This window comes from Halyomorpha halys, unplaced genomic scaffold (genome assembly GCF_000696795.3).
Source record: "Halyomorpha halys isolate HHAL.00 unplaced genomic scaffold, Hhal_1.1 Scaffold100.1, whole genome shotgun sequence".
NCBI classification, from domain to species: Eukaryota; Metazoa; Arthropoda; class Insecta; order Hemiptera; family Pentatomidae; genus Halyomorpha; species Halyomorpha halys.
The window spans coordinates 486,367-558,455 of NW_027112088.1; the positions used below are offsets into that span (position 1 = coordinate 486,367).

At 30.0% G+C, this 72,089-nt stretch overlaps 5 protein-coding genes across 6 annotated transcripts in view; 4 read left to right on the plus strand and 1 right to left on the minus strand.

Moving 5' to 3' along the window:
* The first annotated feature begins 4,536 nt into the window (after positions 1-4,536).
* On the plus strand, positions 4,537-32,752 carry Cals (calsyntenin-1). The gene is made up of 17 exons (XM_014415451.3): positions 4,537-4,787; positions 5,207-5,364; positions 5,442-5,563; positions 12,169-12,377; positions 19,606-19,752; positions 21,202-21,393; positions 22,741-22,986; positions 23,073-23,200; positions 24,688-24,865; positions 25,567-25,740; positions 26,696-26,828; positions 26,924-27,117; positions 27,413-27,597; positions 28,944-29,060; positions 29,137-29,326; positions 31,175-31,350; positions 32,412-32,752. The coding sequence occupies exons 1-17, from the start codon at positions 4,691-4,693 to the stop codon at positions 32,583-32,585; spliced, it is 2,820 nt and encodes a 939-aa protein (XP_014270937.1). The 5' UTR covers positions 4,537-4,690; the 3' UTR covers positions 32,586-32,752.
* A 5,652-nt stretch (positions 32,753-38,404) lies between these two features.
* On the minus strand, positions 38,405-40,234 carry ND-SGDH (NADH dehydrogenase (ubiquinone) SGDH subunit). The gene is made up of 4 exons (XM_014415490.2): positions 40,074-40,234; positions 39,750-39,973; positions 39,539-39,645; positions 38,405-38,666 (listed from the first exon to the last, which is right to left on the minus strand). The coding sequence occupies exons 1-4, from the start codon at positions 40,135-40,137 to the stop codon at positions 38,501-38,503; spliced, it is 561 nt and encodes a 186-aa protein (XP_014270976.1). The 5' UTR covers positions 40,138-40,234; the 3' UTR covers positions 38,405-38,500.
* Positions 40,235-40,320: 86 nt separating this feature from the next.
* On the plus strand, positions 40,321-52,192 carry MAGE. Of its 2 annotated transcripts, none has more exons than XM_067050060.1 (6): positions 40,321-40,441; positions 44,892-45,226; positions 45,306-45,471; positions 49,138-49,223; positions 49,422-49,562; positions 51,956-52,192. In XM_067050060.1, the coding sequence occupies exons 2-6, from the start codon at positions 44,894-44,896 to the stop codon at positions 52,046-52,048; spliced, it is 819 nt and encodes a 272-aa protein (XP_066906161.1). In that variant the 5' UTR covers positions 40,321-40,441; positions 44,892-44,893; the 3' UTR covers positions 52,049-52,192. The 2 variants fall into 2 exon arrangements, with proteins under 2 accessions (XP_066906161.1, XP_014270963.1); XM_014415477.3 differs by lacking the exon at positions 40,321-40,441 and adding an exon at positions 44,617-44,802.
* A 2,691-nt stretch (positions 52,193-54,883) lies between these two features.
* Positions 54,884-58,370, plus strand: Kdm2 (Lysine demethylase 2). The gene has a single exon (XM_014415471.3). It carries the CDS (start codon positions 55,189-55,191, stop codon positions 57,286-57,288), a length of 2,100 nt encoding a protein of 699 aa, XP_014270957.1. The 5' UTR covers positions 54,884-55,188; the 3' UTR covers positions 57,289-58,370.
* Positions 58,371-64,363: 5,993 nt separating this feature from the next.
* LOC106677489 (nucleolar pre-ribosomal-associated protein 1) overlaps positions 64,364-72,089 on the plus strand; it is a 19,486-nt gene continuing 11,760 nt past the window's right edge. The window contains exons 1-13 of the mRNA XM_014415464.3: positions 64,364-64,652; positions 66,066-66,231; positions 66,335-66,477; positions 66,553-66,750; positions 66,827-67,050; positions 67,146-67,304; positions 67,595-67,753; positions 68,699-68,965; positions 69,520-69,656; positions 69,731-69,863; positions 70,211-70,517; positions 70,614-70,774; positions 71,270-71,455. Coding sequence (XP_014270950.1) covers positions 64,520-64,652; positions 66,066-66,231; positions 66,335-66,477; positions 66,553-66,750; positions 66,827-67,050; positions 67,146-67,304; positions 67,595-67,753; positions 68,699-68,965; positions 69,520-69,656; positions 69,731-69,863; positions 70,211-70,517; positions 70,614-70,774; positions 71,270-71,455 — 2,373 coding nt within the window. The 5' untranslated portion in view covers positions 64,364-64,519. The remainder of the gene's footprint in view (positions 64,653-66,065; positions 66,232-66,334; positions 66,478-66,552; positions 66,751-66,826; positions 67,051-67,145; positions 67,305-67,594; positions 67,754-68,698; positions 68,966-69,519; positions 69,657-69,730; positions 69,864-70,210; positions 70,518-70,613; positions 70,775-71,269; positions 71,456-72,089) is intronic.

The following is a 72,089-nucleotide window of genomic DNA, read 5'->3' on the forward strand; positions in this document are numbered from 1 at the left end:
AGAATAATACAATTATTCCTTGATGATTTATAATCACTAATATTGGTGTAATAGATATTATATTTACCGATTTGTACTTAAACAATATGCCTAAAACGACTAGTAATGTGGGCAGGAAATAACTGCAAGTTATAGAACGAGAAAATTTCTTTGGCCATGAGATATTCCCAAGAAGTGTGAACTTATAAGAACCTTTATTTTGAATATTGTAACAATTGTAAATAGTCCTTAATCGTTTTTCAGCATAATTCCCCAAGAATGTACTTGAAAAAAAAACAATAAAAATTACACAAAATTGTGTGTGTTAATAATAAAATAAACCACTCTCAAAAAATCATTATAATAAATTATTAATCTAATAAAAAACTATATAGGAGGAATAGAGGTTGCCAAGGAAACGACTGCTGGTGTTTACTAGCTGAGCTGGATCGAGGTCGCAGAAGAAGACCTCAGCCGTATGGGTTAAGAAGATGGAGAAGAATGCCTGGCGATTAGGTTGGCTGAAGAAAGCTTGTTTTGGGGCTTAGCTCCTTTGAAGGACTGTTGAGAAAATTCATAGTAATAACATGAGAACAAATGTAAAATATTTCTAAATCTTTATTAAAACTACTTCTTATAGGTGCCAGGGAGGCGCGTGGCCCATAGGAAGTTGGCTCACAGGTTAATCCGGGACTGGCCCAGATACTTCAACTCTATAGATACTTCAGCCTACAGATACTTAAACCTCTCTTCGTTCTCTCATTAATACTTATATCCTTAAAATGATCACTCTTTTGGCTACGGACCGTTTATGAAATTTGGTTCAGCTAAAGAGTCACTAGTCACATAGTTTCAAAATTTAGCTCACACTGCTAGTTAAAAAAATTATATTTACTCAGGTTTATTAAAGCAACCAAATTTTATTCCACATTGAACCCAATTAGGAAGGAACAGAGCAATGGAATTTATAATTCATTTTTACTGTACCCATTTGAAAACTGAAAAGAAAGGATAGAACTCTGATGTACATATCGAACTTAGGGGACCTCTGCAAGGTCAGTCGAAATGACAGTAAAACCAAACATGGACGTTCAGATTTATCGTGTAAGGATGATATTTATGGATTACCAAGAAAATTCTGAAATCCTATCACTCAAAATTTGAAATCTTATCACTCAAGGGTACTGAGAAAGTGGAGGGGAGACTACAAGTGCTGCGATCATACCGCGTGGTTCACTTTGCTCATGCAGGCAAGGCCAAGATAATGGCTACAAAAGCTTTTGGTTTATTATCATTCGAAAGAGACATTACACTAGACTTACTGTACGGTATCTTGGATACAACCTATAGCCCAAGTGAAGAAAAAGTTAGTTACCCTACCCCAATTTTTGATTACTTTAAAGAAAACTATGTATTGTTACTAATCAAAATTGATAAGACTGTTAATCATAGTCAAACATTAGGGAGAATCAAAATTGAAAAAAAAATTTTTCATTCGGAGCTTCAAATCTTTAAAACTACCAACTAAGAAACCAAATAGACCTTCATCTAAAAAAAGAGTAAATTGGTAAAATATGAGCCCTAAAAGAACTGTTTAAGCTCAATAGTTTCCGAGATATACTTTTTTGGACATTGGAAAATCTGTAACTCAAGAACCATTAGATGTAAAGATGTCAATTAGCAATCTTTAATGACCTATAAAGTATTTTAAGACATTTATCTTGGTAGGAGTATTAATTTCCATGATATTAGTAAAAAAAAATTCACAAAATATTGATTTCTAGTGGTTCAGAAAACATTTTTGTTTTATAAAAACCTATATCTGTGGAACCATCAGAGGTATAGATATCTGCCTGCACTTAAATTAAAGCTACTTTAATGTAATATAAATTAGTGTGTAACGTTTTTCATATTTGTACATGAATATTAGTTTTGTACATGAACTTTGGTCCGAACAACTAGAAATCATTTTATTTTAGCAATATCACAAAAACTATTACATTAACTTCTTAGCTTAACATTTCATTGAGTACCAGCAGACATCTGTAGGTCTAAGGATTCCTGAGATATTGGTTTTCATAAATCAAAAAAATTATCGGAACTAGTAACTTTATAAATTACTCAATACTACATTAAACTAGCTTTGATTTGAGTGTTAATAAACATCTGTACTTCTAATGACTCCTGAAATACAGTTTTCCTAAAATACATTCACCAACTACTGATTTTTCGTTATGAAATGTTGCTTTTTAAAAAGCTGTATCTCGGGAACTCTTGAAGGTAAACAACTGTATCAGGGCTCGTATTTTAGCAAATTTACTCTACTATAATTGATTTTTTATTAGGTTTTCTAGTGTTGCGGGTAGTTTTAAATATTTGGAGTTTCGAATGAAATATTAAATTTTTTTTTTATGATTTGTAACAGTCACCATTTTTTATTCCTTCTAACTATAGTTGGTAGACTTATCAATTTTGACTACCTAGTTTTCATCAAAGCAATACAAATTCTGGTTGAAATAGCATACTTTTCACCAAGGTCTAGTACTATAAACGCAAGTCGGATTGATAGTGTAATAATAACTAGTCATATAATATAGCTTCTCTTTCGAGCATATAGAATATATATTTGTACAGAGCGACGCAATATGTCATAGTTATGAGGTTGGAAAACAGAAATCAAAACCTAATTCTAACTCTTTATATTAGCGAGGAATTAAATCAAGGAAAGATCAACAACTCAACATCTATTTCAGAAGAGGTACTGGAACCACAAGCCAGATAAATATTATTCAATTGAAACAATATATTAAAGCCTTTTATAACTTACGTAAAGCATATTTGATAATGTTTGAACAACGTAATTGTATTCTTATGAATTTCCCTGTAAAATTACAATTGGAATTAAATTTTGCCTTTTATCGATAATAGTTAAACATAGAGCTAATAAAGGATGAACTCTTGTCGAAGTTTCAGAGCAAGTAGTCTGTAAAGAATACATTGAACGCGTTCAGGTAACATCAGGTCCAGTGCGAACCATTCACATTTCATATTGGTTATTCACCAAATGGTAATATAACGTGGAAATAAATAAATTCAAAAATTTATTAATTAAAACTTTCTTATTCTGAAAAGTATTCATAAATATCAGTATCTTTTTAAAAATCTTAATCCTTTTTTATAATTCAATACTTTGGGAAAGTAATCCAAAAAATACTTCAAATTCTTCTTAAATGGACAAGATATCGGGTAATGAAACAACTAATTACCGCCATTTTAAAATAAAAACGTACAATTAAAAAATTTATTTTTCGCTGCAAGCGAGAATGTAATCTTCAAAATGAGTACTTAATCATTGGTATTGATGAAGTATTAAGGAAGATATGGTGTACCGAAAACCTTTACTTCAGTGGTAGTGTTCAGGTTTCAGGTCAGGTCCAACAATGACTCTTCAGGTACCTTCCTTCACTATTGTGAAGAAACATTCCTACATCTTCTGTTTCTTTTTTGTTCGTTTTTTCTTTGGCAATGCAGGTATTTTCAACTTCTTTCTTAATAAACACGACAATGTATGCAACGAATATTTATTAATACCAATGAAATATCTGTTCGAAGCACTTTATTTATAATTACATAAATATTTTCATTCTATGTAAATGCTGATGTAAAGTTATTACCATTAACTGAACAAAAACGTTTATCAACGATCAAATATAGCTAAATGAACTTTTAATTTTATTAGAATAAAATGAATTATGACTGTTCATTTAAAATATTTAGGATTACAATTTTCAATTGTGTTACTCAGAGATCATTGCCATACTTAAGTATCTGGAGATATTATAATTTACTGAAGAATGTATAACTCGCAATTTTCATCTGAATAAGTTGAAAAACAAAATACTACAGTGAGATAAAGCCTTGTAAATATACATTTATAAAGTTATTTTAACTCTACTTCCTGTAAGCAAACAAAACCACCTGAAGATCAGTTTTTGCACCTGCCATGGCAGGTGTACGAAGGGAGGGGTCAGAGCAACACTGCTCAATTTTTTTCCCTTTTTCAAATTAAACTTTTAAATTTTAGTTGAGATAAACTTACCAATAAAATAAAGTTATCAAGTTACATGAAGGGAAATTACATACCTATAAAACACCGAGCTTCTTCAAAGAGAAAGTTTTGAATCCGTAGGTTACTGAAAAGCCACCAGATAGCATTATTTTTATCATTTTTGTTTCTGTTTTTGTAAAAATTAATATAGTTTCGTGAATAAATATTGAATAATTATTAATATAACTAATATTTTTGTTCTGCAATTTTGTAAGATAGTTAAACTTCCCTGGCTAAGTGTGAAATAATAAGTTATATATCACTTAATGTAAATCTTACTTATTTTAAATTAAGAAAGTTGAATGCGATTCAAGTGCGTTTTTGATATAAGACTATTTAAATAGTAAAACCAATAATTTTCACATTATCATTTCTTGTTTTTTACCTGGCAGGAATAATTCATGCAGCGCACTCTACAGTACAAGTTAGCTAATCGATAGACGCAGTGCTGGTGGCTAGTGACTCACGGAATCTATACATTTTGTTACTTATACGTGACATTTTCATTGGTTCTATAACGAAATTTAAATTATGTTTTAGTGTAGTTTTGTTTGTGCCAAGTGTGCATCGTTCTGTTTTAACTAGTTTATGGATTAAGACGCAATGATTTATCAAGGGCTATACTTATTTGCCGCTTATCTGATTATTTTTGGAGAAGCCTTTACATTTAGTTCTAGCCCCGAACCTTTCTTAGATGGAGGTAAAATAGTTTTTTTATTCCCAGTTTTATTTGTGTTCATTTTTATATTCTTCTGTTGTAATGTCTGTCCCGGTGAAAAGTTGAAGGGAGAGCACAAAGGCTCTGTGACACAGTTTCCATTTTGGTATACCAACTACCTGGTCTCTTATTACCTTGCCTTGTATAATTTTTATGCGATTATTATAACAATAATTAAATGAATTTAGTGATAACTAGTATCATTAATTTACATAATCAACAGTTGTTCAATTATAGTTATGTCACTCACTTTTTTTATACCTATATGTTAATAAAATATCCATTGAAGTATTTTGTATAGTAATATTGAATCTACCTAATTTTAAATGCCTTATGTTTATAATTTTCACACTTATAAGTAATCACCTGTCAGTTTCTAATGAACCCATAATCATTTTTAGTTCCCAGACTTTCATTGCAAAATCTTGAGGCTGGATATCATGGACTCGTAAAAGAAAATGAAACTGTTGTCGAAGTTACCCCTACAATTAGGGGTGTTGGTGCAAAAATTTGCGGTTTCCACATAGTAAACAAACATCATGGCGAAGCACCTTTTCAGGTAGTGTTATATGCTAATGTTAATATTTTTGAATATTTGATCTAAATATTTTATTATTTATGTTATATAATTTATAGATAATTTTGAAAGATAATGGTGAAGCTGAATTGAAAGCTCGGAGAGTTTTAAACTGTGAAAAGAGGAAAAATTATAAATTTGATATTGCTGCAGTTTCTTGTTCTGGTCTTCAATCTGAAAAGTAAGTTATTGTATTAAAGTATTGCTTCCAATTAATAATTATTTTTACCTTCTAATGTTTACTATTCATGGATTTTGAAAATTGGCTTATTAATTTCGTTCATGTATTAAATCTTTAGTGATATTTTATTAAATCCCTGAATAATAATTATTTCTGTAAATATTTCCTATTTATTGCTCTAAGCCATCTCCTAGTGTTAATTAAACCACAGTATTTATTTATGCATTATTTTTTTCGTAATAGACCGCAATTCTCCTTATGTATTGGGGAAAATAGAGTAAGAAGCTCCTGTGTTGATTTGTAATGTTATCATTCTGAAACTTCCAATTATATTATGTCCATGACACACCCTCTTTGAAAATTCTTGGGATTATTAATTGTAATACAATAATGCAAGAGTTATATTCATTTGATTAACTGTTTACCAATTTATTTCATTATTTAAAAAACCTTGTGAGAGCTATTCCCTGTTAATCAAGAAACTACTAATTGAACTTATATTGTTGTTTTTATTAATACATTTTGAATCATTGTAATCAACTGACTTGAAGTTTTATTTGAATATAGCGCTTTCAGTTGTTAACAGTAGTAATACATATTTGAGAAGTTTTCTGTCAAAAGTTAATTTATCAACTTCTGAAAAGTAAAGGTTTTTGACAAAAAAAAAATTAAAAGTTCTACAGTAAAAACTTGCTCAGTTGATTTTAATCAAATTTTCCCATGTCAAGTAGTTGTTATCAATTAACATTTTCAATAATAATTTAACTCTTCTGCTCAAGAAACTCCCATTATAATTTTTAATTTATACTTCCCAAAAGTGGATATATTGATTCTTGACAGGAAACTCCTATTTTTTTAAATATATATATTATCCATAAATCATTGATATGATAGTTTTAAATTGTAATAATACTTGATTTTTTCATGATGTCCTATATATTGAATGAGTATCAATATTTACTACTTTTCCCTCAAATGAAATTAAGTATGCTTTTCATTGAATGGCTATACTTCAGTTTGGTTCTAAATGTTTTAATCTTTTTAGATTTTATCTATTTTTTAGTTGTTTTTTTTTTTAATTCAATTTACTGATTCAGTTTTTTTTATTGTTTAAATGTTTATTTATCTTCACTTGCCGTCTTGATACTACCAATGACTTAAAAGTACAGTTTCTCTATTAGCAGTGTTTTTGACACGTAGGTTCTTGTTTCACCTTATGGACCATCCTGGTCAAACCACTACAATATGGAAAGTAGGACATAATTCCTCAACTGAAGTAGTAGGGGTGTTAGGACAGGTTCTTTGTCATTTTGAAAACCCGTCCTACAAAAGATGTGTATTTCAGAATGTCAAATTTTGCATTTTGGTATGCTAATTTTGAAACAGGTATTATTGATTGTAATTGATATATTTTATCCATGATAATAATCATTAGAAAAATTTCTAGATTTCTGATTCACTTAAAAGCTACCAAGCAATAATGTAATAACACTACTATTAACATTTAGTATGATAAATGTAAACATATTACTAGGATTCTTTCACTTTTAAAAAACATATGTTTCCTGTAGTTAAGCTTAATAGGCTGGAAATTGGGGGGAAAAAACTTTAGATTTGACTTTTGAATGGTTAAGTTAACCAATTTCTTCTGGCTTTCAAATTATTAGGATAATTTTTACAAATTATGTTCCATCTTATTCTTTTAAATATGAAGTTTCTTTACAGTTCTTAATCAGTCAATGTATGTACAATAAAAGAATCATTATTTATTGAAATCTTTTTTTGTTGAATGGTTATATTTCAGTTTGATTAGAAATGTTGTTTTAGTCTTTTTAGATTTTATCAGTGATTTTTTTTCATTCAATTTGCTGATTTAGTGGGGTTTTTTTTATATTGTTTAAATGTTTATTTATCTTCATTTATATAGTCTTGCTAATTACCAATGACTTAAAAGTACAGTTTCTTTATTAGCAGTGCTTTTAACACTGCATGAAATTTCTTTATAATTCTTATGTTTTCTTTATCGGTTGACAATAAAAGAACCATTGTTTATTTAATTGTTTTTCTAATATGACTAGGAAGTTAAGATACCCAAATAATAAATTATTATTATAACTTTCATGTCTTTCTATTTACACCCTCCTCATAAATTATATTTATCAGTGTTAACAGTTTACTTTTTTTTTTAATCTTATTATTTTTGTTTTCTTTTTAAACTGATTAATCTTAACTTAATGATTCAATTAATATTAGTTTTTAATTCTTTGTCCTGAAAGATATTGAAAAAATATGATCTAGAATTTCTGAAACCTACAGTTTGCTTATGAAGTAAATTATTAGAGAGCCATATTCCTTATTTTATTTGTTTTTCGTCGTATATCAATTGATTTTGATTGAGTTAATTGAATTGGTATTACCTGACATATTATTTTGAGTTTCCATTTCTTCAATTTTGTTCACATGAGCAGAAGATCAGTTTATTTTTCACTTTTCCGCCAAGTCACTCATATATTCTGATTAAATTTGGTTAGCATTAAATCCTATATCTTTAATTAGTTTTCAAATTTTATATTGTTTATTATACCTGTTCTAAATTGCAGTATTATTTAATCTCACTTAAAGTGATCAGGTTCACATTATAAGAGATTTTTTTTTCATATTTATCAAAGGTATTTATTAAATTTATTAAAGTATTGGTATTGATTTTGAGATGCAATAGTGTTTTATTCTTTTTATAATCTCTTGGATTGGGCCAAATCCAAACTTTAATTTTAAAAGTTAGACTTTTTTGGCCATTGATAATATAATTTAGTGGATTTCATTCTCCTTGTACTTTGATAGAATAGCTCTTGGGCACAAGCATGAGACCTGTTCCCCTTGAATTTCATCCAAACCATAAAATTTTCATTGTTTTCCTGTAAAGAGTAAAACAAGGACATAATATTTAAGAGGTTAAATGAATAGCAAAACTTATGTTTTTCTATTATTTTAATCAAATTTTACTTATTTTTATTTATAAAAACATTACATTAAGACTATAACATTTGTTCTGCAAATCCCAATATGGTCCACGCTTGCCTCTTTGTTCACACCCTCTTATTCCAACACAAAGGCTAAGGAGTAAGTGCAAACATTAGCTTAGAGGTCAGTGATTTCATAGCAACAATGTATAAAAACAAATCGGATAATAGCTCAAAGTTATTAAATTATGCTCCATTGCTTTAATAAAATCCAACTCTGAATGCTATCAAAAGCAGAAGGGAAAATAACATCAACTTGTATAAAGATCTATATTTTTACAACTTTTCCAATAGTGAGCTATTTAAATGGTAGGCACTGAAACAAAGGAATCACTCCTATACTAGCCTCCCATGAAGGATTTAAGGGCAGGTACTGGTAGAAGGGCATGATTTGATATTAAATAATTATTACAGAAGTCATGGACCTAAGAAGCGACTGTTAAACATTGATTCCTTCCTTGACAAAGTACACTTACGTTATGTTATTTATAATGTATAATTTAAAACTGTTAAAAGTTCAAATAAATCCACAAAAAACTATTTTATTATCATTCTGCTCCATCATGATTTTTAATTGCATTTTTCTTTTGGCATAATTAACAGTTTGATAACAGAGGCTCCTGTAGGAAACCGCTCAATAAAAGCACATTTTCAAAAATATTTTCTTTTCTTATGATTTAAATAAGCATCAAATAATGCATTAAATGTAATATTTAACCAAATAAAGTTTAAATACCTGGTTTTCAACCTTGACTATTCATTTTCATCTCCCGTGTATGTCACTGAATCTACATATGCAATCAGCTGATACATGAATGTTTGGTGGGTTTTTTAGTTGAATTGCTGAATAAGGACTCTAGAAAAGTTATTAAATAAACATATAAACATTATGTAATGTAAAAAAAAAAAACCTTTGGGACTTACAAAAAAGTGTTATTGGAAGTGTGTGAAATAAAGGAATATATAAAATAAATAAATGTATGTACATAAAAAAATAAATTTGAATAAATTCAATAATAATCAAAAAGGAGTGTAATATCCTTAAAGGCAGCAGAACCTAGAATGAGTGTAGCTGGTAGAAGCTTGGACAGTACTGAACGCTAGAGTTTTTTCCATCTGTCCAATGCCAGAGATAAATGCACTTGAGCCAAGACCCTAGACATAGAAGGAAAGCGCTCAAAAACACAATTTCAAAAGCAAAGTTAATACTAAAGAAAAAGAAGAAACTAGCACTACTAGAGAAGGTGAAGGCTATTGAGGAATCCAGAAGAAGTAATGGGATGAGAACATTTTTTGAACAAGTCAAGACCACAACAGCAAGTTTCAACAGTTAAAAATGCTGAAGGTAACTGGTTATAAAAAAGGCTGTATAAGAAAGATAAAGAGATAACTTCAAGAAATTCCTTTATCCCATAATTGAGGATCGTGCGCTTAATAATCTACCAGATGAGTAAAATGAAATTGAACTGTTTCCAGCTGACAGTCTTAATATTCTATCTATTTTGAATAAACACATCCTACATAGGGTTCACAACAAATAGAAGAAATAACTAAGCTTTTAGAACAACTATGTAAGTATAAGTATTCTCATATAAATATTATATAAATGCCTTATTCCATACTTGGAGCCACAACTCAGAGATTATCAAGGTGGATTTAGGGTAAATAACTTAGAGTGCCATCCCTCTCATGAACCTATAGTTTACATATAACCTGCAAAATAAAAAAAGTCTCCATTGCCTCTGACTTTAAACCCATCATTCTTGCCTTCTAACATTTTGAAATATTTATTTAAAAGAATACTTTATAATCAATCTTATGAAATATTGCTTTGAAGTTTAAAATTTTCATATACGCCAGAGTTTTTCTACATTGCTCTGACATCGAAAACAAATAAGATTTATCTACCATGTAAACCTTTTCTGTTACGCAATGTAACAGTCAGATGTAATACCAGATAAGTTTTATTAGTTTTGAAGTTTTTTTCCTGTTTTTGTTTACTATGAAAGATACAGTTGGCAAGATCAAGATGGAAAAGTCGGATACTCATTCTTAGTAAAATGAGGACTGAGACAGGGAGATTCTCTTGCTCTACTACTATTCCACATAACTCTAAATGCCATTTTGAAAAGAGTAGGACCAATGTCACATAAAACCATAGTTGACAATATGGTGCAAGTCATATGCGGACAAGTTATCATTATAGGTAGAAGTTTACAGAGCATTAAATAATATTTATGAGGCTTGAGATGGAAGGAAGAAAAAATGAGGACAAGACAAAGATCCACACTGTGTGGAAGAAGAAGCCAATCCATCCATGGAGAAATATATAATTGGAAGCTGCAGATTTGAGTGTGCCCAAAAGCTTTAAATATTTAGGATCGAAGATTAATGACTTCTTGGATGAAGAAGAAGGAATAAAATTCATGATAATTGCAGCAAATCGGTTTTATTTCAGTTTATATAAACTTTTTAGATTCAGGCTGCTCAGTCGCATGACTATAAAACTCTAGTTCGGCCCCATCTTGATATATGCATCAGAAACCTGGACATTGCATAAAGTATCAGCTGAAGGTTTGAAAGAAAGATTTTAAGACACATTTATTTATCTGTATTGGAGAATGGTTCATTTTGACTCAGTAGAAATAATGAGATTTATCTGTGTTTCCCTTTCCAATTTGTAAAAGTAAATAGAATTGCATGGCTGGACCATGTTATAAAAAAGAGTGTGGAGGAGATGGTCAGAAGAAGAAGTATTATGGGAACCCCAATAAATTAAGGTCTCATGCAAGACCAAAGGGAAGATAAAAGGACAGCATCTCCGAGGATCTGAAGATAACAGGACTCTCCATCAGGGAAGTCTGAGGAGCAGTTGAGCAGGCCAAGGACCAATTAAACAATTGATTAACCTTATACACTTTAATGCCTCTCCATTTTAGTTTTCCTCTCATAAAAACTTGAAATTTCAAAACTCTTTTAAGTTTTTTGAATCTATCTAACTTATTTCCACTTTAATCAGCCTTATGTATGTATGTATATTTATAATGGAAGTAGATTGAGTTTTTTGAAGAGATATAACTAATCAGCAATCTTTTTTTTTTAACACAAAGAGACATGAAGTAATAATTAAGAAAGAAAAAATACTATCATTTGTTTCTGGAAGATTATTGATTGACCGTGTGTATAGATGAATGGAATATGGTCCGGGTGCTATTTTATAAAATAGTATAATTATCTACTATTTGAGTTTTTTTTTTACCGCACCCGGACCATATTCCATTCATTTATCATTTGTTTCAATTTTAGTTATCTCTTATAAGCCACCCTAGCAAGACATTTGTCGTCCCGCTGGAGAACCTTATTTGCATTCAAATCAAGTCTTTAGTGAGTTGTTTTTTTTAATGATTACAAAATCATTAAATGTCAAATACGGTATCATATACAATAATAATTAAAAAGTGGACCATTTAATTATGAATGTTATCAAATAACTGTATTATGTTTTCAATATTGTTAAACAAGATAAAGATATATATCTCATTATTTCTTCTCACAATAATATCAAAATAATTTTTTTGTTTTTAGTGCTACTGTTCACATCACTGTTATGGACATCAATGAGTTCGCCCCCGTTTTCTTGGAGGCCTCCTATGTGTGCCAGGTAGATGAGGGAAGGTTATACTCGGAAATTGTTCGGGTTGAAGCTACTGACAGAGATTGCACTCCTAAGTTTGGAGATATCTGCAAATATGAGATTTTAACCACTGATCAACCCTTCACCATTGATAATGAAGGTAAATATTTTCCAGATGTTGAAAACATTTTTGCTTTTTCAAATAACAGATGAGTATGCTTACTTTTATAGTACAAATGAGCATCATTGTTTCATGGAAAATTAATTTCTTAATATGATTATATAAAATACATATATGAGGAGATGGTAGTTAGGGGTGCAATCATACAAGAACACAAATAAGTAAAAACTTATTGATTAGTGCCAGCATTTCAGAATTTCAGGCCTTCATCAGGGCTAAGAACAAAAAACAAGATAACCACTGTAATAAATAATATAGATACATAAATAGTGTTGAAAGAAAATGTGTTGTCTGAGAATTATAAGGGGGCAGAGGCTACATGAGAAGAGGAAAGAACAATTATATATTATACAAAATGAAAATTATCTAAAATTAAAGTAATGAAAAAGGTAGGAAAGAAAACGTATATGTAATTAATTAAATATGTAAATAAAATAACAAAATTAAAGAAATAAAATACTGCCGATTTCAGAGTTAAAAAATATGTTGAAATTGAAATGAAAGGGATTCCAAGATAAGCAGTGCTCTGAACGTTTTGCAGCAGAAGAATTATAGTAGGAAGAAACTGAATATTTATGTCGAGTAATGCGGTCCTTTAAGATATTTTCGGTTTCATCAATGTTAGAGGAATTACAGTTGGAAGTGGTGCAAGGATATGACATGATCGATGTATAAGAGGAATAGGATCCTTAAGATATGAATAGTTTTTAGATAATTTGTTATGGGGTTTGAAAGCAATTTGAAGGTTGGGTATAACAGAATTTACTTTCTGGAGTTTCTTATGAATATTATTTTCTTGTTCTTTCTTCATTTTTAATTGTAATATTTCTTATTCTTATCTCAGTAGCCTCTATCTTCTTATAGTACTTAGACTATATATTTTCTTTCAAAACTATCTATATTTCAATGTTGTCTGTTATTTTCTAAGTATTCTGTTATTCCTTTTATTCATCATGGTTGTTATCTTGTTCTTGTTCTTAGCCCTGATGAAGGCTTGAAATTCTTGTCGAAACATTGGCACTAATAAACAAATTTTTACTTATTTGTGTTCTTCACGTCCAACCATCTCATATAAATTCTTTATTTATTTGAGAAAAAGATATCAATCAAAATTTTTTGTTAGATAATTGTCCTCAATTCTGTTATAAATCAAGGATGATAATATATTTGTGAAGTGATTATGCTGTTAGAAATGTTATATCATAAATACATATATTTTAAGTGCTCAATATTATTTCTTAAATGAATAAAATCAATTAATGAACGGAGTTGTGAATAATTTTATAGTTAACAAATACATTGGAAGATTTAATAATATAAAATTTTTCCTATCAAGTAGGCATGCTAAAAATATAACTTTACAATTTGAGAGGTTTTACCTAACCTATATTACCAAATGAATGGTTAGAATTGTTAGGCATGCCATGTGACCAAAAAACTGAATCTAATCATGCAGTCTTTCCTTACATTCATTAGTTTAAATCTGATGCCCAATTTTATTACAACCAATTTGGTTTAATTTTCAGAAATACCTATAATTTTAATTAATATAAAAATCAAGATACACCAACAGTCTTTACCCATTATTTTTTTTTTTCACATCTCTAATATTTCACCCAGACAAGCCATTAAGGAAATTTTCAATTGTGACAATCTTCTATTAAAATTATTTATCACATCTTATTTTACTATATAATAATTAAAATCTTTGTAGGTTACAATGTCCCAGGTCCGTCCTACAGCTGTAGGACCTCCTTCTTCGAATATAGCTTGATTCTAGATATTAGTTAACTCTCCATTTTGAAAATAATTTTCAGAGAATAAATACGGGAAGGAAAAATTACATTGATACCTCCCTAAATTGAAATTCTTCAAACTTTTAAAGAAGATGGGTGTTTATTAATTGAGTGAGAAATGTTTTTATTCTGTCGATTTTTTTATTGTAAATGTTTTTTAAATAGTGGTATGGTTTAAGTTTAATGGAAAATAAAGGGCTAAAATGAGAACTGATCTGCTTTGTCAGTTGCTAAGTTCCTACTAAAGTCGAATGAACATTTACTGTTAGTTCCTATACACCTCCTCAAATCACAACATTCCTAAAGAAGAACTGCAGTGTTGACCTTTAATAAATTGTTGACACTATTTCTTAAACTACTGTAAATAATTTCACGTACTGTGAAAATAGATTACTCTGCACCACTTTTTGGATATTTTTTTATATTCTGTATCTTTAGCCCACTTACATAAGTCAGGATAGTCTGAAATTTATACCTTATCTTCGCTAGAGTATAAATGAAAGAAAAATTGCAGAGAGAGAAAATATACAGTGTGTTTACATAAAAATAAAATTGAATGCATAGAATATTATTTTACAGAATGTGGAGGTAGAGTAAAGTTTTTTCAGCAGCACTTTATAAAATCAATTAAAAATACTTGCTCTAAAGCATCAATAGCTGATTTAAGGCTGTCGTAATCAATAATATAATATAAGAGTAGTATAAATGAATTTTGTTTGGAAATCCTATGTCAGAAATTATTTTTTATATACAATATGCATTTTCAGTTTTAGTAAAAGTAGAAAAAAAAAAATATCAAAATTGAAAATTTTATTCAGTATGAATCCAGACCAAAATAGATACAAAATTAGGTTTCTGTATATATTTTTTAATTGATTCAAAATTGCTATTTTATTGAAAGGATTTTGAAAATTAAAAAGAATTAGACAATAAACAAAACAGCAGGAGACTTTGAACCACAGGTTTGCTGAAGCAAAGTATCCCCAATTTCTTGTGCTAAGTTATCTCCTGTCACTTTTTCAGAAATTTTAAATGGAAGAGATTAAAAATTAAAGCTGATACTTCTGAATTACTGATTAGATTCGATTAACTTTATGCATACACTTACCTTTCTACTTTGAAAAAAAGAACAATGAAGCAATAAAATTTGGAGGCATATTTTTTAAAAGAAAATGACTGAAGGAGAAACAAAAATATCATAAAATCTAAAATTATTTTTCAACTCAACTTTCCAAACCCCCAGTTTATAGATAAACTTTTTATCTTTTCCTCCTAGCCCTTCCATTCTTTTCATTACCCCTAGTATGCCACACTGAGCTATACAAAACGTTTTTAGTGTTAGTGGATCAATTTTAGTCTTTAAGGAGCAAATAATCCAGTTCTGTGGTACCAAACTCATCATTCTCTTTCTACTTTTTGTTCCCTTAAACTTGCCTATGTAATTAAGTTATTATTATCAAGTCTTAATTCTAAGTATAATTTAAGTTAGCTATTCATCATTTTTGGTAACATCTAACTTGTGTTTCCAACTCTTAGTGTCACTGATTAAATTCCTTCATACTTGAACCTCAATTATATGTTGAACCTCATTTTGCAGAAGAATATTTTAGGATAAAAAAAACCTTGACCTACATTCAGGGTTAATATAGTAATTTTTTCAACTATCTTTTGTTAAAATTGATCCTTATTGCTTATTATGCTTTGGATGGATCAATGGAAACTTGGGTCATTATAGCCTGCAAACATTTTAATAATCATATTGTAAAACAAATAATGTGATAAAATAGTTTTAATAAAGAATTGTCATAATCAAGAATTTCTTAAGTAACAGAGTATGTCTGGAACATAGCAGAAGTTATATAAATGTGAAATAATTATAAATACTTAATAATTGTAATAAGTGTTGACATCATTGGATTATATTTTTGTATTAATTAAAGCACTAGTCTCAAATAAATAAATACATTAGCTATAAATTTATTTTATCATAATTTATAGTTATAATATATTAATATTATAAATTGATTTAATAAAGTTTATTTATCTCTTTCAAAAATTTTCTTTGTCGCCTTACATTACTTTTAATAACTAAAAATCTTTTAGTTCCCAATCTTTCTAATGGGGCAACGGCTGTTCCAAATGGAGTTTAATTGCAAATGCTTTTAGAGCCTGATGCAGTGGTAATGGATTGCCACACCCAATATTGTGACAATTAGTTCTCAAAAATTAGCAATGGACTTATGATACCATTAATGGTTCTCGAATATTGATATTTTTATTAGATTTCTTTGAATTGAACATCTATGATTTTGTTTACCTTCTTTCTATTTGAAAAACAAAGTTAAGTTTAAATTTAGGCAAGAATTAACTCATATTTTAATATTAATAGTTTGTAGATTAGTCCAATGGGCAACAATAATGATCAAATTCATAATAGTTAATTCATATTGTATAAAGGGATTTAGTTATGGATATTTTTTATGTCTTGAGAACTTTAGCAATAAAGATTTGTTGTAATAGTACAAATTTGTTGCTTTTTAGCAAAACTTCCTATACTTCTATAACAATTTTTATTTGGACATCATTAATGTTTAAAAAGGTGAAAAGTATTGAACAGATTTAAAAAAAATAAATTTTTTAATATGTCTATATTAATAGGTTTAATATATATGATGGATTAATTGGTTTTGGAGACTAAACATCCTCAAGATATTGGATAAATCAGTTCTCAGAGTTTAGGACATTGACAAATTTTTAGGACCTTATATGTGCTGGAACATCAACATATAATTTTTAGTCAATTCTTGTGCTATATATATTTTTTGTGATACAGCATTTTTAAAATTTATGTGTATTTTTATTGTGTATGTAGTGCATAATACCCGGGAATGTGTTATACTGAGAAATTATTTTATTTAATTAGTTAATATGGATAAAAAAAATATAATAGTTTTTGTACAGTAATGTACTTGATAATAATTGGATATATGTAACCAGCATTCGTACTAAATTGTGTTTTATAAGTTATATCGATAATTTTTTTTAAATAATTTCTATTTTGTATAGGAACTTGCTTCTAATCTGGTATTTGTGATCCTTGTGGCAATCTGCTAGGAGACGTCACTCTTAAAATTTATTACTGTACCTCATAGACCAAGGAAATTACTCTTTCTTAGTTTTATGGTTTAGCTTCTAGGTATGTTTCCTCTTCTTTCACCACCAACCTCATGGGCAGACCTTTAAAAAGTTGTAAAGGCCTTTTTTTGTCCTGTTTCTAGTCTCCCTAAGTGTCAAAATTGTTTGCTTATCCTAGAATCTAGACTAGTCTATTAAAAGAGATGCCACCTACTTATTTTCCTTATTTTTAAAGTTAAATTAAAAAAGAAGGCAAGAGAATTCCCCTGTCTTACTCAACTGTCAGTTCTGAATGAACCAGATCGGTTTGTTCCCATAGAAACAACACAATGGGGTCTGCTTATGGTCATTTTTGCTAGTCTAGTGAGCTTCTCTGGAACTCCAAACTCCTCTATGACCTGATATTTTTTTAACCTTTTCATACTATAATAAGCTGATCTGAAGTTTATAAATAAATGGTGGATGGCCATTGTGTGCAGCAGTCTTCTGCAAAATAGTCCTGATCAAAAAGATTTGGTTTGCCGCAGATCATATTGTTCTAAAACCTCCTTTAAATGGATCGAGCCCGCTTTCAATTAAAGGTTCTCAAATAGAATTTTTGAGAGCACTTTTAAGTAGAACCATTTCTCAGTAGTTTGCTCATTCTGTTCGGTTTCAATTTGTGTGAGTGGGCCATATTATTTGTAGATCCTACCGTCCCAAGGCTTCTAGTCTTCACTTCAGATCAGAAGTAAAAGCTTATAAATAGCTTTTACCGTTTCAGTTCCTGAACCTATACCAGAGGATTTGTTATTGTTTGTTTTTTTTAATGGTTTTTTTTTATATCTTCAACAAAAGTTTTCTATTCTTCTTGCTCTTCATTATAACTTATTCCCTTTTTAAAAATTTAGTTAAAATAGTTCACCCGCCTTTCCAGAACCAACTCTTTTGGTGTAAGGAATATTCATCTTCATCTTTGTTAAATGCATAAATTCTTCATTGATACGTTACAAGAAAAATCTGATTTTACTTTAATTCTTTTTTTTTTCCAGCATCCTCTAGCATTTTACTCTTCCACAGTCTCTTATTTTTCCTGTGAAGCCTTTTTTCTTTATGTCTTCTTTGTGAATAAGATTGGGATGATTGTCTAGCATATCTATGAATCATATTTTGATGTGTCCTTGGTGATTTCTTATTGATAATCTTCGTTAAACCACTACATTCTCCTTGTTCCTTTCTTAAAGTTTAATATTTCTTAAACTATGCTGCTTATGGCATTTTTTCAGCTCCACTGTTTATGATCTATGAGTACTCCATCTGTATAGTTTCAATATTCTTCTCAGCTATTCTCATATGTTTAATATTTCTTAAACTATGCTGCTTATGGCATTTTTTCAGCTCCACTGTTTATGATCTAAGAGTACTCCACCTGTATAGTTTCAATATTCTTCTCACCTATTCTCATATGTTTAATCAGTTTCTTTTTTTAATTTTTGCTGATAAGCTATTTAAATTTAGCAGAAATTCTTGCTCCTATTTCAGCAATACTCAGATAATGGTGTGTATCCATGTAGGCTCGGTTGGGATGAATGAATGTGGGAGGGTAAAGCTACTTTTACTTTAGCTACCTTTGTGCATTGAGATATATCCTACTATAAGTTTTACATAACACTGAGGGTAGCTCTCTATTCCGATGTTTCATTTCCTAACAATCCAACTTCTTGGAAATTAGTTACTTCATTTATATATCCTTCTTCTATTCTTTATTCGATTCTGTTAAGATTGCTTGAAGTGGTGCGAAAATAAAATAAAATCCAAAAAGTGATTTGTTTGCCATTTGGTAATTGTATGGTTGATTCTGTTGAGATAGTCTTTTATCTTAAAGGTTTCATGATAATGCCAGTTTAAGAAAAATCTACTAATCTTAAACACTAAATAGCTCATAAAGCTGGCATGCAATAGGCCTTATTAGCCACGGTATAGTGAGTCGGTATATTTATTAACAAAAAAAAAATGGGGGGTTAGAAGGACCATCGTTTAAGCAAGGAGGAGGGGCTGGCTACCTCTACTGGCTCCTCCATCTATGGCGGCTAAATAAATAAAGTGAACTTAGTGTATGGACTGTAGATGATCTTATGTGTTGTGTAGGCTGTGTGTATTAGTGTAATCAATGTAGTAATAAATATATTTAACCAGTAAATTTTATTTACTAAGTGACTAAACATATTGAAAAGTTGAAACTGATTCCTGAATGATTTTTGTATTATAAATAACAATTTTAATTTATTTATTTTTAGGTACCATCAGGAACACTGAACCATTGGATTATGAACGTAGTCATAACCACATATTATCTGTTGTTGCCTATGATTGTGGAATGAAACAGTCTCAGCCCGTTATGGTTACTGTTAAAGTTAATAGAATCTGTAAACTTGGATGGAAAGGTAATTATTATTGTTTTCTTATTCAATTATTTGCCAATAAGTATGAAAGTTAGTTGAATATACCTTTCGATGTTAAGAACAGCACCATTAACCATAACTTCTCATGGTTGTCATGGTCTAGTCTAGGGTATGCCAATCTTTTTCATCAATACCTAAAAAGTTTCAAATTCTCTTATCAACCTCATCTGTAAAAAAGAACAAAAAGATTAAGGCCCTTATAGGGGAAAGAGTTGTGAGAAAGGGTGTTTCATGGACCATAGAAAGAAGGAAGAAACAATCAGAAAGAATGAAAGGGAGTGAAAATAATGATATTCGCTTGGTCTTTAAGGCCGTTCTGTGAAAGAAAAAAAAATGTACTTCTTAAATGATCTATTTTATTTCATAGATCAATGAGTAGGATAAACATGATAAGTAAGGTTTAGTTCAATTTTTTTTCTGCTTTTTTGAAATTTAATTATCATAACTACGATCAGATATAATACTATAAAAAGTTTTGTGTATTTCTGGATGAATTATTTTAAACTTTAGCAGACCGTGGTATGGTAATCCATTCTGAGATATCCATATTTTTAATCTCTTCAAAGCGTAATTTAAAGGCATTGGTTAGTCTTTTGAGATGATTTGTATATATTTCTAATCCCTGGTCTAAACCAATGATTCTCAATCATTTTTGTTTTAATTTTGGTGCACTTTTAATAATTCAAAAATGTGGTGGCTCCCTATCAATAAAATTAATTGTAATAATTTTACCGTGAAATCTACACTGTTCAATTATTACCAGCTCTTCAATTCACGTAATCAAAAACTGAATGTAATACCAATTAGATTACCAATAAATAAAAATAATAGCTAGTTTTTATTTTGAGAGGAGCCACAGTCAGGAATCTGGGAATTTTTAGCTGAGACAAATTCTTGGAAAACTTTATTTGTTATATCGCTCACAATCATAAATACTTACATACAAGTAGACTATGCCTGTGGGTAACAATAGAATAATTGAATCCACATTTATATTGGGCAACCATTGTTTGATAATATAGACAACATACTGACTTAGAGCATTCATTTAATAAAAATGACAAACATTTTCTTTTAGTTGCTTTTTCTAATTAAATGAGTTTTCATAATTCTTCATTCATAATTCTTAATACACTTCTCATAATTAAATGAGTTTTAGCTAATTTCATTTATTGTTTGAATAATTTTCCTATTGCAAACATCACAATTTTTTATGCGGTTTTATTTTTACTGAAAGATTATTTTATTTCTTCTGAACTATACTAATAATTATTTTTAGTATAATAATTTTTTTTTTTATGTACAAAATGGTTTAGAAAAATTGTTCTTTGAAAAGTCAATTATGGTTCCCAATTACAATTTAAGTTAATTTAATAATCTAATCCCTCAATACCATAAAACCACTGTTTCAGTACAATTTATCCGTTACAGGAATTGCAGAGAGAGTCGACTATGTTCCAAGCAGCGGTCGTGAGGACTTATTCCCAGCTGCCCAGCTGAAGCTGTGCGATATGCCTTGCTCTGTCCATTCAGTTCAGGCCAAGCTGTCTTTGGCCACCAAGCATATCGATAAGGGATGTGATCGGGACACTTACTCTGTTGCCAGCCAGAGGAAGATTTGTGGTAAGTCAATTCTTTCATTCTTAATTTTATTGATTAATAATTTTTTTAATCTTTGACCCTTTATGACTTGGGGTTAAAAGGTCTTTCGTTAATTCTTCCAGAAAATTTGACAGGTAAATCTACAATTGATGTAAAATATAAATCTAGTTTTTGTATTATTTTAATAAATTTTAGATATTTTCCTACCAATTCCATTATATTGGTCTAGAAATACGATGGTTAATTCAAGAATGTCGAATAGAAACAACAATATCACTAATTCCTTATAATCTTGTTGTCTAACGACTTTCTACCTGAAACGTGTGTTTTATTTTTTAGAGTGAATGGTTATGAAGTAATTAGATTACAGCCTGATGGTGAACTATTACAATTTTTGCATATTAATAGGCTATGTGAGATAGGCATTTTCGTTGAGCCTTATTTCACAGGTTCTTTGCATGTTTTGTATTCCTGGGCATCAATATTTCCCTATTGGCCACAGCTTTTTTAACTGTATTTTTGAAAGAAACTTTATCTAAGGTTATTTTATATTGGTAATGTTGTTGATGTGATGCATTTTGTCTGCACCTGTTATCTTGTCCATTAATAAGGGCAAGTTTTAAAATTAATAATAGATTCCACCCTCTCACAAAGAAATCAAATTTTTGTTTAATATTAGTTTGTGGAACCAGTATTCATTACATCATATTAATCGTTGAGTTAATTAAGCTTAATATAAATTAATTAAAATTTAGATTCCCATAATACAAAGGGCCTGCCAATGGGCATTAAAATGCTTTTTTTGATCTACTAATTGTGAAAAAAATAATCTATTTTCAATGAAACTCGCAATAGGTAACATAAACTTTCCCCTTACAGTTCCATTTCCCCAGCCTGAAGATTCTTCCTTTGGTCATCTTTTGTGATCCAGATTTCTACTCCACACATCATAATACTGAACATTATACATTTGTATATATTTCTCTTAGTTTAAGAAATGATATTTAAATAAATATCCTTGTTTTTCAAGGACTAGTGTCTGATTTATTCTAACAGAGGGAGGAAAGGGAGAAGTGCTATCAATGAAAATTTGGACGGATACTATATTGAAAGATCATTGATTGTCTTAGAGATGGTTATAATATGTATACAGCGTATATAGTATTATATAATGGTCCAGTCAAATACTAATAAAGAGCTTTTGTATATTTCTTGTCCTTATTACTTTTGTTAATAGTTTTTGTAATATGTGAGTATAAATATTATTTTATTGGTATTAAAATATATTTTTATAAAAAATTATCTTTATAATTTGCATTAGTTTCTTCTTCTTTATTCTAAGGCTCATTATTCAGCTTTTTTTTCCAGGTGCTAGTGCCGACAGTATCGAGCTTTTGGCTCCCAACACTAAAGGTGTTTCAACCGATGATGGCCATGAAAGTGATCAGATATTTGAATTTGATGGTGTCAGCTCAGCTGTCAGTGTCTCTAATGATGTACTGAACCATGGCCTGGCTCCAATCTTCACAATCGCTACCTGGTTGAAGCATAAGAACCATCCTAATCAAGATAAACATGTTAAGGAACATATTCTTTGCTCTGCTGATGACCACAGTGAGTTTTAGAAAATAAAATAATTCATAAAAATAAAAATTGAAAAAATTATATGTAGTTATATCAACATTTATAAATTTTTATAGAAATGAATAGGCACCATTATGCCTGGTTTGTGAGAAACTGCCGTCTGATTTTGTTGCTAAGAAGAGATTTCTCTGAAGGAGATTTGAACATCTTTAGACCTGCTGAATGGAGATGGAATCTACCTCAGGTGTGATAGCAAAACTATTATGTTATTGTATTGTATTATATATTTGTTGGTGTAAAAAAAAGTGTTAGCTATTGTTAATAACTTAATAGTTGTTCCAAAACTTAAGTTTAGAACTGCATATTCATTCGAATATAATCATCTCTTTATTTTATTTTGTTAATGTTTGATTTTTCCGGTGTTTACACATCGTACCGCTTACATCATACAAATTTACTCAGTCAAGCTACTCTATTATGAAATTTGTCAAAACTTTATTCAGTTCATCTTAATTTATAGATTTATTACTGGATGAGTTGGAATTTATTTAATGAGTTGTTGTGAATAACTCTTCCTTATTAAATTTCTTTATTTTAATATATCAGTTACAACGTTTTGGAGGCAACCGCCCTGCATCTTTAGATACTCCACAATACAAATTAACACATATCATAATATACATTCAATAACAAAAATTTATTTAAACAATTACCTTAACATAATTATTTCCTCACATTTCAAATTTTATAATTATTCTGGTCTTCTTATTTAGTCTAATGTATATAAGTTACAATAATCATTATTGCTGTCTGTTTGTTTTTAAATTAAGTAACAAGTAATATTTCATGGAAAAAATAGGGATAAATCTGAAATCATTTAAACATTATGTTAACAAGACTTGAATTAAGGTTATACTTAAATTAGCGATAAAAAATGTATGCTAATTATTTCCCACCTTTATAAACTTTTTTGTATTATATTTATAACAAATTAACCATACTTCACAACAATTTTAAAATTTATACAATATAATTCTTAATCCATAATTTTAAAACAGACAGCAATAAAGATTATTGTAACTTTTATAAATAATAAACTAATTAAGGACATCAGATTTATTATAAAATTTGAAATGTGAGGAAATAATTATGTTAAGGTAATGGTCTCAGTTAATTTTTGTTCTTGAATAATTATATTATTGTATGCATAATTTGATATGTGTTAATTTGTATTTTACAGTAACTAAAGATGGGAAGATTTACCCAAAACGTTATAAGTGGTAAATTAAAATAAAGAAATTTAATAAGGAAGAGTTATTCACTACAACTCATAAAACTTTATTCATTTTATATTATTATGAGCCTCAACTGCTAGGAACTCTATACTTGCTGTCTAGATTAATTTACTGATCTATTTTGTAAGGCAAATATCATAATCCTTCCTAGTCTATCTGCTTATTGATTAGAACAAAATATTTTTGATTCTTTTGTATGATAAACACTGTTTCCCTGGATTAAGTTTCATCAACTAAACATAAAAGGTTGTTTGAAGCTGCCTTAACTAGAATTGTTATTTGTGGATTTATTACGCTCTTTAAAATGTCACTAATTATGGTAATAATTATCATTCCCCGAAAAAAATGTCTCTGGTTGAACGGAATATCCTGTTTTTTAAATATTTATTATGTTAATATATATGTGTGTATAATTAATCAAATTTTACTATTACAGGTTTGTGATGACGAATGGCATCATTATGCCGTCTCAGTCCAGTTTCCTGAAGTTCAGCTCTATGTTGATGGATCTCTCTTCAAATCTGAAAAGAAAAACCCTGAAGTCATCGATGACTGGCCACTCCATCCTACTAAGGGCATTAATACTACTCTTACTGTTGGTGCCTGCTGGCAAGGTTGGTTTTAGAATATTCCTAAGTACATTATTCTCTTTTTTATTTCTAATTTATTGAAGTGACTTTTAATAGTGAATAATAAGAACTTAAAAATTTGATTATTGAATTACTTGAAACAAAGGTGTTGGGGCGAGGGGCGTTTCATGAGTTAAAAAACCTATATCTTCCCCAGAGAAAAATTGTTCATTGGTTCGGGTGATAGAAAATAAAAAAAGGAGGACCTGAAATGAACCATAAAAACACAAAAATAATAAAGAAAAATTGAGAATAAAAAAAAACCTTCCAACTGATATAAAAATTTAATTAAATTAAAATATATAGAAATTTTAAAAAAGGAACTGTTGCTTGTTGTTACAAAAAAAAAATAAAAAGATTTAATTGTGATGTAAAATAAGAAAATATTTCGATATATATCTATAAACAAAAAAAAAAAAAAATCAATTTTCTTTACACAAGAAATAATGAGTAAATTAGAAACAAATAAAAAAAAAATGAAGTTCGGTGAAAGAATGGGAGAATAAGGTCACTCACAGTAGGTGTAATTGTGTTTATTATAGTATTCATAAGTTAATTGAGCTACTCTGACCCTTCATTGTACTTAGGCTTTTATTTAATTACGCATTCTTTATAAGTGACCATTTTATTTTTATTGACTTGGTGTATTATATTATCTTTGAAAGCAGTAAATTTTGAATTGACAGGATCAGAAAACAAAATGAAGCACCACCTCCATGGCTACCTGGCTGGTCTCTCCGTCCTGTTGAACAAAGTCGAGAAACCGTCGGTCCTCAGCTGCCTTCACAAGTGCAAAGAGAGCCTCGATGTTCCTCCGATGGAGCTCTTGGAGCCGGGAATGGAACTTCTTACCAATAGTGGTTAGTTACTACTTTAATTACATTTTTTCAAGTCTTTTTAGATTTTTTTATTTTTGTGGAAAGAATTTTTTTCAGTTACGTAATAGTAGTGTTTATAAAAGATTTATTTTTGATGATGTGATAGCATTTTGGGGTGAGGATCCCTGAGTGCTTGGCTCAGAAGGTTGTTGGTTTGGTCCCCCTCATGGATCAGGCAATATTTATTTCATAACTGCCCTAAGAAATAAATTTTGATATTATCACTCAGTTGTTAAAGTGCTGCATAGGTCCTCAGTACAGGCGAAAAATTAAATATTGAAAAAAAAAGATTTGTTGGATTTTGTATTTGTTTGTTTTTTTATTAACAAAAGTATATTAAACTAGCGTGTAGGATGTTGTGAGTCGAGATTGGGAAAACCACTAGTTGTTTTAATCATTAATGCTTATTTTAACCCTTCCAACAAATCTCCTGGCCACTTCTGATTCTGTTTCCCCCTTACTATATAATTTCTCTATACTTTGTTAGGATACAAAAATTTTAATAAATGGGTTGATATAAATTAAGAACAGTTGAGCTATCAACTAAGATTGTTAATTTATACAATTAAATTACTAAAATTATATACAATTTATATCATTTATCATTTTAGGAAATATATTTTAAAACCCTTTTAGACTCAATATCATTTATTTAAGATTCTGTAACTAACAGTGTTTTGGATCTTGTTAAAATTTTGAGTTTCTCTTCCTTTCTGAGCTAATATTTTATTAAATATGAACAATATCCTACTACTTGTTAGAGCTCCAATAACAAAGATACCTTTTTCAAGAAGAGTAATGCTGCTAATTTTATATTTTATTGAACTTCCACTTAATAATTGTTTTTTGTTATTTTAACGAATGGTCAATGATGAAATACTGGTTAAAAAAATGAATTTACACAAATAGTGTTTGTTTTTATCTTCTTTTTTCTTAGATTTGACTGAATTGTCTATCGAGGGTGACAATAAAACAAACCTTGAAGTTCTGATTAAAAAAATTGGATATACTAACTCAAGAGATTTCCCTACACCTGGAAGAAGAAATCTCCATTTATCGACAACTATTACGTAAGTTTGGTTTATTGTGAAGAACATTTCTGAAAAATTTAAATAATTGTTCTTGTAAATGGATATAATATTTGACAATTATTCTATTGTTCTAGATGCGATGGAGGAAGAACTGTCAAAGTACCAAATGTAGAGAGCTACGTGATGGTGTTGCCGCCACAGCAACCTTCATTAGTGATTAACGGTACTGCCAATTTGGCCAGTGATTATCATGATTTCAGGGAAGGAGTAAAAGTGTTCACTGATGTTCATGTTGGGGTATCACCACCTGGCAAATCATGGAAAAGTAGTACGTGTCACAATTCTGTAGTTAGTGTTTTTACTTATAAGTCCTACTAACTTATTTATTTCCTAGTAGAGTCAGAAGAGTGCATTTAGTTAGCTTGGTTTGGTTGACTTTTTATTATTATAAATTTATATATGTTAATTAATTTTATACCTTAATTAGTATCAGACTCTATTAAGCATATGGTTTTACTCAACCAGAAACAATATTTACTGTTATAAGGGATTACTATTTATATATTTGTTCTTTCTATGGCTTTGTTTTCTAATTTCATTACTGTAATTAAAATTATTTTTAGCTGGAGATGAGTCAGCTGAGAAACGTTTGGATTCTTGTGTCGTAACTGTCTATCCATCTCTAAACCCAGACCATGAGACTTTGACTGTTCCCCACAACATGATTACACAGTTTGGTATTACGGCCAAGCTTAGTAAAGATGGAGCTACACTTATTGGTTCCAATATCATCTACAATTACCAGCAAGTAAGTAAAAAGTTATACTGAATAAGCCGGAAATCAAAATGTGATTTAAAATTCAATAATCTATTGATAATTGTTATATATTATTCTCTTATGTTTAATTCAATTCAAAATTCAGTTAATTAATCTAATTTAATCCCTATTCTTAAAAAAAATTGAGATTTAGTATTCACCTGAAGCAATTTGTTTTGCAGTTCGCTCGATTTTTATGGGAAAGATTTATTTTTTTCCAAGTTTATGGAGCATTTCTAAGTCATTTTCAACTTTTTCCAATTTAGATTCAATTTTCTTCAAGACAAATTAAAACTTTTTCAAACAAAATTCAACCCCTTATTGAATTTATTAGAATTAGTTTTTTACTGTGTTCTATTATTTTCTCCCATTTTGGAGAATTAATAAAAAGAACCTTTTTATCTTTTTAGCAAATTTCCTCTGGCAATGTATCCTACCTTAAGCATTGGCAACATGAATCTGTTTTGTGATAATTGTTTGAAATGCCATCAGATCCTATACCAATAATGAATTGATCAAAATTTAATTAAATTTTTAATGTTGGATAAACAGTATTCAAAGAATCCAAGGGTAAAGTTATTACTCTTTAATATCTCACAAGAGGTGTTAAGGAGAGCAAATCAAATCGCTGAAGTATGAAAATCTGATGTCATATTAAAAATGTACTACTGTTAAAAACTCCTGGTTCAAAACATTGGAAGGTACAAGTAAAACTGAATTAGTCTAAAGAGGAGAAGAAACACTACAGTTTAAGACATCTGGCTTATAAAATAATCCTAAGCTATTTTTTTTATTTATTTTTTTTTTTTTTTTTTTACAAATACAAAAAATTGTTTCCTGTAGTGTTTACCTTTGTGTTTGGCAACGTTGTCAGTGGAACTTTGTTAAAAAGATCTATAGGAACAATTTTAGTTCTTCAACATGTAGAAGAATAGAAAACAGCAAAATAAACAAATTTACTTCATTAAGATTAAAAATTTGAATTCAAAATACAAAGATTGATTTTTTTGTTTTGGAAAAAAAAATTGATTTAATCTAACTTTGAAACTGGAGCCAAATAAGAATTTGCCAGTTATTTGAACTGTTTTACCTTAATTTACTAGGTTTTGGAAATAACCAGTTTATGATAAGTGATTCCTTATCTGCCTTCAAGGGAGACACTTGATGTGGACTGATAAATCCTTATGCACTATTATTACTGGAGGAATCTTTCTTTTCTATCACTAAACATTTTTTAATATTATCTCAATGTCACTTCATGATTGATATTTCAAACATTTTGTCTTTTTTAATATATTGCATATTATAATTAATGCACTTATTATTTATTTCAATAGGTTTTGAGGCAGATTCAGTATACCAACAGGAAGCCAGCTTACTACCTTAACCGTGTATTTAAATTGATATGTTCAGAAATGAATGGCCGTTTCCTTAGCAATGAATACGTACAAACTGTGAGTAGGACAAATGCTTAAAATCTTATTGCCAGGCAGTACTGTTCCTTATTTTAATTGTTTTTTTCAATTTAAGTTGACAGTGATCCACCCAAGAGCAAGAGACCATCCACCTGTCGGTGGTGCCCTGCCTGGAAGTCTTCTTGTAGAGGAGCAAGCCACTAAGATACCAGTTGCCCATGCACAAGTCGCACAGCATCATGTTGATGTTCATCCACATGCTGTGATCGAGCACTACGAGAGGCAGCCTCTTGTGTCAGCAACAAGTTAGTTTATCTATTTTCCATATTACTAGATTTTTTTCTGTATCGCTATAACCCTGAGTGGAGGATCTTAGATTCATAACGTGATAAAATAGTTATTTCTTTACTACCAGTTTTACAAGGCTGTAGATGAAATCAGAATTATATTCAACTAACCTAAGGTTCAGGTTGCCTCTACCCTGAGGTTAGACTTTTGGTTCTAGGTGTCATAAGTGAACTGGTGTTAACACCATGTTTAACTTGTGGTTGATAATCTGAGTTGTAAAATAAATTTTAATTAAATTGGTATTCTATATTATTAAAAAAAAAGTGAAAATTTTGCTCAATCTGAATGTCGTCAGGATTATCAGATACATTTTTCTAACTTATGAAGTTTCATATGCATATGTGTTATGTCTTGTAGAAAAAAATTCTTTAAATAGTTAGGTGAGTGGTCAAGGAAGTGTAAATTTAATTTTAAATGTGTCTACATTTCAGCCTGAATTAAGAGGCTTTTATCAGAGCTAAGCAATGCAAGATTCAACCATGAAAACATTTTTAAAAAAAACAAAGAATAATTTCAATATAGTAGGAAATATGTAGAACATGAAACAATGTTGTAGAATACAAAGAAAAGTGCAAAAACTTGTAGCAGCAATCTCAAATAAAAATTATTAGAAGTATTACATATGAAAATTTGTCTTTGTGAATTATAAAAACTGAAATTATGGAGAGAGATGTATTGTTGTCTTCCCAGTGTGTAGCTGAAACTTTTTTTTAATTTAATTTACGAAGTATAATGTAAATTAAATTGGGTTTGTGAATGTTTGCAATTTTTTTGACAAGCCACTAAGTTCTTTTAACTAGTCTCTGATGTAGCTGTCAATGTGTCCTGAATCTATTTGGGCAAAGCTCATTCCCACGATGTGACCAAAGATTCTGGAGGATTGGATTGACTTGCCAATCATTTTAGTTATTTAAGAAGTGAGATGGTTTTACACCCACACATAATTCCCTATCAACTTCCTAATCCTCAGTTTCTGATGTTACAAATACTTAGATTACGTTCTTTTAAAGTTTCATGGCGTATTTGTGGGTTTTCCACTATATCCAATATTGTATGAGATAATATCCTATCCTCAAAGTGTGGTAGGACTATTTGAAATTAATTTTTTTAATGAGTTATTCTACTGATAGTGAAAACTACATAGACAGCTTTGGGTTTGCTCCTCAGAAAGAAAGTATCCTAATCAAAGGTAAAAGATGCCTGTAGCTTGAGGAATGTCTTCATCTGCCAGTCACTGGCATTTTGATTGATATAAAAATAATACATCACAAAAAATTATAATATTCCATCTTTCTAATCAATTATTAGGAAAATAAGCACTAAATACTCTATAAAACTTTTAATAAAGAAATTATTACAGTTGCTTGTCAAGCAAACTATATTAAGAACTTACATAACCTTTGTTATACTGTGTTCAAATATGGATGTTGAAAAATCAAGTATTGAATAAAAGCTGTTATAGATTGGTTTGCAATATTTTATAATAATTTTATGTATGAATTTATTGTCAGTAAGTTCAAAATTAGAGTTCATTGTCCAAAATAAATCAATGGAGTTCTTATTAAATTATTTTCTAACATAGTAAAATTTGTCAGTAAATATTTGATTTCTATAAGTTAAAAAAAAGAAAAAGTTTAACCATGAATAGGCCATATTGTTTATAAATATAACTCATTAGTTATCATATCATTTCCTATCTAGGTAACAAATATTGTTGGAGTCAAATTTGGGTGACAGGGGAACTGACTTGCTAATTGTATATTACTGTTTTAAGTATGAGGCTTTACACTTATATTAAATTCTAGGTCATGCAGTGACTATAATAATGGTAGTTTGTGTCGGCTTCCTTGTCGTGATGATCGTACTTGGTGTTGTGAGGATACGGGCTGCTCATCAAAGACATGCACAGGAAGAACTGAATGATGCAGAAATGGCTTGGGATGATTCTGCTCTTAATATAACTGTCAATCCCATGGAAGAGGTATGAACTTTTTTTTTCTTATTTTTAGTTGTTTCAAAAAGTGCCATTCAATGCTTTCGTATTTAGCATCCGCACAACTTTGAATAATAATCTGTTTTTTTTATCTAAATATTCAATGTTTAACAATTCCAATATATAAGATATGTGGCTATATATATGTGAAGAGTGGCTTAAACTCTTAATCTTTTTTCTCAATTCTTTACTTTTTATTACTTATTCTGCATGTCTAAATCATAATTTAAGATTCTTTCTACTGATTTTAAATATATATGTACTGAGATATCAACCATTGCTTTTCCATTGCTATATACTACTATTTATCTACCTCTCTTGAGTTCTCCGATTCAATAACCTATTTGAATCTATTCTAAGTTTTTCCTTCTTGAATTTTATTTCATTGCAATTTAAATCTCCTTTCCTATGAATCTTTTATCTTCTTTTTGTTTTGTTATATATATTTTTTATATATCACTTAACAACTATTAAACTCTTCTGTCAAACTTTTGAAACCACTAGAAATTCATGAAAATTCTAATTTTCAAATTTCCTTTACGGATATTCTCTCCTCTACTTTTTCCACTCTGGTTTCAGATGATGGTATTTGACCTATAAAGCTCTTAGCCTGCATCCTGCCTTCGTGATTAAATGTTAGCCGATCACTATCTTCTAGACTACTCCACAGTATACTACTGTTGATTACAGTATCTTACAGAGTATAATATTGACCATATTATTCTTAACATACTGTGAAAGCCCTTTTATATAGATGTGGGTTTCTAATCCTGTAGGTTCACTAGTTGCCTGAGCTTCTCCCCCTATTTTATTTTTATTAATGACCTGTCCTTTTCTATACCCCACTTCTTGCAACTAATATATAGATCTAACTACCAACTTATTACAAGCTACAAAAAAAAAAAAAAAAAAAAAAAAAAAAAAATCAGGATATTAAGTGAATATTTTCTTGAGATGCTGAGAACAATGATTCATCTTGTCTCATCTAATATTTAGATATATCTATTGTTTGTTTTTGTTGTATGAAGATAATTTATTGTTATTCACAGGAAGGAGAAGAAGCTGGTGGGCGAAGATCTGGTGAAGGAGACCAAGATAATGATTCATCCGATGATAATTCAAGCTATCGGGAAGATGAGGAGTTAGACTCTTCAGATGAGGAGGAGCATATCACCGTTGGGAAGTTAAAGGATCTCGAGTGGGACAACTCGACTCTTGCCTAAACCTCTTGCCCCATCCTATCTCCCTTCCCTTCCTCTTTCCTTATGCCCATAAACACCATTACACTTGCAGACAGGTATACACAGAAGAAAAAGGAGTAAAAGGAAACATTTAGAATATTTTATTTTCACAAAGTTAACTTTATAAATATATTATATATAATAATACTACTATAATGAAATGTATAGAGTACTGTATTTGATCTTTAAAACTGTGTATAGAAGAAAGAATATGTTTATAAGGGAAATGTGGATGTTGTTTCGACGTATGGCGGAATGTTAAGAGAGACCAAAATATATAATGGGGTTTCACTTCAAAATTCGATATATAATGTTTACAATATGGTTCTGATTTAGGGCTTTGTATGTTTATATATATATATACTGATCTCTTACAAAGATTGTTTCTTGAAGGAATAAAAATTATGCTAAGAATTTTGATTTCTTTTCATTCATTTTGTGTATTATCTGTAATATTCGTCCTGTAAATAAAGTTTAAACAAGCCCATTTAAAATCTTTTTTTTTTTTTATTCAGTATTACATCCCGGTGTCGATGTAGTATTATATCGGGTTTCAAATGAAAATTATAAAAAAAAAAAGAAAAAAAAAAGATGTCTAACCTTAGTATCTATTTCGTATTTCACCGACGGTCAGCACCTCTTTCAATTTCCTCTTCTGCTAATGTATGAGAAAATTGTTAATGGTGCTATGGTATGTACGGTGTAAGCAGGGTTTTTGTACTTAATTTTGTCCATCCATTTTGTAATTCCTACTTTTTCAAAGTGGGTCTAGAATAATGTATCCACTCGAAATAATTAAGCCTTGTCCACTCTTGAAGATTGCTTGTCATTACAGAGTTAAGAAAACATTTTTTTTTTTTTTATTGTTATTTTGATTTATGTTACGGATGCTATGAATGCTAATAGACTTAGATAATATACTTAATATATATATTTAGAAGTGCCATTTTATTTTAAATATATCGCTTGGGGATGTCCAACTTATAAGTTTGGTTTCTTTGTATATTGATGATATATTTTTGTTATTAATGTTTTAGTATAAAATTACTAAAAAAAACTAATTCTTATAGCTACATAGTAGATGACTAATCACAACGTATTATATTGCACATATGGAGTATATGTGATTTAATTTTTAATGCCCCTAAACCGTTCAGCATTATGTTTTGTATGTAATCATGAAGAAAAAAAAGGAAGTTATGAATACTTCAGTCACTTGATTGTGACCTTCTTACGTCTATAATGTATATTATATATTTAAAAACAAAAACGTTTTTATGTGGAATCAAATGCCATGGTAATGCAAATGTTGGTCTCATCAAATTTTATCACTGTTCATAAAATGACTTTAGCCATTCTTTTTTAGGGTCTGTTTGCATCATTAACCTTTACAACAGCACATTGGTATGTTTTGAAATTAAAAAGACAATAATAGTTCTATTATATATTAGCACACTGTGTAGCAATTAGACCCTAAGGGAATGGCTTCTTTATTGAACGGTTGGTGACTTTTAAAATGGCCAATATTTGCCTCTTATACCTTTTGAACCTTTCCCTCCCTAATATTATTATAGTGAAAAAATATTTATAATTAAATTCAATTTTGTCTTTTCTTGTCGCAGCTTTTTATTTTTATATATATCACAACTCCTAGTATAAGAACATATATTTTTATGCATATCACTGTAGCTTGAATGTAGGTGTTGTTCAAAATAAGTGTTGGTTGTGTTGTCACTTTGGTTCTAACATTCCATTTATGTTTTAAGTTTTACTATGACAACGTTATCGACTTGAATCCTGTCTACCGTTTTTGTTGTAATTAATGTATAGCATTTTTCTCCACATATTTTGTACTCTTACAAACATGAATGTGGTATGTAGGAACTAGGTAACTGTTAGTATTAAAATTAGGATCCTAATTGAATAGTAAATAACTTACTATGTACTGGTGGTTTTTTCAATTTTTTAATTTAAAAACAAAATACTTCCTAATGTTGTCTTTTTGATTTTAATACTCAGGAATTTTTTGTTTAAACAGTATAACTGAAGTGGTAATTTGTTAAAAGCGTAACTTGCAAGCTTTTCATCTAAATCTAATAATTTAAAAAAAATATATATAGGTGTAGGACCGACAATAGATAAAGATTTTTGAGTAACAGTGTGTTATATCTCCTCTCCACACTAGAACCTTGATTTTTATTGCACAGTTTATATTTAAATCAATTTCAAGTCATGGTAAAGCAATGTGTTTCATTTTGTTTAGATAATTACACCAATGATCTCAGTAGTTGACTTCATTGGTTTGAAAATGTAATTAGTGATGATCATTATTTATTCTCTATATAATTATCTATACACTTGATATGTTTGAATAATCAAAGTAATAATTAATGTTATCAGAATGAATTGAAAACATTTTTTAGTTCATCAAGGCAATAGCATTAGAGTCGGCAACAATATTGTAGTTTTAGTTGATTTCTATATAAACTGAGATATAAAATCATATCTTGTCTGGAGATATAACATACTTATACTAATTTTTGTTTATTACTTGATAAATTTCAAGTTTTTATATGTTGTACTGAAATCTGTCCATCGCACAGACACTTTTGTATTTATAAATACTTATTGTTTATATTAATAGTTTTTGATGTATTCGCAGTATTGTCAATAAAACCTACACCTTTTATTCAGTTTTTTTATTGGTATGTTTCCCTTATCTCTTCAAAACTCTTCCTATCAGCTGTATAAAGAAATAAATTACAATTTAGGTGGGGTCAGTTATACCACTGACAAATGTAGCTTGGGTCTCATCAGGTCAATAATTAAAACAAGAGGACAGCTTCTATGCCTTAATTTTAATGTTAGCCGAAAATTACAAGCACATTATTGTACCATTTGCAATAACAGGGACATAAGGATATGAACCATTATATCGGCATCTTTTTTGTCATTATTATTCCTTTATCACTAGATTGGCTTGGTGGGCCTAACTTGGTTACTATAACATTTTGTTAGTTTTTTTAACAGTTGATAAGCCTCATGTAAAAAACATCCTTCACTATATGCAATGTTTAAACCATTGAACAATCATAAATAATAAAGATTAATTATAAAAAAATGAATTAATAAAAATAATAATTGTTATCTTATAAAAGAATGAAAGATAGAATAAAAAGCAAATATTTATAAAATAAAATAATTGACTTATACTGAAAAAATAATTTTGGAAACAAAAATAATGGTAATAATAAAAATAAATTAATATAGAACTTATAGCAGAATGTCTTACATAGCTTCAGTGTTGGGGATCTGGTTGGCTTTTCTACATAAGTTACTGCACTTTTAACTCTACTAGTAACTGGGAGTGGAATTAGTAATTTTTTTATGAAATGGATTGATTATACTTGTATTGATGAGTTAGTAATTGACTGTGGATGTATGTAATGAGGAGATGGCTGGGTGTGCAGTCATGACAAAAAACATTACTTATTTGTGTTCTTCACTGACTGCGCCCCTAACCATCTTCTAATTATTAGACTTGTAGTTGGCTGTCTCTTATAAATCATGGGGAATCTACCACTTTCTCAGAACCTTTTTTTTGCCACAATAAACAGAAAGCTTGTTCGGCCATTGTTATAGCATTCTCCTGAAAGAATGTGATACACATTCTTTGAAGGAAGTACTCATAGCCTCCTCTCCATTTAAAATTTTGAATGATTGGATTTTACTTTCATTCCGACTGAGCATATAGGTACATCAAATGCTTCTACTTTTAAAATCTCCGTCATCTCAAGATTTTTTTATTTCAAATGAATGTTGAAAATAGATTCAAAATACTAAAACTCATTAGTTTTAAAAAAAAATTATTTATCTGTACCTGGTTCTCGATTGGCAAGCTCCTTGGGTAGATGAGACATGAGTATTCCAAAAACAAAATTCTCCCAATCTCTTAAGAATCAAGTTGTTTAACAAACAACTATTCAAGCCCAACATAATGAAATTGTATTGTTCTTTTTATTTGAGGCATAAATTGTTGAAATTTAGATCATAATTGCTTCTGATCAGTTTCCTTCGTTACGGCATTAATGGCCTAACAATAATGACTTGAGCATGTGACGAATTAATGAACAGCACAAATAAAATTTCATTAAGGAGAAGCAAGAAATGTTCAAGCAAAGAATATATCAATGACATGAGAATAAATCTATCCTATATTGTTTTTCTATACACAATATATTAAATAATGGAGCTCTCTAATAGGAGAAAAATATGTAACTCAACCTATAATGTTAACATGAGTAAATCAAATTATTTGCCCAATTGAAGGCCAACCACTCCATTTTTAAAAACAGATGATGGGTGAAACTACTTTGTTAATATTACTATTGATGCAAGAATATGAAATAGATATTTGAATTAAAAGACCCTTTCATGCAGAAAGTACAGAAAATTCAACAGAATAGAAGTCATAAACCAGTGAACTTGCAGTAAATATTTCTGTTTTAAACTAAATATTTCTGTTGTGTAAATTTTTATTTCAGACTTAAAAAAAAAATGTAATTCTACTTTTGTTTTCAATACAAGTTTGTTGAATTTTATAGGATTAGTATCATTAAACTATAATTTATTTCATGTTTAATAATGGCATCAGATTTCAGCACTCATTTTTAATTATTCAGTTATCCTGATAAGGGATTGCAACCTCTACAGAAATGTAGAAACATTACTACCAAGGAATTTTTCTTTAAATTAGGAAATGCACACTAAAATGTATTGAGTGCCTATGCTTAACCCATGAATTTTTTTTTTTTTTCTGCACAGATCTTATTTCATCTAAATTTGTATACTGGAAAATTCTACATTTTTCCACTACACACACATTGTTCTTACAACTTAAAACTTACATGGAATAAAAACATTAATCTTCTAATTGAAAAACATAGTATACGTAGATCTTCATTTTTTCTATCACTGCTAACAGTTTGTTTGTTGAAAGGTATATAACCTTTTTGGTCTTCTACGCCTGAATGGCTCAGTTATTTATGACCAGATAAAACTTTTTTTTAGGTATATCTATGCAAGAGGTATGGGAACTAATCTCATTAATGAATGAAAATCTGTTATAATGTGTTTTTAATTCTATTTTAACAGTATATGAAGGGCTTGGGGGCAAGAATATGGTAAGCCATACGATATATAGTTTTCAGTAGAGCAGTTTCAGATAATTTTATAATTCTTATTGTTCATATTTTATAATATTGTAGATGAATATGTTGTGATAATGTTGAAATAATAAATTAAATAGCATTATAGGAAAACAAATGATTCGCAAAAAATTTCAATTTTCTTCTAAGTTGTGGATTATCACACTCTTGCTATAGATCATTCATATATATATATATAGTATGAGTATATTTTTCAAGATACAATTGAGTACATTGTATCTTGAAAAATATCAATTGCTTAATCTTCAAAATTTAATTTATCTTGTAAGTATTACAGTGATTAATATCCTACAGGATTTAGAAAATCCTATAATTTATGCAGATTGAATAACTGATCAGTGTTGGGCAAAATATAATTGAAATTACTTTGGCTCAAGCAGTTCTAATGACAGATCATAATTACAATTATAGTTGTTCATCAGGAAGTTGAAATCACTAATTAAAATCATTCACTATTTTAAATTAACTTTCACAATTCACAAAGTTATTGCAATTGCAATTATATTTTACCCTACTCTGGTCAAAATAAGTAGAGGTTTATTAATGCAATAGTAATGCATTGCAACTAGTAAATAAGTTTTACTTCAACAAAAAAAAATGTATTAAATAGGGTCTCTACAAAGTCCATCTATTTACATAATGTTATTTACAATTTGATGACACAAATATTTAAACTGGAGGTCCTAGTTTTGGTGGTACAAATCCACCAATTTCAGCAATCTCTTCTGCTTCTTTTCTAACGATACGGTGATATTTACCATCGACAGGAATATAATAATAGGATTGATAATCTTTATTTTTATCCATCAAATCTAAAATCTTCTCTTGCAGTTTCCTGAAAAGTATGATAATTTGTCAAATATCTAAGTAATATTCTCAAACGATAAAATAATTAAGTTTAACACTAATTAAACCAGTATCTTTCATATTTATCAATTGCTTTGATAATCAAATAAGATTGATTATTTAAGACCAAATTAAAATCAATCAAGGAAGCCATAAGCTTATTTTTTTTTTATCAATGAAAGATGAAAAACTGTTATTAAATGTAAATTTATTCTAAAATCTTATTATTTTAATTCTGTCAACAGTATAAATTAAAATCATAAAAAAACATTGTTTCAACTAATTTACATTTTAGGAAATTCATCTTTATTAAACCTACATATTAATGTGAATGATATTTGACATTAACTAATTACTTTACGAAAAACCGACTGTTTTTTCAAATGATTAGGTTAGTTTCAAATTCTAATTTTCAATTCCTCTCCATTTCCATCATGCTGAACATTGTTATATGCAGAGTTCTATTTTATTCGATTTCATTATAAGTCATACACAATTTTATCTTTTTTTTTTTTTTTTGTATTTTCTAGCATTCAATTAATTTGTTTACCAAAGGAAGAACCTTTAGTTCAGTATGTTGATTACTTTACCAATACATTAAAAGATTTTATTTTAGATTCCTTTATAACTGATTTAGTCAAGTTTTATTAAGAAGTAGAAATAATGTACTTTTAGACACAACTTCTCTTATTTATAGAACTAATATAAAATACTTCTAGTTAAAATACACTCACAAAGATCCTAGAATTACAGGTAAATAAAAAAAATTAAAATTATTTGATTAACATCCCTAGAAATTTAAGTTGAGGCAGAAAATATACAAAGGATCACTAATTAATTATCTTTTCTGAAAATATATACCTCATTTTCATTTTTTCATCCTCTTCATAAAGCCTATGCAAATTCTTTTCATATGCTTCTTGGTGGCTGCTATAAACGTATCTAGCTAGAAAGCGAGTAATAGGATGCTAAAAAAAATAATAAATATTGATTACTGACAAATTACTTTGTATGTAATAGTTAATAATCTACATAAAGATTCAGAAACAATGAATATAAACTTGTTTTATACTTTATAGTATTCCCAATGTTTCGGAGTATAGTCTTCTGGTATTTCTCTAAGAGTACCAGGCCCAATGAAAACATTTGAATAAAAAATAAGCAAGCCAACTGGGATGAGTCCAAGCATAACATAAAAATGAACCAGATCTTTCATCTTTTGCCACTGAAAACGAGTCGACCGAATTTCCATAACTTTGTGATGGCCTCCACTCATTAATCTTAGTTGATAAGGAGCTGCAAAAATAGATAAAATTTCAGTAAACAATAGAGTTATTAGTTAAAAACCATTTGAATTTTTTTTTAAATTAAAAATAATCTAATACTAAGTGCAAACCTTTTATAGCTCCATCTGTAAGCAATCTGTTAATACCAGTTCTTAAAGAGCTCCAAATTGCCATATTAAATAAATATATTTAATGAAATTAAGAGCACTTGAATCCCAAAAAAATATATTCCTGTAAAAAATTTTGGAGTTTATAAGGAGGTTATAACAGGTGATGTTATAAATTCCTAAGTTGATACCTTATGAATAAAGTAGTAAATTATATAGATGAAGTAACAACTTAAAATACCGAAAAGAAAAATCCTACTAATGAATTTAGTGTTACAATATTTTACACAAATTACAAAGCCAAAAAAGTACAGGTACAGATCAAGGGAGAAGAGAAAGGTAATCGACCAAGAGACTGGCGCCCAGGAAAAGTTAAATGAATTTTTATTTATTTTTTTTTTAACTTCCTTAAATCTTTATCAATAGCAGATACTTAAATACATTTTTTTAAACTTAATCTAATCATATATACATTTGTACATTTAATCTTGTCTTGCCGGATGTAATTTTAAGACTGTGATAATCCATTTCTTACACATTACTAAGGAATTTATATTTTTATGACGCCCACCAGTCCTTCACCTTCATGCTTGGCATTACATACTTTCTGACAACACCCGCTTACCCTAACCAAGGAAGATCCGGCAATATCGCATCACCTAGGGCCCCCAAAGTCCGGATCTACTTCTTAATAAATAAATTGGAACTAATCTTTTTTCATAAATTCATTCTATCAAATAACAAGTGAGACTCAGTCGAGATAAATAAGGTGGGTTGCAATGTACGCACATTGTCCATGCACATGAACCTATTGTTAAGAAAGCTCAACAAAAATGAATCGGATTTCGGACTGATATACTGGTTTACCAGAAACGGACACATCAAAATATAGACTGTTTACACGGAACTTGAGGAAACTCTTTGGACTCGAGGCCTTTAGTGCACAAAACCATGCAGGCACTTAAAGAAGCGTATATGTGTAGTTCTCAGAAAAATGTCGATTATAAAGATATAGGAGTATTATATCATAAGGGATGTGTCTTGCCGAAAATGATTGGTTTTATTACGCTCTTCTTACCTCTCTTCATAATATCCATTAAAAAAATTCATTTCTTACTACGAAATTTCTTTTTTGTGGTCCAAAAATCCACAATTATTAATTAAAGCGCCTGTAACGATTAAAATCAGTACCGATTAGAACTTCTCTTCAGTTAACTCGGTATATGTTCTTAGTCTGGGAACATCTTATAAAAATAAAAGGTCATAGTTGTCTACTTTCAGAAATTAATTCATAATTATTTTAAATGCAGCTGATAAATCAGTAATTATTAGAAAGTTTGTTACCAGAAAATTTCTCATTACTGCGCGTCTGTTTTCGATCATGATATTTTCTATTTGGGAATCTTCAGAGAGAGATTTCATGAAATCAAAGTGATATATGTGTTCAAGAAGCACAGCTTAAGTTCGGCAAAAAGCGGTTTTTGACGTCTACTTAGTGTCACTGCTTCTGCTTTCAAGGTGAATGGATAATTTTCAGGTAAGTATATTTCTGATTTTTCGTTCATTTGAAATATTAATTTTATTTTTGTTGTAACAGGTGTAATAGTTTTGCTTCATTTTAAAAACCATTTACAGTGTACCAATGCTTCTGAATACTTGCCGATCAAACTAGGTAAGGAGGGTTTTAAACTTCTCATTATCACCACCGTATCAATGCTAGTTGCCCACCGATCTTGTAGATCTTTGGCCGCACGAACAAGCCTTCTATAAGCTTACCTGTCTTGGGCTACTGCTTTCAAGTTTGCTGTATAAGGGATCTTTCGAATCTTTGTTGATTCTGATTATTCATCTAGTTGTTGGCTTCCCACGGTGTCTCTTGCGTACTATACTGACATGCAATGTTGTCAGAGGCGTCCTGATGGATTGCTTCGAGCCACATGTTCTTCTGCCCATCTTAAACTCCTTGCCTTCATATCATATGACTGACCGATATCTGCAAGTAGTTTATTGTTAGTTCCTCTCCTCCTTGGGTTAAGGATCCCAGATCGCTCCTGTTATTGCATGGAGGACTTTCCGTTCAAATTTCTCAATTCTGCTTTCTATGTTACCTGTTACAGCTCAGGTTTTGGAGCCGTATATCAGAGATACCTTTATCACGGTATTGTACACCCTTAGTTTCAGAGTTTTAGAGATTATAGTATTCTTGAAAGAAAGAAGGCTCTGTTATTATAGGCTGGTCTATCTCACTCTGTTGATGATTTATTGATGTTATTGTGAAGCCGAAGTATTTAAAACTGTCTACTTTCGGAAACGATTTGTCATCCACGCAGACCGTGCCTCCGTAATTGCCGCACTCATATCTTGAGCCTTTCTTTAGGATAGAACAGAACAGATCAGGCCTATGTTCTAGACCTCTGGCACCCTTCCCATATTTTTTAGATTAGTTCCAATTGCTTGAATCTTGGAAGTCTCCTGCCATCTTTGAACAGTTCCGATAGTAAGCTGTCTATTCCTGGGGCCTTCCTTCTTTTGAGTATATGTATGTTTTTGTTTACGAGGGTCGGTGGAAATCTTCAAAAGACACGGATAGGCCCGCACCTATCCGTGTGTGGGATTTTTACCCACTAAAACCACCGTTTTTACCCACCCTACACCTGTCCATACCTCTCCTCGGGACTGCCGCTAGGAATTACTTCATGAAGGGAAATGGCTGAGTGTCGCCTCGCTTTCTTCGCATGGTTTTCACGTTTCCATGCTAGTCACGTCTTCTAGCCCTCTCTTCCTCTCTCAACCTCTTGAGGACGACTGTGGTGAATCTCTTCACTGGGTTCCAATGCTGGTCTGAGAGTAGCACATAGCTCACCACGTTTTCTGGTGTGATGCGTCGATTTCACGCGTCCTTCACACACTTTCTGCATTTCGCTTCTCTCCTGAGCAAACCGAATACAAGCAAAAAAACACGTGCTCTGCGGTTTCCTCGACAGTCTGACATCCAGGGCATTCTGCGGTGTTGCCCAGTTTGAAGCGGTACTGATAGGCTCTAAAGCATCCATGTATGGTCAACAATTGGGTTATGTAAAATTCCACCTCACCATGCTGGCGACCATACCACGCACCCACATGGGGTATTAACCCGTGAGTCCACCTCCCGGAATCTGCAGCCTCCCAACGCTGCTGCCACTGGTCCATGGTTATTTTTCTCTCTTCTTCTCTGGAAACGTGTAAGCGTCGTCCATAGTGCCTGCTTCTTTCTTCAACAAGGAGTTCCACGGGCGTGTATGTATGTATGTGTGTGTGTGTGTGTGTGTGTGTGTGTGTGTATATATATATAATCAATTTCATAATAAGAATAGCAGATTTTTACTTATTAAATATACTGTGAGGATTATCGACGAATCAATATTTTTTAAATGAATTATTTGGAATTATAAATACCTTTACTTCCGATGTGCACTCTTGGTTTCTATATCTTATCCATTATCTTCTGCTAGAATTTGGCTCTCGGACCTCTACCCTATGAATATCACCCATCCTTCCTCAATTTCCTAGCTCCACTTTTCTCCACTCTCTCCAAATCTATTTTCTGTTTTTTTGTTAGTTTTTTTTGTGAGGGAATCCGAAACTTTTCTCTTGAAAAACCGACTTACATTCTTTGTAGTTGAAAATGATTTGAACTTTGATGGCCTCTATACCGCCCGATTCCTACAGGCTACGTAACATTTGCGTATTGGCATTGGGTTGCCCAAAAAGGGCTTTTTAGGCTAAAAAAACCTGGCCTTGGCAGCAGTGTGAAATAAGGACTTCTCTCATTGTCTGTAAAACCGTTCATTAAATCGAAAACGTGAACTGAGTATAAGTTGTAGTAAAATCGTGCTTTTATCTCTGTTCTACTGAAACTGACTCACAGGAATCCAAAAATATATTTATGAAAGGAATATGGTCCGGGTGCGGTCAAAAAAACTCAAATAGTAGAAATATACTATTTTAATGAGCCAACGTGGGGCGAAACGTTGGCTCATTAAAATAGTATATTTCTACTATTTGAGTTTTTTTGACCGCACCCGGACCATATTCCTTTCATCTTTACACACGGTCAATCAATAATCTTCCAAAAATATATTTACTGTTATTAAAAGAATACACTGATTATAAAATTTAATAAACTAAATTTTCATTAACTAGGTCAATTTTCCTATTAATATTTTTAGAAAACGATTGATGAATTTCTTGTAAGGAAAACATGAAAATATAAAGTTTGATATGAACAAATAAATAATTGTTTCTGATGTACTCTTGATAAAAAATATTATTTTCACTATTGACCTGTGATCACACTATTCTGTATGACGATTTTTGTATAGCCTTTACAATCATCATTGACAACAAGATTTATTACTATAATCTTACAACGGACAGCATCTTACATTTGAAAATCAAAAGATGCTGATGTTTAAAAAAATAAAATTTATATGAATACATTACCTCTTTGTATAGGTGCTACTGCACTCGATAAAATGCAACTAGCACTCGGATGCCCGGTTTGAGGTCGGGTTATTGTAATGTCAGTTATGGTTGTCATTAGCAGTATTATTTGCATTTAGGTCACTTAGTTTATTTCATTGTTTACATACTAAGTTGTATCTTGATGATTATTCAACGTTTGTATTGTACACATTTTTATTCTGATTTCCTATCAATGATGACACTCATCTAATACCTTTCTTTTTTGTCAGTAAGTTTCTTGCTGTTATTGTATATATAATCTATCATAAGTTTCCATGTAATGAGCGATATTTTTTCTACTTATTATGTTTTGTTTAGGGATGTCTGTGAGGAGAAAGAGAACTCTTGAGGATGAGGATTACTCTCAGCCAGGTCCATCACAGCGCAATAAAAAGGTTCCTTTTAAAGCAACTTCTGCTCAAAGAACAGCTAGTGATGGTGACAGTGATTATGAACCGCAAGATTATTCTCAATCACAAACTGTTTTATCACAGGAAACATTAAATGAAATAATAAACAATGCTGTGATACAAATTTTAGCTCACAATAACACTCTGAGACCTTTTAAGCGCAGTGATATTCTCCATAACACCAAGGCTAAAGGAAGGGTGGCAAATCAAGTTATGGAGGAAGTAAAAAAAAAGTTGTCAGATGTTAGCATTCTATTAATTGTATTAATGTTATTGGTTTGAGCTTGTCTGATTAAAAAACCTAATTAATTTTTTTCTTCAGATATATGGGGTCACTTTGCTTGAGGTTGAGCATCAGAAATATATTTTGGTCAATCCCATGAATAAAAAGTTAGAGAAATATATACATGAGCAAAAGTCGCCAAAACGAGACCTTCTTGGATTACTCTTGACCATAATATTTGTCAATAACATGCAAGTTCATGAAGGTATACATTTTTTATGTAAAGCAATAACAATTGTTTTGTTGTTAGATTAAATTTTTTAATATTCATTCTTTTGAAGTATAATGTTTTGATTACTGTTATATATTATTACTGAGGTCTATCCAACCATAGTTGTTTTAATTGTATTACATTGATATATAGTGCATATTATAAAACTGCTATATGTTATCCAGCAACTGATCAATTATTTAGTAAGTTTGTGTATTTAAGAATGTAATTTAGCAGTAATGATTTATTCCTGGCAATGCCTTAGTAAATTGAACCTTGCCCACTTAGTTTTTAATTTCATCTTAAGGGACTAACTCTTTTTTTTTTTTTTTGGATTGGGTATAAACTAACCCAATAATTTTTTCTTCAAGTTATATTTCATTATAAATATGGTGCTTATTATACATATTTTATTGTTGAATCCTCACTCTCCCTATATCCGGTTTTATATTGTGTTTTGGTTAGTTAATGGTGTGGATCTAAGCTGCTCAAAATTTATGGTAACCTGAGTCATTCTCTACTGAAATAGTAGTATTTGACTATGCCTTCATTTCTGATCCAATCTATGATTTTATTAACTTATTATTGAATACATAGAGGTCGGTCAAATCCCCAGTTTAAATTATGCATATAACCTAAATTATATGTCCCCATCTCCTCAATTGACTATTACTACTTTGTGAGACATAAATATACAAAGTTTCACTTGGCAGTAATAGTGGTAATGAATTATTCCAGTTACAGTTGACGAATTGTGACAGTTCAGCAATAATAATGGTAAAGCAAAGATGTAGTCTTAATAGTGAAATACTTAGACAGCAGTAAAGCCTACCTCTCACCTTTTTAGGACTACTGATTCTCTGTCTCAACCTTAGTTTTGCAAACTGTTTCTATACCAAGGAATTTTTTAACCGTAAACACAATCTATTTCCAAAAAGGAAAGAGGACAAAGTCTACCCATCCATATGAGTCCTCTTCAAAGAACTTTGAAGAGGTTGAAGGAATGTCCCACATATCTTGAGGTGTTTCTGGAACCTTAGGTTTCTTTTTTTGATACAGAAAACAAGTACACACCTGAGCCTCAATTTTACCATCACTGGCCCCAGAAATGTTACCAAATTAATGACTTGTTTACTATGATTCTTGGATGGATTCTTCATTAAGAATTGTTAGAATGTTTTTCTAAAAAGGTTTTAGGAATTAGTATCTTATTTTCAAACTTTAGAAAACCATTTTCTGTTGAAAGTTCCATTTTGCTTTCATAGTAAGTTTTTTTTTCATCTTCTGTGAAGTTTACTTAGCCTACCACTTCCTGTCTACATAACTGGAATTTTCTCTTAATATACCATTTTTCTCCATGTATTGTTATGTTAATCCCATATCTTCTGCTTATTAATTATTAGATTAATGTGATCAAAGATTTCAATCTCAAGTAGAATAGATTAAGAATCCTGTTCTATGCCCTACCTTGTAAGACTTGACGCTGCAACTTCAGGAATCTCATATTTGCTTCTAAATTAGGAGTGCTGCATGATCAGTCTGTAAAGTATATTTTTGTCCTGTGAGGTATTGGTAGAATCTATTCTTTGACCTCTACTCCTGCCAGACCTTTGTAGAGTAGTTCATTCCCTCTTGTTCAAAGAACGTCATATAGTTGTTGTGATTCACAGAGACCCGTCTGTGTACCTATGTTGAAGAAGTGGTCTGATTACCTGTGGTCTAAATTACTTGTAAATTTTAATTAACCTGAAATAAAATTTAATGAGCCTAAAAGTAATCTCAATTCTTTTATATTTTTTAAATTGGTTAATTTTTGATGTCGAAACTATGTCCATTTGTTGGATGCATCCCTGGAATGGATGGAGTCCCTGGATCCTAATTATGGCTTAAAAGATTTTTTTTTTATAAACAATTTTGTGTTAGCTGTGTCTTAAGACCATCAAATTGTAACTGTGATAAAATGAATCTGTTTTTTTCTCTGTGCTTTTTCTTGTTCCAGTTTTATTTAGAAGATAAAACACTAATAAATATTTCTACCCTAATATCTTTCAGTAAGTAGTCTATTTAATCCTCATAAATAAATGGAGCAGAATTGATTCCAAAATATAAACATGAGTGATTAATTTTCTGGATTCCTCTGTAACTTCTAATTGTAAATAGGTGTTTGATCAATTATAGAAAATTCTGTAAACCCTGCAAAATGGTGGGTAACTTCATCTAAGGCTTGCAATTGGCTCGGATTGGTTTGTTATGCGAGGGTTAATAGTCACCTGGAAGTCTGATTTCCCCTTCAGATCTTGGAATGCACATTATGAGTGAACAGCTAGTTAATGAATTAACTTTCTCTATAATCTCCTTTCCTAAAAGAGATTATATACTCTATCTATTTCGAGATCAGCTGCTTTTTGTAAGGCTAGGGACTCTTCTGGGCTTAAAGAACTTGGGTTTACAAATTTTAACCTATTCTTTACGAAATTGAAACCTGATGATTATTAATTGTACTTGTTTTCTCTTGAGGATAAAACTGAGAATTCCTTGAATTTTTTTTCTGTCAAAACATATCCTTTCTTTGAAGCAACAATTTTATGTGTGGTGGAGGATACTCTGCAAAGAAGACACTTGTTGTCCAATTTAACCTGATAAATCCAGTACTGACCTAACTACAGACAAACATCTGATCCTGAAACCACACCAGTGGTATAACATTGAGAGTAATCTATTTTATCTCATATTTGCTTTTTCGTTAAGCCCACTGTTTAGTGAGTTTTAATTATGGTTTACCAATACTATCACATTAATCCTTAATTTAATAGTATTGGTCCCATTAATCTTTACATCTATCAAAAATTTCCTCCTTCTCTGTCCCTCAAGATCTCAGACCTTCTCCTGATCAGAGCCTGGCTCAGATAAAGAATCACCAAATTGATTTACCTTTTAAGCCTTTTGATTTACCTGTAATTTTTTCTTTTTCCAAAAGGATTCATAGCTGTACATCAGCAGTGGCCTGAGAATTGTTTTTGAAATAAGGACAGTTGTTTCTGGTTTTAATTTGGATTTTCTATTTAGGATAGGATATAGCATTGCTAACTTACAAATGTTTGAATTAGTTTGATATGGAGATTCCAGGTAAGGCGTTGAAAAAAAATACAAGATAACTTGTAGTGAGGTGGGCTTCCTAGGCAAGAACATAACCTAGGGGTTATCTCATAGTCAGCAGTCAATTGTTTAATTATACTGATATAACCAAACTTGAGGAATTCATATGACAGTATTATGTGTAACTATGTTTGATAACTGTTATTTATATAATAATTATTACAATAATGCAGTTAAAAAATGCTGTATTTGAGAAAAGTGAACTTAAAAATAATCTAAAACATATATTGAAATAATATTTTATAGAATAGTAATATTTCATTAAAATAGTATTTTTAAGTCAATTTTCTCAAAGTATGCATTTCTGAGTTATTTCACTTTTTCTTGGAGTTTTGTAATAAGGCCTATTATAATTTTTAATTTTCCTTTTTTTTTTGTTAATAAGATTACACCATTGATTTATCATTGGTATTTATCAAAATATTTTTAGAATATTAATATCATGTTTATTTTTTCTGTTGGTATAATTTATATATTTATTTTATTATTATTTTCTCTTTGTAGATAAACTGAGAGAATGCCTTCAAAAAGTGAAAGTTGATCTTCAAGACAATCATCCTTATTTTGGGGATGTTAACAAGCAAATACAAGTACAGTTTGACAGTTTTCATTTAACTATGTACATAATTGCTAATGGAATAGATTTGATTTTAATTGAAATTTATTAATTTTTGAGTTTTCATTTGTTTTTATAATTATGATATAAATATTATATTACTGCAGATTTTCTTGTCAGATTAGGTTTTTGATGTTTTAATTGATTTAGTTATCATTATTTATGGTTTTAGGAATTTGAACGTCAAATGTACATTGTGAAAGACTATGTTTCATCTGCTAAAGGACAAGAAAAAACTCAGCCTTTTTATGTATGGGGAATTCGTGCTAAGCATGAAATTAGTATGAACTCTATTTTAGAAGTTTTAGCCAAGGTATAGTACAATTCATTATTCTTTTTAAATATTAAGAACATATTTTGGACTCATCCAGATTGATACTACACTTTACCCTAACAAACTCCAATTGTAATGTAACATTATATTTTATTTCAAATGTATATATTATGAAGCTTTTTCTTTTATACACTTTAGATTAACTGGCTTTGCCACTTAACCAACAATATCTCAGCCACTATTTCAAATTTTCAATCTGAGTTTTTGATAGAGATACATGTTTTAAGACTCCATGAGTCTAAATAACCTGGTCTTCCAAAAATGGTCAGAGTGTGCGTGTGCTTGTGAGTGGTTGTGTGTGTAGCAATGTCTCAGACCCGATTTCAAACTGAGTTTTCGATAGAGATGCATGTTTTAAGACTCCATGAGTTTAAATAATCATTTCTTCCAAAAATGGTTAGTACGTGCGTGCGCTTGTGAGTGGTTGTGTGTGTATGGGTGTTTTTTTTTTGTTTTTTATATACGAGGGTCGGTGGAAATCTTCAAAAGACACGGATAGGCCCGTACCTATCCGTGTGTGGGATTTTTACCCACTAAAACCACCGCCCTACACCTGTTCATTCCTCTACACGGGACCGCCACTAGGCATTACTTCATGGAGGGAAATGGCTGAGTGCCACCTCGCATTTTTCGCATGGTTTTCACGTTTCCATGCTAGTTACGTCTTCTAGCCCTCTCTTCCTCTCTCAACCTCTTGAGAACGACTGTGGTGAATCTCTTCACTGCGTTCCAATGCTGGTCTGAGAGGAGCATATAGCTCACCACGTTTTCTGGAGTGATGCCTCCTTCACACTCTCTCCAATTCACTTCTTTCTGCTGCAAAGCGAATCCAAGTGAAACACACGTGCTCTGCGATTTCCTCGACAGTCTGACATCCAAGCCATTCTGCGGTGTTGTCCAGTTTGAAGCGGTACTGGTAGGCTTTAAAGCATCCATCTCCGGTCAACAATTGGGTTTTGTAAAAATACACCTCACCATGCTGGCGACCATACCACTGGCCCACATGGGGTATTAACCTGTGAGTCCACCTCCCGTAATCTGCAGCCTCCCAACGCTGCTGCCACTGGTCCATGGTTATTTTTCTCTCTTTTTCTCTGGACAAGTGCAAGCGTCGTTCATAGTGCCTGCTTCTTTCTTCAACAAGAAGTTCCACAGGTGGCATTGGGCTATCACACAAAAATGGTTAGTACGTGCGTGCGCTTGTGAGTGGTTGTGTGTGTATGGGTGTGTGTGTGTGCGTGTTAACAACCTAATTCAATCACAAAAAGTAGTATGAAATTAAAGTTTCGTATTTATGAAATATTTATGTATATATGCTAGAATGTTACTGCAACTTTTTCAGTATAATGGACTGAGCAAAAATGCTACTTCTTATAATTTATATTACACATTTTTCCTTATTGTATATATGGTGTTTTTTTATATGACATATTTAATAATGACATTTGTTATGTTGTTCTTAGTTGGTTTTCGTTGTGATAAACAGATAAAGTTCCAAATATTTTTTAGTAAGAGTTTTACGATATAATTATATGTTAAAAATTTCTTTCTACAAAATTTTAAGACTATTGCTGAATAAATATTTTCTATTAATACGGTAATGTGATGCTCTATTTTATTTTATCACTCCTTTTTTGTTTTATATGTCACTTCCTGGAATACATTTTTTTAATTCTAATCTGTATCATGAAAACTATGATGTAAAGTGTATAGCTGTTTCAGACCAAGAAACATTACTTAAAATTAAGGAAATTACTTATAATTCCTGAAGACAATAAAAATAGAAAAACATTTAAATAATCCACTTTAATTTTTTTTTTTAAATTTAAACTTAAAAGCTTCAAATTTAGAGAATGACCCTAAAGTAATATATCAAATTACCTACCTATTACATTACACATTGAATGGTTACCTTAATAATTAATAAAATAGAGTTTTTCTTATTTATAAATTTTTGACCATCAATCTGACCAGTTTCTCCTTGATCAAATACTTGCTTAAATTACCTTGCCTGTTATAGTTGTTAAGAAAACATTTGGAGGTCAGTTTCCAATAGTATTATATAAAAAATTGTGATCGGGAGATCAACCCAGATCTTACCTATTTAGCACTTCTTTAAACTAAAATGATATTTTTTTTTTTTTCAAATTTGGCTGAGTTGTTTTAAATTATGTTTTTAAATAACCTTTTAAATTTAAAAACATGAATCTATATTTTAAAAACTGACATTTGAAGGGTATTTGGAACTGACATCCCAATTAAAATATTTATGTATTTATTTATTGACTATATGTTTCATTTATGCACTATTATAATAATGATGAATATATTTATAAAAAGCTGAAAAATTTAATATTGATTTTGGATTACAGATTTATGACACTACCCTTGAAAACCTTCCACCCTCATTGAAGAGTATAGCTGCTCGTTATACTGAGCCAGAACCTATGGAAGACTTTGCATAAATTTTGCAACATTTTAACTTTATTCTGTATTTGTTAATTTTCAGCTTCTATAATTTTTTTTATAATTAATCAATTTTTTATTTCAAATGAGTTATGTTGTTAAATCAATTTGTTAATTATTAAAATTTTACTACATTTGTACGACTTCCTTTTCTTTTTTATTCCTTCCCAAAATCTAATTACCATAATTTATGAAATAATGTATTGTTATGTATATTAGAACATGCAGGGAACCATAGGCTAGTAATTTCTTTTCTAATAACAGCTTAAGATTTGCTAAACTTCTACAGCTGGTTATATCAATATCATCTCTATCAAAGAGAATAATACAATTTTTTCTGCCTATTTGACAGATATATATATATGTATATAGATAAGAGAGAATATTATATATATTGGAAGATTATTGATGATTGACCCTGTATATAGATGAATGGAATATGGTCCAGGTCCGGTCAAAAAAACTCAAATAGTAAATAATTATATAAATAAATTTACTATTTGAGTTTTTTTTACCGCACCCGGACCATATTCCATTTATTATGTATATATTGTTTTAATTGAGCTCTTGAAACATCTATTTGCTTTCTAAAGTTAAGATCATATGATCCCAAGTTAGGAACCTACTGATATTTTTTTGAAACTGTATTTTTTAAGGTATGTCAATAATTTTTTCAAGAATTTATTTCTTAATAAAAATCCAAGGTGCTGTGTGTTAGTGTAAATAATGCTTAACTTGGTTTTTGGTGCAAAATTAAAATTCATGAAAAAATAACGATAAAACTTATTTTAGAAAATTAACAAAATATCTGTTAGTTCCTTATTGCATATTTGAATTCAATCATGTCATAATTATTAAAACATGTTTTGATTTTAACACCTTGTGGGATATAAAATAGGCAGATAACCTTTGTGATAGTTGAGGTATAGATAGTTGACCGTAGATTAATGATTGGAGAAGTTTCTTGTCGGTGGTGCGGTCAGCAAAGAACAACATAAATAAACAAAACCATATTTATTTATTTTATGCCGACATTTCAACCTGAGTTGCAGGTCTACCTTCTACGCCATAACCCCTGATGAAGACCTGAAACTCAGGTCGAAACGTCGGTATAAAATAAATAAATATGGTTTTGTTTATTCATGTTGTTCTTTGCTGACCGCACCCCCAACAAACTTCTCCGGTCTGTGATAGTTATTTGAAAAAATATGTTTTTTTAATAACAACCTATTGCTTTATGCAAATTCCTATTTGTTCCAGTTAAAGTTAATGTTTGGTTTCTATTTTATGAAATATTTGTGGGTTAAATATCAAGAGAAAAACAATTATTTATGAGGAGAAGATGGTTGGGGGTGCGGTCAATGAAAAGCACAAATAAGTACGATTAACTTATTTTAATGTGCCAACGTTTCGCCTAGAGTTTCTAGCCTTCTTCAGGGCTGTTCGCTGGAAGATTGAACGCCTAATGACTATCTCTCATAATTATGAATTATTTATTTAATTGACTTATTAACTCCAAATAAAGTACGAGTATGTATTGAAATTTTTTTTGTTATTTTTATGAAATTATAATTTTTTTGAATGTCTTAATTAAAGTACACATGGAACCTAAACTTTCTTTTTCCAAAATAAATAATTTATGAATAGAGTCACATAATTTCTTAAAGGAGTTCCACAATCTGAGATTTTTTTTTTTAATAATTAAGATGCTTTGAGTTATTTCTGAAAGAATCTTAAATAACATTAGGATAGTGAGAAAAAATAGTTGAATCTTTGGAAAGTTTTAAATTTTACCATATTTTTATTTGAGTTATCTCTTGTATGAATACTTGAACTACCCATTACCAAAATGATTTTATTTAATTGATTCCAACTAAAAGTAAATTCATTTTAACTACAAAAATAATGCAGATATCAAGGTGGACAGAATTTACTACTTAGATCGTTTATTATACTAAAATAACTGACGAATATCAATTTTATTGACTTGTTCAAACATCATTTTACTAACTCAATTTTAAAATAAGATATCTAACATTTATTGAGAATTAGATTTTTTGGCATCACGGAATTATTATTGGTCGATTTTTTCGAAGGTTGAAAGAGTTTTTTGGAAATTTATGATTTTAATAGAGTAAGTGGTCTTAAGTCTAAGCAAGTGACTCCTGGTTGAAGGTAAAACATAGTAATAAACTTGGATTTCAATGATATAAAAGTTTTAATTTTTCAGTTACCATATTTTACAACCGAGTGCCTAAATTATTATTGTAGGAACCAAGCTATTTGGTAAAAAACGACAATCAACTTTTACTACAGAAATTTTTCAATAAAACGTATCTGAAAATAAATGAGTTAACCTTAATTAAGTCTTCTGGCTCAACTAATTTATGGATATACGTGCATATTTAATAAAACGAATGTTTTCCCTATAAAAGAAGTTTTGGAAATATTTTTTGTAAAGAATTTAATTTAAAAATCATTAAAAAAAAAAAAATGTTTTGGTAATCAAAATAATTATATTTAATTTACAATTTGATCTTTATAAATTTGATATCATGTCATTAGACCGCTTTATCAGAATTTTTGTTAAAGCAGAAATTCTTAAATTTTTAAAAAGTTTTTTGAAGAATCTAACTCCTTTTCAATGAAGCATTAATTAACGCGTAGTTAAGGCGGGCATACATTTATTATCAAGTTCATTTCAACGAGGAAAGTAGTTTCTAAGTTTGTTTTAGTGACAAATTATTTTTTATTATAAATATGTACATAGTTTTCCAACCCTTAATTTTATACTGATAATAATTCTACCAGTGCTACAAGCAGCTGTATCACATGATTACTTTCTTAGCACCCCCGTGACAGTCGCCAAGTTGAAAATGGCTGCCGATGTTGTTAATCGTGAAACATTTTTGTTTCTTGCGTGTTTTTGAAAAGCAGTACGGTAACATACAATTTGTTTCTTACAAAAATTGGTGTAATACGGACTTCCAAGTGTTTTTCGCAAGAAATCATGTGCCGGAAAATCACTTCGAATTAAGACATCTTTGTTTACTTCGTGAACCAACAATTGTTGACAGTTAATTTCTTTTAAGTTAATTAGTGTTTTTGAAATTTGAAACATTTGAAGAAATCACGTTCAATGGCTAAAACTAATTCTACAGCGCCTCTGAAAAGGCAATTACGTGATAGAAAAGAAAGAAAGCTTTATACTGACGACTGGGCCATAAACGATGACGAACTTGAGGGTAAGCGGTCTTTCAATCTCCAAGAAAAGCTGGAATGTGATAATTTTAGTCAATCATATGTCAGAGAGATGAATGGATCGGATTTTACGATAACATATCTGCAAAGACATGGTTTTAGTACACCCTTACTGTTTAAAGATAAAGCAGGACTTGGTTTGCATGTACCTAGTCCAAATTTCAGTGTGAATGATGTAAGGTTTTGTGTAGGCTCTAGAAGACAATTAGATGTTATGGATGTAAATACTCAAAAGAATTTTGAAATGAGTATGAAAGAATGGCAGAGGTACTATGAAGATCCAAACAAAGAAAAGTTGCTGAATGTTATTTCTCTAGAATTTAGTCATACTAAGCTAGAAAACTATATTCAAACACCTTCTATCGTAAGACAAATCGATTGGGTTGATTGCGTTTGGCCCAGACACTTGAAGGAAGCACAAACTGAGTCGACTAATGCAATTGATGATATGTTTTACCCCAAAGTTCAAAAATATTGCCTAATGTCTGTTAAAGGTTGCTATACAGATTTTCATATCGATTTTGGTGGTTCTTCTGTATGGTACCATATTCTACGTGGCTCAAAAGTATTTTGGTTAATACCTCCTACTGAACATAATATCAAACTATATGAACAATGGGTGTTATCTGGAAAACAGGGTGATATCTTTTTTGGTGACTCAGTTGAAAAATGTAGTAGGATTACACTTGTCGAAGGTAATACATTTTTTATACCTACCGGTTGGATTCATGCTGTTTATACCCCTAAGGATTCTCTTGTATTTGGTGGAAATTTCTTGCATTCATATGGCATAGATAAACAAATAAGGATCGCACATGTTGAAGAAACTACACATGTACCACAAAAATTCAGGTACCCATTTTTCACTGAAATGCTATGGTATGTTTTAGTTCGATATGTACATGTACTGCTTGGTCATTCACATCTTCGAGATACCCCTGATATGGATCCACCTACTAAACACCTTCACTTGACTGCACTAGAACTTCATGGTATTAAAGCAATTGTTACCTATCTACATTCTTTACCAACTAATAAAAAAAACATACCTGAATTAATTGTGGATCCAGTTGCACTTATTAAAGATGTTAGAACTCTTGTTGAACAACATAGACATGACATTCCAGAATATTCTGTCACAGGTTTTCCTGTTCTATGTAATCCTAGCATGAAATATAGTGAGAGGCGAATTCCTGTTTTTAAAGGCATGGGCAGTCTTGGCTCTAGTAAATTTAAAAATCGAATGGGAAAGATTCCTTCACTTGGAGCGAAAGTTAAAGCTAAAGCTGGGCCACGAAGAAGAAGAACCAGATGTAAAAACTGTGCTGCCTGTCACCAGAGTGATTGTGGAGAATGTGCTTTCTGTCAGGATATGGTTAAGTTTGGTGGCCCAGGACGTGCCAAACAAACTTGCATTATGCGTCAATGTCTTCAGCCTATGCTACCTGTTACAGCTGCTTGTGCTGTTTGCGGACTCGATGGATGGGGACAGCAACTTGTCCTGCCTGTTCATAAAATGGCTAAAGATGCCCCCAGTTCACTTATGGAGTGTAGTGTTTGCTATGAAATCATTCATCCTGAATGTGTGGACAAGCAGTGTCCAGATCACAGAGGAGTTATTAATGAAGATCTTCCCAACAGCTGGGAATGTCCAAAATGTGTAAGAGATGGTAAGAACACTGAGTACAGGCCAAGGCACTTCAGAGCGAGGCAGAAGTGGGACCAAAGGAGAAAGTCTGCCAACAGTGACAGTACACCCATTAAACGGGAAAGGGAAGAATCTGATACAGATGATTCGGATAGTTCAGAATCTGAGGACAAAAAACCAAAACAACTTAAAGTCGAAAATGATGAGGAAAATAGTTCTAGCCGGTGGTCTACCAAAGGTGAAAATAATGGTTCGTCTAATATTGGGATAAAAAGAAGAAGTAGTGCTGACTCTGAAGGATCTCCATCCAGCACTAATTCTCCATCATAAAACATATGACTTGCATTGTTTAATCAATCTGCATTTTACAAACTGAAATTGACTCAATTTTCATTTAAAAAAATATATATTCAAGCCTAAAATTCTGTGACTAGTTTGAAGTAATTCGGGAGACTTTAATTTTTATCGAAGTGTTTCAAAGGTATAAATTTATCAAAATTTATTTAGGCATTTATGTAACTAATTATGCTTGTTTTCATTTATTTTATTTCAGCACATATACTAATCGTATATTATTGTCATCAAAAAATATAATGACATTTTATTATACTTTTATACATTTTAAATTAGATTCTAAGTGATATTTTAGATTGAATCATTAAATGAATCTTTCTTTTCTTTCTTTTTTTCTTTTTTTTTTTTTGAAATATACTGTTAATAATGCATGATGCATTTAAGTTTGTATGTTCCTAAAATTGCAAAATTGTACCGAGAAATTATCTCAAATCATGTGTAATTTGACTTCATCTCATAATATAAAACATTATTATTTAATAATATTTGTTATTTACAAGTAGAAATGAACGATAGATTTAGATTAGAATAAAAAGCTTTGAAAAAAAAAAAAATACAATTAACTTTTGCGCTGGTTTAGAACCAATAAACCCATTTCTTATGCATATGTACTATTAATAGTATAAGCAATTTCAAATGTTAATTTTTACCAATATTTTATAGCAAAATGTTGAAAATTTATATAATTGAATGTTACTTTAAAAAAGAGAATTTCAAAAAGTTCTTTTGGACTATTGTTTGTACGTTTTAATTTTCTTAATAGCTTTAATTTAGTATTCTAAGTTTGTGTGAAGTTATTTATGTGTGTTGGAATTATACATTTAATTTTTATTTTGGTTTCAATAAAGCTTTTTGTTTCTGTTAACAGTGAGATTAGGCAATTAGAGATAGGTGATACCAGAAATAATCACCATTTCATTTTATAGTAGAATATTACATATTTATCGAATACTGTATATTTTATATTGTGTTAGATCTATTGTGTTATATTAAAGATCACTAATGTACATTCATGTATCGTCTTGTAAATAAATAGATAAATAAATATAAAGTTGTTCTTTGCTGTTTATTTTTTATGCTGGAAAATCCTCAATAAAATCAATAGTTATGTATTTTGGGTATAAAAGTTTTTTTACTATCCGGCTATGAGATTTTGTATGTTACATTCCTTATTGATCATTACTTATTATCAGTGCTAACCATTAATATAATTTTTGTTTTCTTAGGTTTTACTTTAATGTTCGTATGTGCAATCCATTGTTTCATTTTTATTTACATACTGTATTTAAATATTTTTACAGAAGCATTCTCTAACTCATAGCCAGTAGTGAGTATTTATTGTCTTTATTTAGTTAGTTGAATTCTTCTAATTTTCTTTTAATGACAATGTAACAAACAATAGTTTGTTTGTTCAATTGGAGTTATGAGAAGTGATGGTCTTTGGGTACAGTCAGTGTGTTGAAAAACAGAAGTAATTGTAATTTATTTTATAAGTCTCAATGTTTGTTTTTGTAATTAATTAGTTCCAAGTCAAGTTTGTTTCGTTATTTAATTAGTGCCTACATCATTCCAATGACTGCACCCCCTCCCATCTCATACTAAATTACTTTCAACAATGAACATTTTATTACAGTTCAAAATCACTAGTTTTGGAAGTATTCCATATTTTAGTTTTTTTTTAATTAATGTTTTGAAATATTGAAGAATTCTTGTAAATATATTTATATCTTAAAATTGACTCCTTTTCCCAATTGAACTATTATTTTTTTTATAGAAAAATACAGAATGAATGAGTTTATATTCGTTGTTGGTTTTTTTTTTATTTTATTTTTTTTTATTTTTATAATCTAAACATATTTTTGCAGAAAGGGAAATCAACTTTTCAAATATCCAAAATTACTTTATATTACTTTGATTTTTGTTCTTTGCTCTGCCACCTGCTCAATATTATGACGACAATATAATCAATTATCAAATGTAGGATAAGATAGCCCGAGAGGATCACAAAACAGTGAAAACTATTTATTGGTAGCCTATGTTTTAACACATATTCCAGGTCATTATCTTATCCTTCATTATATATATATATGTGTGTATATATATTGTCCATTAATCCTCTTCCAATAAATTGTATATGTTTGTAGTTCTAATCAAGACAGCAAATGGCTTGAGACATCAGCGAATAGCATTGGATATCATTAAATTTGTTATTCTACACTATCAAAATTTTGATTAATAATATCATTAATTATAATAAGTATAATTAAGTAGTTATGTTTTATCTTTCTTTGATTTTTAGTAATGCTCCTTTAATCTGGAAATCCCTTTTCTTTTAAACTTAAACTTGTTGCTTGTCAATTAATTCTTAACAATTTTCTTATTAGAAATTGATTTGATGTAAAATATTTTTTATCAAGTATTCTTAGATTTTTTAAAAGGTATTAAATTTTTGAACTACCATTAGAATAAATTTATTGATTTATATAATTAAATTACTTATTTATTTCTGTTTACAGGTCATTATGAATAGTTGAATTATTCCGCTATATTCCTCTGGAGCACTCACAATTAATTGTTCACCTTTTTCGAGAATGGAAGTATTGTTTAATGTTCTACTAAACAATCCTTAAAATGTTTCTTTACTTTTCTTTGGCAATTTTTTTTTGAGTTTATGTAATTTCTTCTTTGAATTTGGGTATTTGTAAATTGTTAGGTGCTCGGTCAATTCAACTTATTCGGTCAACCTTATTTATTGTTTACAATTTCTGGTTGGATCATTTTTTAGAGCCATCTGTCATCCTTCCTCAATGTATGTCATATTTTTCATTTAATTTACTACTGAATTATTTTTGTTTTCTGTCGGTCTTTGACTAGACTTGAAGAGAAACTTGCAAAGAATTGATTGAATGTGTTGACCTAATGCAGACCAATCAGCTAATCAATAAATCCTGTCATTCTAGTACCATGTGGCTTATAGGTTGAGATAGAAATGAACTCTGATTGTTCTCTGGAGTTCTTGCAGGCCAATGCATACTTAAAAGACCTTTAAACTTTGTGGGGTTGTTGACCATGATACCAGATTTCACTTATGCTTGCTGGCACTGGAGACCAGTTCAGAATTCATTTCAGATTGTTACAACTATGGTTCACTAAGATTTAGCCCGCTGGATTCATCATTCTTCCTAATTATGAGAGATAGTTGACCGTGGATGACGAACGAGGAGTAGATGGTTGGTGGTGCGGTCAATGATAAACACAAATAAGTTGGATTAACCTATTTTATTGTGCCAACGTTTCGGCTAGAGTTTCTAGCCTTCTTCAGGGCTAACAACCAATAAGCTATTGGTATATATAATAAGCTAACAACCAATAACAAAGCTAACAGAACAAGATAACAACAGTAAGTATAGAAAAAAATAAAAAAGAAAGTGTAAACAGAATAATTTTACAAAATAGAATTAATCTAATAATTCTAAAATTAATTGTAAAATTATTCATTTTATGTATAAAAAATTATTCTGTTTACACTTTCTTTTTTATTATTTTTTTATACTTACTGTGGTTGTTATCTTGTTCTGTTTTTAGTCCTGAAGAAGGCTAGAAACTCTAGCCGAAACCCCCAACCATCTTCTTGTTCATCATTCTTCCTATATTGAATGGTCCGGCTTTTGGATTTCATTAGTAAAACCATAAAGTTTGAGGTGGAGATATAATGTGGTTTTATTGGTTATTCTGAGGTTTTTTTAAAAAAACCTACTGTAGGTCCATTTCCTGGACTTATTCCCCACCAATTTAGTAAAATTTCTATTTGGCACACTATATCTTAGACCTTTTTTTTCCTACTGTCTCTTAAATTCTGTTACAATTTTAGACTGCAAAATCTTTCTAAGAAAGCTAAATGAATTAGGAGCCATCTTCAATAATTTGGTTTCCCTATGTTGCCATGAAATTTTTTATTTCCTTAGGGTTGTTGGTTATTCTTACTTTCAACACTCATTACCTTTAACAGAAAAACCCATGAAATGACAAATGGATACAAGCTTAAGAATCCTTTTTAAGATATTTCTATGTATTGTTATGATAACGTTAAATTTTATTTATCTGCCATTATATACTAATAGTCAGTTAGCAGCTTATTCGTATTTCATTCTTGGAAAGTTTTTATCACTCCTAAGTTCACATGATTGAAGGGGTTTATGATCCTCCAGAGTCGTTGACTGATCCAACTGTCTTCTGTATATTAGAATTAGAATGATATGACGATACTTGCGTATCATCCTGTACACACGAATTGTGTTTATACAATTTTTTTTTTAATCTGGGGATGCCAAAAATTATATTTTGAAATATACTGATATATCAATTCAACTTTGTCCTATTTATATTAAGTTGAGGCCTGAGTTGACTTCGGATGCGTCCATCACTTCCCTACCCTGTTGATTCCTCTCATCCACTTTCAGCTCATTGTTATCCTTTCCTTCATCCTGACAAACAGTTTTTTAGAACAAATACTTTCTTCAAATAATTTTTTTAGTAAAAACGTAACACAATTTATTAAACAATGTTTTAATCGTAATACTTATTAATCAGAAATTACACTATGTACTTGTAGTTTTATTGCAATTATTTGAAGAAAGCATTTGTTCTAAAGAAACTTTTTTCTCATTTTGGGGCATGACTATGCACAAAATAATGTTGTGAATCGTCGACGAGAGGATCATACATATAAAACTATAACCTTGTTTTAATACAACATAAAAGTTAAAGAGAGAACAGAAAAAAAAATTGAAATAAAAGAATAATTTTGAAGATTTGAAAACAATTTATATAGATAAGTAAGCCATCAACTAATCTATAATGTTCCTTTTAATGAATTAAAATAAAATGTTCGATATTAGCCTGACTTTTTCTCAATCGGGTCTTGATCCATCAGGCAAACGCTAACGCTATTGGCCATTACGTGAATAGTCTATGATGTCCGGCAGGACCGGGACAAAAAATGTTTATTTCAATATCAATTCATTATGCTTATATATAATTTATCTTATTAATTTATAAAATTTTGAAATCGTTCAAAATAGAGAACATGAGCGGCATTGACACAGATAGAGTGAAACCTCTATTATCACTCATCTTTCTCTCTTAACCCTTAACTGGTTACGAGATTCCGGTGAAGAGGAATCCGATATACCCCAGGTCCTAATAAAATTTGATAATCACAAATTAAAACGGGTTGCCGGTCGTTGATATTTACTATAAATGGTTGTTTATTAGGTGCGTTTTTTTCATTGAGTTGTCTCGTTTTATTCTTATGTAGAACTAATAGGGTTCGACATAGTTAACCATCACCCTCCGATTTTCATCAAACCAAAGCTATAACTGTACGAAAAATACTGCCTAAGCTCGACAAAACCGTTTTTTGTCACCTATCAAGTGTAACTGTTCAGTTTTCTTAGTAAAAAGGTAGTGTTCAGGTTAGTGTATTTATGATTCTCTGTACCGCGCTTCAATCGTTCCACAGAAATATTAATTTTTTGTTGTCAAAAACATTTCAGTTTTAATATCCGCTTAACAAACTATGGCAAGCTCTCAAGCTCAAAATCTCATAACCGTGCATAATTCATTCTTATTAGCACCATTGAATCATTGTTAATTACATGGCCAGCGGCCGTATATGGAATGCCAAGTGTTGAAGCCCTGCTAAGTAGAGCGAAACGTTAGCTCACAATAAACAATTCATTTATTATTTGAGTTATTATGGCCGCACCCGCACCATATTCCTTCGTTTATTTGAATAATTTGAATACCACACATTTGAAAAGGGACAAAATTCTACTTGGGAGCAGATTTGTTGCCTTGATAACACCACGACATGATCAAAGGGAGACGGTTACGTATGTATCCCTTAATCTGCTACTAATCTCAATAGGCAATTCATTGCGAGAAAAAAGTAATACCCTCTAGATAGTTCACCAGATTCCCTCCATTTGTATATTGATTCCAATGTGTAGGTCATAGCTGTTCAAAAAGTAGCTTGACAACAATCAGATATTCCGAATGAGCCGACAATGGGTAGAGTATGTTATTTAGTGAATTTTAATGCCATTGTAGCGTCTTCTACCAACCTTATATTTTGTTTCGACGCACCTGTCGCTGCAAACGTTTATTCACAAGGTTAAGTGACAGGCACATCATCCTTCAATGTAAGCATAAATTTGCGTTGGCATGTTTGGTAGATAGCGGCTTCAAATCGTTCAGTGTGAGACAACCAAATAATCCTATCACACTTTTTCCTGTCTGGGGTATCATAGAAATATGTTCAGGCACTAATAATAAGAACCTGCCTAAAAAACTAAGTACAAAACAAATGGGAGGATCATGCTCTCTGTTGGCCTATAGATACCTAGTTTCTTTATGCGGGAGGCGTTTCGTAGTCTCGCATGTCATTATCTACTGCAAGATCACCACATTTGTTTGGAAAGAAAGAGAGATGGTCCAATCCCAGCAAATTTTATTCAATTACTCTATCGGTTTGCTCATAATGTAATTTTATATTGTGAGGATTAAGCTTGAATGGCCGAACAGCGAGCATTAGTAAACAGTCAGTAAACATGAAACGCTTCGTTTTCGTTTGCTCATATATTAATACAATGCTATTCTTAACTGTTACGAAATCGGATAACGTCGATACCAGACATTTTATTTTGACAATTGAGTAAGATTGCTCATATTTTGGATAAAGTTTTTGTTGCTTATTTACGAGATGTTGTCTTTGCTGTACCTACTAATTCCTTAAGGTCAGCAGAATGTATATTTAAATATTTCGGTTAAATATCTTTGCTTTTCAATAGTTCAATTAATTCATTTAATAATAATCATCGATTTTTCCACCTAATTAATTAATGAATCAATTAATTCACTTTATATATTTATAAATTAACTATTAAACTATCTATTATACATTCGAGGTACTAACAAAATGTTTATTTTACTCTAGGTTTCTAAAACATCTCTTATAAATATATCGATATAAATCTTATGCGGTATTACCTCCCTTGTTCAAAAACCACGTTATTTGTATTTAAAGAATTAATTTTTAAAAGTATTTCCAGTAATCATCTTAATTTGTTTTTTAAACGTTTTTGTGAAAGAGATTTTCATATTCCCAAAGATAACCTTAATTTTATAGTGTATTTAGGTTGTTATAATGGATAATCCTAAGAAAAGAAAAGAAGATTTGACAACTGAAATAGAGAAGAAGGACGGTGGTTCTTTTTCATCTATCCAACTTTCAGCAGATGAACTTAGAAAAAATTTAGGGAATCCTGAAGTTATAGATTGTAAGAGCTAAGCACAAACATTTCTTTATTTATTTGTAACTAGTCATTAATTTAGTTGTTTGGCTTCATTATATTGTTCTAATTCATCTGTTTGTTTGTACGAGTAGGATAATAGATTCCTGGCCATTGCCTTCACTCTGATTTTTATTTTATCTATTAGAAGGGAGTTTGAAACTTTTGATTAATGAATATAGATGTTACTGAATAAGACATGAATTTGTTTATGTAATATTTATGTATGGGATGTTCTTGTCATGTGTAGTGTGATTTCATACAATACAAGTTACACTTTTAATCCTTAGGATTTCTGACTATCAATTATGGTTCACCGAAGCCTAAAGTTTTGTTCAAGTTTAAGTATAATGTACAAGAGTTCCTTGTTAGTAAATATGTTGCTGAAAAAGTGTCAACTCTTTTATTTGTAATTCTAACATAATAAAATTAATATTCTGTTTGATTTCTAAGTCTTCTGTAAATTTTAATTTTAAAAATACCAAAGGACTGTGGGAATAATAGGTTACTGGAACTTCAATTACAGACATAATGAAGGAAATAAAATTCAGATATAAGTGTTGTACTAAAACTATGTTGTGTTCAGTACTTTTTTTTGGATAGTGGGAACTCATCCTGTAATGTCTAAGGTTGGCAGTGGTGTTTTCTCACTACTACAATTTTTAATAATTTTTTGACTACTTGATATTTTTTTCAACTGAGTCAGTCTGCTACTGTTTAATAACTCATGTTGTAAATCAATTAAAATTATTTTTTTGCCTTAGTAAGGAATGTTGTCAGATATACCTAATGGTTAAAAAATAAAAAGATGGGAATACAAATGTAGAAAAAAATCAAAAAATCTTTGGCTAGATGTTCTCAAAATTCTACCATTTTAGGAAAATGATCCGTCTGGGTTTTAAGTGATGTTTATCGAGGAATTTATGAAACTTTTGAAGATTGGTAATATTTGTAAGAGGAAAACCGAGGCTAACTATACTGTGTGTGGTCTTAGAATAATGGTTGCCATCCCTTAAGCTATGTGGACCACTTAGCTGGGAATCGAACTATGTTCTGATCATCCCCACACCCAACTTGGGACAAAGGGGCATCTCCTCAAGAAAATGTTTGAAAATTAGGTTCATTAAAACAACATTTTGAGGCATTTACATTGTGTATTTGCTTGTTAAAATTATTCAACTAACACTCAAATGACCAACTAACCAACCCAACCAAACCAGGGAAAGTAAACTATCAAACTAATCAAAACTCCTGAGCACTATAGGCCGATGTGGTCATGGCATTTATAAGGTAGATGACATCACTAGTGTTATACAGATTGCTTCACATTTATTGCCGAATATATTTTATTGTTCTTAAGTTACCATTTTTGTATATGATACTATCATTTATATTTTTCAGTGGTTAAAGGATATTTTCTAAAAAATAAAGATGAGAATAAAATTACAAATTATATCAATGCTGGTGGCTCAGTATCAGAAATTTGTCAGCTGCTTACCAACATGGATCTTAAAAAAAGAGATCAGACTTGTGTAATATTTGAAGCACTTCAGCTAATAATAATCAAGTATGTTTTACTATACAAAAGTAAAAAAAAAAAAATTAGAAAAAATGTACCTAACTTATATTTAATAATTGTTCAATTAATTTCTTATGATTTTGAATTTCAGGTCTATTACTGAGTTTCCAGACCAAGATCAATTGAAAGATGATTGTAAACAGTTGATTGCCAACTATATTGGAGAATTCCAGTCATTATTGACTTCAAAAACATCAGTAAAAAACAAGAAAATTATATTACGCCTCTTGGCTGGTAAGTAAATATTATACTATATTTGAAAATACATGGTTACGTTTCTGTACAAATTGTTAATTTTTTGAAATGTAGTTCTAGCTACTGTGAGCACCAGCTTGGCTTCTCTGATTCTTTTGTCCCTTACATTAACTAAGGAAGATGTTGAGGCTCTTGTTGAACATTTTGATCCACTTGACGAGAAAAGTTTAAGGGTTGCTTTTATTCACTTTCTTTTAGCTTTTGTCATCGAACAAAGTCCTAAAGTAATTGAAAAATTATTAGGAAAGAAGGGTATTTTTTTGTAATTTGATTTACTTGATTTAACTCCAATTGCTGAGAAAAATACATATATTTGTATTGCTTTTAGTGTGGATTCCTTCAATTTTTCCTGGTCTTCAGTATGACTCACCTTTTAACGTGAAGTTAGTCGTAACGACTTTGGAGGGAAGAATAATCGACAACAAAGATTTATCTAAAACAAGTAAATTGTATGTATTTAATACAATGTCTCTAATTCATTTATCTGAATTATACAACTGGAATCCGAAATCATGGTACGATAAGAAATCAAACAAAATGACTGTTTTTAATGTAAGTTTTTTTTCTCTTTGATTTTTTAAAGCCTGTGTTTTTAGTTTACAAGCTATGGCCACTATGATACCCTTTATATTTTTCTGTTGTTTCAGGGACAAATTAGTGATGATGATAAAATAGAAATACGGACATTAATTCATGGATTACTTCTCAAAATTACTACTTCAGTAAAATATGGGATTGCTTTTCATGATCCAACTTACGGAACATCTAATATCCAGCGAAATTATACTATTAGTAACTTTTTACAGGTATCTTGTAATTTTTTAAATATATTGTTTCAGTATTAGTATAAGTATTAATATCATTCCTATTTGTTTTATTTCAATAGTTATTAAAATAGTTTTGGTCTGAAATTTATATTATTTTAATAAAAAAACATTAGTCATTGAAATAATTTAGTGATAATTATTGATTATTAAATTAGTGATAATTTTATATAACATATATTTTCTGAAATTTCTTTGTTTTCTTTTTATAATTTTAGGTATTATAGATGTTAGTTCAATGATTAATTTTTTTTTTATTTTTGGTTTTATAGAAATTCTCACAACCTTGGGAGGATAATTTAAAAAGAGATCTTTTACATCAGATTATTCGTGTTTGCCCAGACCTATTAAAACCTGTTTTAACATCATTTCAACCTCGCTTGAAAGTCATCTTACCTAACTGGCTTCAAGTGTTAGATCTGATTATAGAGGTAAGTTATTTTATTTTCTATATTTAGTTTGATTAAGATAAAATGCATTTATTTGAATATATTTATTCATCCAAGGATGATAGAATAGAGCAGGTGAACACTATAAAAAGTTAAAAAGGTTAAAATATTTTATCTAATATCCTCAATAAACAGAGATGGAATGATTAGAACTTATCACTCTATATATTTCCCAGTGTTGGTATAGATTCTGAGGACTGGATCACTCATTTTTATCCATAGTACTGCAGTATGTGCAGTTAATTATGCAAAACCACAGTGTAATGAGTAAAAATAACTATATATTGGTTTATTATTTGAATTAATGATTCATTATATCAGTAAATAACAAATAAAATATTTGGTTTACTCTATCCATGGACTTCTTAGTTTTATTCAAAAAACTAATACAAAAATGAACAGATTTCCATGGGAACTGACCCAAATACATTTAAAAATATGAGGAGATGTTTGAGGGTGCGGTCAAAGTGAAACACAAATAAGTTGGTGTAATCTATTTAATTGTGCCAACGTTTCGGCTAGAGTTTTTAGCCTTCTTCAGGGCTGTTAGCTTGAAAATCAAATGCCTAATCCGCATTAGGATCATCATCAAATTAGTTTTCTTGGTCTATTACAAAGATGTATTATTAAAAATGATGAACCAAAATAAGTCAAGCTTAAAAATTAGGCATGCTAAGTGTTTATAAAAGGTTGAAGCAAAAAGGCACAAGTGGTTTAGCATACAAATCTTACATCCGATGACCAAAAAGCAAGGTGTAGCTCCATGAAGGAAAGTGATCTCAAAGCAAATCAAGACTTGGTTTGCAAGTAGAAGTACCATTTTCTGTTATTTTGTATAGCTTTTTTGACCCCCACCCATTTACTAACTTGTATTTTAATTAATTATTTAAAGTTTCATTATACAAACTTTTTCTTAATTTATTTCAGGTTGCTGTTGATGTAAATTTTGATTTAAGGAATGTAGATCCTAAAAGTTATTTAACCATAGTGCAAGACTTGATAGTTCCTCATCAAATTTTAGAAGCAATCTCTAATGGACTGTTGCTGAACGCTAAAAATTCGCAAGAAAAGCTTACAGTTTTAAAGTTGTTGCTAATCATTTTGAACAGGTACAAAGATGTATCTGTCACCTTCTCGGAGGAATTAAAGGATTATTCTTCAGTTCAAGCTAATATTGCTGCTTACTTAATTAATGTAAGTCATTTTCTACTATTTGAATTTTGTGAAATTATAAATTATTTCATTTATTATTGTTTTTCATGTTGAATATTTTCTATTTAAACATCATTTGATAGTAATTGAAATAACTATATTATGTGGATTTAAATTTAGAAGATTAAATCAATGTTTCTTGTCAGCCCATTTACGTCCACTACTCTTCTGTATTGATTTTATATAACCACAATTTTCCTTGAGTGTCTTCCCAAAATTTTTTATTGCATTTTCTTTTCCAAAATTTGTGGTAACTAGTAAACTATTTTCACTCATTGTTCATGTTTACTCATGAAATTCCATGTTCATGACATGGAAGTAGAAATGAAAATAAACTATGATGTCACTTAAAAGCCCTGAGTTTAGCTGAACTCAAATTTCCTAGATTGAATCCTTTGATAAGTCAACCCCAAATGTAGTCACTCATTTTATTGGAGACGGTTTCATAAGAAAAAAAAACAACCTATATTCAGGCAAATACGCCCTTTCATTTTATGTCTTGAAGTTAAAAACTATTTACTTATTATATTTTTCAGAATTTACCCAAAAGCCATGATATTTTTCATTGTCTGAAACTCTCATATAGTAATATGGAATATGATGTGGTGAAAGAGTTGATTAAATTGCTTACTCTATATGAAGACATTTGTCCAGAAGTGGTCGATATTATTCGGTAAAGAAAAAGTAATTTATGATACATTCTAATTTTCCTAAATATTAAATAGGTTTGTGTTTTGTTTTTTCCAGATATGATGATACAATTTCTAACTGGGTTAAAGAATGTATCACTGGTTCTGAATCATCTGAATCATGTAATATCTCACTTTTACTGAGTATGATCAGGCTGGAAATCATTGTTAATCCACAAGATACTTATCAGGTTATAATAATTATTTTTTAATGGAATGATTCTTGATTTATACTAGCTATTGTATGGTTGCGGTATTATATTAATAACAACATTTACTTATAATGTATTTTCATTAAGTTAGTATGTACTGTATTGTCATCAAGTTAGTGTGTAGATAATGTACATAGGTATATTACTATCTTTAGATTGATCACAATACGGTCATTTCTTGACTTAAGGTAAAGAAAAAAAATATTTTTGTTTATGTCATCAGTTGCCCTTTCCAAGAGACTTACGTGACTGATAGTATTTATTACTTATACTGTTATTTTAAAGTGATATGATACTAGTTATCTTGATTAATTTTATACTTTCAGGAACAATGTTTGGACCGCTTCAAATATACAACTATGGGTAAAGAGGAGTCTGATATAAGGCTTGGTCTTGAAATTTTAAAAGAATTTTTGTATAAGTCTGGTATCTTCATTAGAAATGAAAAAGAGCTATCGTTGTGGATCTATTGTATGGAAAAATATTTCCATTGCAGCATTGGTTCAACTATTGCTGAGAGCTTGAAGTGGGCTTTAGAAAACATGAATACTGTTTATAGGACTTTATTAGAGGTTCAAGAGTATTCAGAAGTTGATGCATTACCTGGATTAAATCTGGATGATTTTTTGAAATGTATGACTTTTTTTTCCTAATTGAATAAAATATATATATATGTTTTTGAAGTATCTTTATTTAATATTAAATTATTGTTTTTATTTGAAAATGTAGTGTCTGTGAATGATGATGTATCGTCTTTGGATAATTCGGTGGATTCTATGTTTAATTTGAGTCCTCTTTTACCCTCTCTTCTTCATTGCCTCTGTGATAATGTTCCTGTCGAAAGTAATGATTTTCTGATAGCATTTATTGCTCACTATCTTCATCGTCAGGTAAATTAATTTTTTTCCTTGATCAAGATTAGTTCTTATCATTAGAAAAATATATTTATTTTATTATGAAGTCCTTCAAATATAACTAGCTGAGCCAAGCAAACCTTTTGCACAAACCATAGTTTTTTTATCAAATATAAAAATAAAAAAAAAAAAGGAAAGGGTTTACAGGTCCTAGGATAGTAAGCAATTGATATATAAAACTTTTAGAATGTTATATTTTTTCTCTTTTCTGATATAGATTGTTATCATGAAACCATAGGGCCAGAATCAGAGGATGGAAAAGACTCTTTATTTTATTTTATTAATAATAAAATAATCAGGGATAAGATTGAGATGAAAAGAAAATCCTATGCTTTCAGGAAGGAATTTCAGTTTAAATATAAAATAATAAATTTAATTATTACAAATGATTTATTAAAGAATTAATTTTATGTGCATTGATTTAACTAGTGAGATAAGTGAACCACTTAATCCAACTCAACTATGTTTTAGGTTTCCATTCAACCATATATTATATTGTTAAAGAAATACAAAAGTCCGACTGTAGAAAAAATCATTCACTATACTGAGTCTTGGTTAAATGCACCAACATCAATTAATATTCCACCATTTAACAAATCAGTCTACTATAATGCCTCCAGAAGTGTTTTAGATGGAAAGAAGTTTGACTATGATGCTGTAAGTATATTGTAGTGATATTTTACTTCTCGTGTTAAATAACGTTTTAAATCATAAGCTGTTACCATGAACAAATCAGAAATATTGGAAATGGACAATTAAATGTGACTAAATGTCAAATATGATAATTTATACAATAGATATGAACAGTGAACTGTTTTATTTGTGATCATGATCCAGTGAATGAAATAACGTTTAAACAAAATTATTTAAAGCTAATTCAAGTGCAGTTGTGAAGTTGAAACTAACTATGAAGAATCAGCATAAAGAAGTGATCTCAATATGCTGTGAACTTCAATTAAAATACCAACCGCTGAGTTTTTTCATGACATTTATAAAAAAATTTATATTGTAGAATTTAATGTTTATATTTTATCTTTACCCTTAATTGGGTAAAAATGTGGAGATCGAGCATCATTCTGACCAAATCACCTTGCACAACCGTTGTTCTAGTAACTGTGTTTCCATAGAAAGTACTGCACTCCTTACCCTTCATGGGTTGTGGTACAGATTTTTTTTTTAATTTTATCATTTAGATTTTAAGTTGTTTTTGTTTGTATAAGAAATGTATTTCCTTATTTAAATAAATGATGTTTTGACCTATATTCATATATTTCTGGAATAAATTAGTAAT

What these genes read in the sequence shown, in the direction of transcription:
- Cals (XM_014415451.3), top strand. Translation starts at nt 4,691, where the DNA reads ATGATTTATCAAGGGCTATACTTATTTGCCGCTTATCTGATTATTTTT. An exon ending in TCTGGTCTTCAATCTGAAAA is followed by an intron (nt 5,564 to 12,168) that starts GTAAGTTATTGT and finishes TTTTGTTTTTAG; the next exon opens with TGCTACTGTTCACATCACTG. An exon ending in GGAGATGGAATCTACCTCAG is followed by an intron (nt 23,201 to 24,687) that starts GTGTGATAGCAA and finishes TTACTATTACAG; the next exon opens with GTTTGTGATGACGAATGGCA.
- ND-SGDH (XM_014415490.2), bottom strand. Translation starts at nt 40,137, where the DNA reads ATGGCAATTTGGAGCTCTTTAAGAACTGGTATTAACAGATTGCTTACA. An exon ending in TACAGATGGAGCTATAAAAG is followed by an intron (nt 39,974 to 40,073) that starts GTTTGCACTTAG and finishes CTATTTTTGCAG; the next exon opens with CTCCTTATCAACTAAGATTA. An exon ending in AACATTGGGAATACTATAAA is followed by an intron (nt 39,646 to 39,749) that starts GTATAAAACAAG and finishes TATTTTTTTTAG; the next exon opens with CATCCTATTACTCGCTTTCT.
- MAGE (XM_067050060.1), top strand. Translation starts at nt 44,894, where the DNA reads ATGTCTGTGAGGAGAAAGAGAACTCTTGAGGATGAGGATTACTCTCAG. An exon ending in TAAAAAAAAAGTTGTCAGAT is followed by an intron (nt 45,227 to 45,305) that starts GTTAGCATTCTA and finishes TTTTTTCTTCAG; the next exon opens with ATATATGGGGTCACTTTGCT. An exon ending in TTTTAGAAGTTTTAGCCAAG is followed by an intron (nt 49,563 to 51,955) that starts GTATAGTACAAT and finishes TTTGGATTACAG; the next exon opens with ATTTATGACACTACCCTTGA.
- Kdm2 (XM_014415471.3), top strand. Translation starts at nt 55,189, where the DNA reads ATGGCTAAAACTAATTCTACAGCGCCTCTGAAAAGGCAATTACGTGAT.